The following is a 69,117-nucleotide window of genomic DNA, read 5'->3' on the forward strand; positions in this document are numbered from 1 at the left end:
TTTGTTATCATAAAAAAAATCTAAGATATTAATTTCGAAATTATTTATTGTCGTAAAATAAATTTTAACATCCATTTCTCTATTAAAATAATTTCAAGATAAAATTGAATTTCCCTTTTCATGTAAACCAATGTTTATTCACCTCAAATAGAGCTAGGTCTCAATAAGTCTAAAAAATTATCGTATGAATAAATTTTCTACCTTAATGTTATATGTATAGTTTCAACTTTTTCTCATATATAACATTAAGATGTACCTGTATAAAAATCAGTGTAAATCATTAATCTATGTAAAATATTACCGATCTACATATATATTTATCTATATTTACGCTTCCAACCAACTACACAAATCGACTGTTGTTAACTTTTCTCAAAAAAAAAAAACAAATCAAATCGATTTTTCTTATGCTTTCACAACAAACCAAATCAATCATTTTAGAACACAAACAAAATATCTTTATTACTCTATCAAATCTATAATCAATATCAAATATTAATTAACTTTAATATAGTGACATGATTTTCGCTAACTATCTACATTTAGCTAATAAATAATAAATTATATATGTTTTTTTCCAGTAAAATCTGTTTAACTGAACTTGCAGAGTACTCAATATTAAATATAAGATTAAGTAAATGGTTAAGAATGAGGCAATTGCCTATATTCTTGCTAACTACATTATTTTTAGGAAACAATTGATTTGCTTTATAAATGTTATGGACATTTATTAATTAACTAGGTGTAACTAGACATGCAAACAATAGAGTTATTCTTGGGTTCACCCCCTATGGTGAACCTTTAGGTTCACCAACCAATAGAAAATTGTCATTTTAAATTTATTATCTTTTAATTAAATAAACAAATAATTTGTCAAATTATATTATCTTTTCAAAATAAAATGTTTTTAAAAAAAATATATATATATAAAAACGAATTGAAAAAAATTAATGTTGTCAACAAAATACTAAACCCTAAACTCTAATACTAAACCCTAGACTCTAATCTTAAACCCTAAACCCTTGGATAAACCCTAAACCCTTGGAAAACACTAAACATGTTGTCAACAACACACTAAACCCTAAACTCTAATCCTAAACCCTTGGGTAAACCTTAACCTTTGGAAAAACACTAAACATTTAGATAAATTCTAAACTATAAATCTTAAACACTAAATTCTAAATCTTATAAATAAATATTTTTTTAAATAATCTTTTTTGAGAACTATTGTTATTTTTATTTATTTAATCTTTTTATTTATTTAAAAGCATAATATAATTTGCCAAGTTATTTTGTTTCCTTAATTAAAAGATACTAGATTTAAAATGACAATTTGTTATTGGTAGGGAGTGAACCCAAGAAAAAGTCCAAACAATATACAACTTTGAAACATAATGAAAAATAAACCAATTATTTCAAAAGAGATTTAATTACTCCATACCTTGATTCGTAAAGAAAAAACATCAGATTCACAAAGATAAAACATTAGACCTTCGATTAATGAGTTTTGAAATCGTCATCGCCATGGGAGAACACCGAAGTCGAGATATTTCTTTTTTTTATTCTTCACAATTTTTTTCTAAACACCGAACGGTTACAAAACAAAATTGTCGGTTAGAATAAGAGAGGGGTCATGAGCCACTAGACCAACTTAATTTGATCTAAAACACTATGGCCCTAACAAAAAAATATAATAACAATGAGCCGATTAAATTTATTTATATATGACTCAAAGTCATTTATTTCAACGTATTTTAAATTAACTAAATTGATTTATATATTTCATATATAATTTATCATTGTTTCATTTTAAGCTTTCTTTATATAATAAAAAATATTTTTCACACATTTGATTGTTTTCTAAAAACTCAAAAAAAAATCAATGTATCACAAGTAACTATTAACAAATACATCATTTAGTGTAAATCAAAAATTAAAAAATAAAATAAACACCCGCCCGGTCGGGCGGGTCATGGTCTAGTGGTGTAATTAAAAAGGAATTAGCCTTAAAGCATCACTAGAAGGGCGGGGTTTGTTTCTTTTTTTTCAGTATAAAGATTAATTATTATTCGTTTTAATTATATAAACTGTAACATGATCAAGTTTCAATTATGCGGGTTTGTAATAGTGTGTACAGTATGACGAAATTTAAAATGCGTCATACAACCGTTTTATGTTTGTAATAAGTTAAACAATGTTTAATCCAATTTTTTTACTTGGGCTATTATATAATTTTAAAGATTTATAATTATATAAAATATTGCTTAAAAAGCACGGGTTGTTTTCACTTATTAACCGAAAATTAATTTACAATTTACTATTGTTTTTGTTTCAAATCATAACAATTGAGTTCTTATATTTTTATTATTTGTTTTTTATCTTCAAAATAAAAATAAATAGAAAAAATATTTCGTCAAGAGTGATTTCAATGAATTTATAATTTTTTATTAAAGAACATATAATCTAAAAGTTTTTTGAAAATAATGTTGAGTTTTAAGAAGTGTTTTCATATTCGACCTAGATCTGCTGAACTGGTAGACCCGTACCATGTATATAATCTAGTTCGGATTTAATGAAAAAATCGTTAATTAAAAATCTGATAAAACCCGTAAAACCCAAAAATTCATTATTAACCTGTGATCTAATACCAATGATCAAATAAAACATAAAATATCTTATAGTATTTTGATGTTTTATTAAATTAATCATATACTTTTTAATACTACGTAAACTTGTGGTCTTTAAACTTTGATGATATTTTATTATGTCATCCAAATAAAAAGATAATATAAAAAGTTATTAATATGACAATATTAGTTTATTTTTGTTATTAATAACCTATTATAAGTTTGTGTGTTTCTATTTTTCTATTTTAGAATTTAAAATTAATTTTATGATACATAGATTTAAGAAAATAATATTATAATGTCATTATGTTTTTTTATTAATTTAGTTTCAGAATATATATATCTAATATTTGAACATAAAATATTTATATTAAATAAAAGTAACATAGTTTATAAATATGTGTAAGCCCATTATTTGTTGATCCATTTAAATATATTTCTGCAGGCCCAAAACTAAAAGACTCAAATGCCATTAATGAATTTTATTAATCCTTTGTAAAAATAAGGGTATTTTTGGAAAACTTAAAACATTCATTAAGGATATAATTTAGGAATGATCATGTTTTAATGGTATTGATATCAACTTATTAAAATTATTGCAGACTTTAATTTGTGGTATTGATATTAAAAGTTTATGGAATTTGAATTTGATTATATAAAAATATAACCCATTTAATTAGTTAGCAAGTCCATCTAAATGTTGAAATAGGCCCACAAAATCGAAAGACCATAATGCCATTAATGAATTTTTTAGTTTGTTCATATCATTAAGGACATTTTTGGAAAATTTAAAATATTCATTAAGGGTATAATTCAGGAATGATCATGTTTTAATGGTATTGATTACTGGAAAACATATTTTCTAAAATATGTAAGGATTTTTTATGAAACAGAAAAACCATTAGATACTATCTATATTATTAAAAGAGAAGTACAAATATAGATTCATTCTAAGATTTACTACTTATTTACAATAAAATATCACTGAAGCATTAAATAACTCTAAATTTAAGCTATCAATGTCTTTTCCTAACTTAATTAAATTATTTCTTAAATCAGTTTTATCTAATATTTTGTGTTCAAAATATTTCCTAAAACGATTTAGCTAAATTATAGAAATATTAATGTTTTAAAACGAATTTTAACAACATTGTGTAATATTTTTCAAGCATCATATAATCCCACAAATTTAATTTGTAATGATTAAAATATATGTATTTCAAATTTTTGTAATATATATGTTTAACCATTACGGTTATCATTAATTATTTTTAACAATAAAATCTATCTATGCTAAGATTTAAATATTTTTGGATTATTTTTAGAACAATATGAAATGTTTATAACCAAATATTCTTATTTCAATATATATAAATCTCGCCTAAAATATATATATTTCAATTTTTTTAAAAAAATGTTTAACCATTTCAGTTCCTATTAGTTAATTTCAACAACAAAACTTATCTATACTAAGATTTAAATATTTTTGAATTACTTGTAGATCAATATTTAATGTTTATAACTGAATATTTCTTTTTCGATATATCTAAATCTCACCATATGATATATCTCATCAAAATATTTAAAATATTATTACATTTGGAAATTGATTTCGTTTTAAAAGACATATTATTTGTACATATGGATCGGTCAATATTTGTTGAAAGTTAAGTATGGCGTACGGTTTAATATTTTCTACAACATGTAAAAAGTGTAAGCTCTCAATATATTTTATGGCATAAGGATCAATATTTTTTACAACATGAAACTATTTAATTTTTGTGTTTATGAATATTTTAAAATATGGTAAACAATTAGATAATATTTATATATATATAACAAGAATAAGTACCCGCACAGAGGTGCGAATCAAGCTCTAAACTCTAGTTTTTTTGTTATAGTTGAACACATGATTCCTTAATCAATTAGTAATCTAATACAATAAAGTTGAGAAATCTACCTCCTTATGCTGCCACCTCAGCAATGGGAATGGGGCATTTTGTGACACGTCAGCAAGTTGTTTTTATGTATTTTTCATTCGCGAAAGTGAGTTTCGTTCTTGGACTTTATTGGGCTATGTTTGTTTAGTATACTTAAATCTCTGGAAACAAATCAACAAAAAAGGCCGACTAATACATTCCATCTAACCTAACGCCTTCTTTCTTCTTCTATCTTCGTGTCTGTTGAATGTTTCTGACTTTTCCACTTCTTCTTCCATCTTATTCTCCTATTAACTCAAACCATTATTTCATTCATCAAAACAAAACAGCTTAGCTCACAACACCCTTCCACTTCCCTATCCCACTTTATATAAAACGATGTCGCCATATGAAGCCCTCACACTGCTCAAACCACCACGAAAAAAACACCTTAAGCTACATTGGCGAACCCATAATCTTTAAGTTCCACAGTTACATGTGAAGAATTTATGTCCAGGAGAAGCGACTGGTTCGTTTTCCCCAGAGCTCAGGAACGGTGATGATCGTAAGGAATTACTGGTACTTTTTTACAGTTCCTACAATCAATTTTTTCTCATTAATTGTTGTCGTTGATGGCTCAGTTTGCCTAAAATATATATGCGCTATGACAATTTTACCTTCTTAATGAACTCTAGAAAGAACCACTCTTGATGTCTTCTTGCGATGATTAACTCAGAAGGAACTTCATGCAGGTGTCTGATCCCGAATCTTTGCAAGATTGAACACCTAAAGCCTCCCGACAATTCCTGAGACTCTTGCTTGAACCAAGTACATGGAGTATGTTCTGGAATGAGACTCAAGAACTTTCTCTAGAGTTCACGGCTGGGAGGTAAATTGCCATATTTTCACCTTGTGTTTTTTTTTAAAAAAAAAGTTTAAACAAAGACAATTTAGAATTAATCTGTTTGGTCATATTTGTTATAAACAATACAAGACACTGTTGTGGCGGATCATGTGGTTTTTCGCCAATGATGGAAAGGTGAAGAAGTACCCAGTCATTCATCTCCCAAGGAGAAGCGGTTTTAAGAGGCTATGATCTCAAAACCAGAACCTGGGGAAGAAGATAACTTGGAGATTAAAGCAGTGGGAACAACGGAGGAACGTAATGCGAACCTTAATTATGCATGCGGTACGCCTACTGCTATTAATCTGCTCAACCCAGTTTTTTCAAGACTAAGTATAAACAAACACACTACGACGATCTCCCCTCCAAATGTGTTTCAAGGGTACAAGTTTAACATCTTCTACCCGGATTTGGTAGACAAGATAAAGGCTCCCATTTACAATATAGAAAAAATATGAGACCAGCGCTGAAACTTATATAAAACGGTTCCATACTGGTGCACTTTATGGAGACATTGTGAGTATTCAAAACCACTAATTCTGCTTTTTCATCATAATCCATGTGTTATCTTGGTGATCAATTTTTTCCCCTTTGTGCAACTGAGTTTTGTTTGTAGCTTCATTTGGGTTATTGGGTTAGGTTTTACATACTCAATCTGGGGTGGCCAAACATTAATATAGTTTTGTATTCGCTGATAACTGTTAGAAATTTATAAATATGATGGTCAAAAGCATGTTCATAGCCAATGCTGTGAATCGTGAGAAAGTTTTGTTGCATCAATTGTTTACTCAACTGCAAAAAGTCAGTTTTCAATAAACTATAAATGTTAAAGATACATTTTTAAATACATTTATAGTATCTTTAAAAATAAAACAATGTATCTGTCATTTATAGTATCTTTAAAAATGTATCTGTCATTTTTCTGTCATTTGTTGCATCAATTGTTTACTCCAACTGCAAAAAATCAGTTTTCAATAAACTATAAACTTAAAAAAGACACATACATTTATAGTATCTTTAAAAAAAATTAAACCAGAAACTACTTTAAAAATTGTTTACTTTTTGTTTTTCAATAACTATAAATGTATTTTTTGAGATTAACTATTTTCTATAGTTTTTAACCAATAAAAATTCAATAAACACTATTTTTTTTAAATTTACAATTTACCATTATTATTTAATAAAAATACATAAAGATATAAAATATATACCTTTTAGAAACAAACATTTTCTCTAAAACGTAGACTTTTTGTAACAGAAAGAATACGTACTATGAAAATGATACTTAATAGTATATTTATGTTACCTAAATTAAATATATATATTCACTACTCAATCCATAACAATCTCATCATCAGCGCACAAGCCAAAATGTTGGCTGCTGATTTTCATTAACTAAAACAACAAATATTAACCTCCATAATATATAAAAAATTGTACAGCATAAACAGAACATTTTATAAATACAATAGATTGACCGTTCCGCGCGTAGCGCGGACAAATCACTAATAACTAATAAGGCTACGTTTTCGAATAAAATAACAACAATAATTAGAAAGATGGAAAACGAGGAATAACTAAAGAAATACTATATTAGTTTGTAATTGAAGTTTAGGTTATCTTTTCTGGAAACATTTACTTACCCAAGAGATTACCATATCTGGTCCAGCCTGTGTATTTGGAACGTCGACGTTTTCCAAAGAAATGCACATGGGCTTCTGATCGGACGTCCACAACAAAAATCACGTGGTGTATACGACACTTTTAGTTTACATTCAACCATCTTCTTAATCTTCTATCATCTCGGGCACAACACAAATAACTTGTAAAAAGATGGCGTGTTCTCGTACCAGCTCGGTTTCGTTATTTATCCTCGGTTTATTCACCGTCTTAATCAGTCCGGCCATCTCTTCTCGCGTCTTGTCCTCCACTAAGCGTCCGGTCAAGGGTGAGTCTCGCTCTTTGGTTGCTTCCTACTGCGAGAGCTGGAGGTACGCCGTCGAGACCAACAATGCAGGAACATGGAAGGTGGTTCCATCCAAATGTGTTAGCTCCCTTGAAACCTATTACAAAGGAGGCCAGTTCGACAATGACTATAATGCAGTCGCTCGTTACGCTCTAGCCTTCGCTAAAACGGTTAAAATTGGTGGAGATGGTAAGGACGCATGGGTCTTCGACATTGATGAGACGCTTCTATCGAACCTCGAGTACTATAAGGCTAATGGTTATGGGTAAAGTTCTCTCTATTACTAGCCCTTTAGGTTTTGTTTATCATTTGATGGTTATGGATGTGTTTTATATGAACCGTCCGTTTGACTAACTGTGTTGCCATGACCAAACTGGTAGATTTGTGTAATCAAACCTGGTTCTCGTGTTTAAGATTTTCTTGCTATTTTAATTGCATTATTTTTTCTATCATACCTATTGATATGTTTCTTGTGGAGTTAGGTCTGAGCCGTACAACTCGAAGAAATTCAATGAATGGGTTGTACAAGGTGCAGCTCCAGGTTTTGATGCGAGCTTGAAACTGTACAAAGGTCTCAAGAACCTTGGTTTCACTATCATTCTGCTAACTGGCCGAGACGAAGCCCAGAGGAGTATTACCGAGAAAAATCTCCGGGACGCCGGTTATTCTGGTTGGGAACATCTTCTCCTGAGGTATAAGTTATACCAAAATATTTCTCTTTTTTGATCCAAAAAAAAAAAAAACCAAAATATTTCTCTTTGAAAACTAGGTCCATGACTTTCCTATATATAACGGTAAATTTTCAAATCAATCAACACTGTCATTACCAGACAAAATCTATGTGTTGATCGATCTTGGACTCATGTCGTAATATAACATCTAAAACAAAAAGAGAACTTGGGTCACTATTGATTTTTTTGCTAAAAGGGTCACTATTGATTTGAAAATTATATGTTAGGAAGAGTAAAGCTTACTACTTTTTCAAAAAAAAAGGAGTAAAGCTTACTACTATAAACAATACTTGGCTGTTAAAAAGAGTACAAGGGGTTTTAAAATCTCTACAAGTATAAAAAAAATGTTTACCACCGCGTAGACTTAGGAAACAGGTCTCATGAGGAAAACAACTAATCATTCATTCTGTTCCTATAATGATTCTGTTCCTAAAATGATAAATTTTCTATATTTATTTTTTGTTGTAAAATATTTTTTTCAAAATATTTAAAATACGTTTAGTAATTAATATTAATAAGTTGTAAATTTATAAAAATGAATTTGTTAAAATTATTTAAATTAGTTAAATATTATTTTGATAATTATTAGAAAATGTTTAGTAAAAGTAAAATAACTTTAAGGTAAAATATGGGTAAATTCTATCAGATGAGAATATAATTTGAAAACTAAACCATATTTTTATTTTTTTGAAAACTACACTTATTTATAAGTGAAGTGACTAGATTAACCTAATTAAGAGTAATAATTTCAGTACTTTAATAAAAAGTTAATGAAAATGGAAAAAATAAATATAAATGATTGCTACTATTTTATTTTAATTTATTACCTTTTTAATCGATGTATTTTTTGTTATATCTGAGTAAAAAAGACACAATCTCGTTGATACGTAATTTTGGAGTTTGATGATTTTTTTGTTATAATTTACTCCTAAATACATTGTATGATCATCGCAGTTTTCATATTCCATCAAAAGTAAGAGTTACTCTTCTAAATCTCTCAAAACTCAAATAATATATTATTGTATATTCTAAAACGTTTAATAAAAAATACGATAAAAGTTTCGTGAATAATCTTTATAAAAGATATGTTTTAGAAATAAAGCTATAAATATTTCAATATTCGTAGAATTATCTCAAAATAATTATAATACAAATATTTTGAGTATATATTATTAAAAAAATAAAAATTTAAATACGGACAAAAAAGTCGTATAACATATAAATAAGTGTAGTTTGCAAAATATTGTTATGACAGTGTATTTTTCAAATTTTCAATCTTAAATAGAGTAGTTTACAAATTATTCCTAAATTTAATTGTAAACATTCATTATATTCTCAATATACTGAATATTCAAAAAAATATTCTTTTCTTTTAGGAACAGATATAGTAATGGATTTTTTTAATGTGATTAATGTAGAGGTCACGAAGATCAAGGTAAAGAAGCTGTAAAGTACAAATCAGAGCAGCGATCAATAATGGTTAAGAAAGGCTACAAACTCCATGGTAATACTGGTGATCAATGGAGCGACCTGCAAGGCTTTGCTATAGCTGATCGTTCTTTCAAAGTCCCAAATCCAATATACTATATTGCTTGATCATCGGCTTCTGCATGAAAATTTTATAATTTATGTCAGGATAAAAACTTACGAAAGAACTTCGTGATTGGCAGCAAAATAACCAGCCTTAAATGAGCCACGTTCTGCTTTTAATGGCTTATGTTTTCAATGCTTTATCTTCTTTAGAATATCTTCCAAGTTTCGATATATTTGAGACTTTATCAGATGTGAAAACTTTAATACTTCCTCTGTTTTATTATAATTGTCACTTAAAGTTTTTTACATATGAATTTTTTTAAATGATTAAGTTTCTGTTTTATTTTTATTTAATACATATTTTTTTTTTGCAAAAGAAAGGATATAAAATAACACTTATAATGAAGGGAAATTGCCAAAAATAAAACCATTCTTAATGTGAAATGGATGATGTATGTGGGATAACTAGAATAAAAATATTTATATTTCAATTTGAAAGAATATCTAACTTTGTCTACTCATAAAATGAAATAACTGGACCAATACAAACTCTTATATCCAAATTAAAATTTTAGATAGAATAATAATATAATATTATTTAGAAAAATATTTAATTATTTTACCATATAAATAATGAAACTCAAAAATATTAATACATGAAAATAAAGTTTTAATCAATTGTTACAATTTCTTTACTTATAAAAAATTATATTTCTGCATAAGATTTCAAAATATTATTGCTATAATTTATTTATGTATCTTTGAATTGATCATCACTTTAATTTATTTTCCATTTGATTCTCAGATCAACATATTGTATACTAAATTACTAGTTGTCCAGCCCGCGTACGCGGGCACAATGATTTTGAGAATATTTGACGTGCATTTTTGTTTTGAAGAACATAATGATAAATTTTTTATCATGTACTCGAAAAAGTATACAATGTTAAGAAACCAAGCAATGATTAATTGTACATAGAGTTGTTTATAAATTACAAAGTATTTTGAAGTCATCTGCTGGAGTTAGTTGGTCTATAGAAACAAAAGTATCGCTTCATTTTTCTTGAAAAAAGTATTGTTTTATTCTTATAAAAATAAATATTATTTTCTATGGAAAGATAAATGCAAAGCCATAAAAGTACCACAAAAACATCCAACACGAGATCCATTGATATGAACGATTTAATGTTTGAGCATTAGCAAAAGCTTGGAGTTTTCTACCAATCGTATCAACTGTAGTGTCATAGGATTTCAAAGATAATAAATTTAATAATTAAATGATTAAAAGAGGTAAATGATCTACCAACATTATAAGTAAATCAACGAAAGCGATAGAAACTGCAGAAACCACATATTTTTTTTCTATTTTATCTCCAGTAGTTCTTGGACTTGATGTCTTCCTGAATGATGAAAAGCTGCACATTATACTACATTAGACAAAACTGCAAAGAATAAACTAATAGTAAATTAGTAAAATGTTTCTCAGAAAAAGTAAATTAGTAAAATTTCTTCTAACAGTATGGAAGGTTCTGTTACCACAAAACATTAGTATCAAACCGTCAGAAAAACCAATCTATTTAAAAAGAACTAAAGTATAATTCACAAGTGTAAAATAGCTTATAAAAAAAGCAACACCCTCAGACACCTTTCCTTCGTATATTTGTATCAAATATTCATCAATGGATGCATGTATCCTTGTTCCCTACAATTGAAAAAGTTAGATAATCATACATAAACTAAAAATAGAAATCATCAAAATAGTATTGTAGTTTACTCACAGTTGAATCTTCAAGAACCATCTCAATGGAGACAACTTTTTTGATCTTCACATCTTCCACAATTTCATAACCTGCACCTTCAATTTATAAATATTGTTCCATGGTTTAATATCATCAATAAACATTAAAGCAAATGCCTTCTTACGTATAGGACATGTTTTGCACCAAGTAAGAAGGTGATTATTTAGATATTAAAAAGAAGCTTTGGAGGACGTGAGACTTACTTACGCATATATATACAAGCTTGGTTAAGCGGTTTGTTTTATCCAGGAAGATAAGTCCAATGAAAATTAGGATAATTATAACCAATAAAGATAGAAACAAACGTATGTTGAGATCAACCAAATCATATAATCATATAATCAAATTATATAGAAAATTTTGCCACGCCTTTATAAATTTAATAATTAAATAATAATAACAAAGAGTATATATAAATTATTCATTAAGGGTAGTATAGATATTAACCACTCTAACTTTTAACGTGAGAGCTCCGTTGCGAAAATTTACTTCCCAAATAATAGTATAGATACATAAATTCACTAAAATACATTTACAAATTTAAGACAACAACAAAACTAATCTAAACTAAATAAAAAATTAATCAAAATTTTAATTGGTTAGAACAAAAATACATTATGGTTAAATTGGAGAGGATGTAATCCAATAAATCCAAATAATAATAGTTAAAATGATTTTATATTATTTATCTAATTTCATATATATATAAAAAATTATGTATAATAAGTCATACATATAAATTTCAAAATAAAATATCGATTAATTATTATAATATATTTGAGGATCACTAGTAATTAACACAGATAAGATAAGAGAACCTCGTATGGGCTTTTAGATTTTGGGAAGGCCCATAAAATAAAAAACAGTAAGGTATTTGTATCGCCGATTTTGTCTCCCGATATCAAACACGTATCCCTCGACTCGCCTGAGAGCTTGTTTCCCCTCCCCACCCCCGATCACGCACGCCGCAGCAACGCTCGCCCGGTAAACGTGCTACTCAAAAACCTACGAGATGTCTGATTCCGATATGGACATTGACGACGACGTCGTCCCAGTACAGGTTCAGCATACGATTGCCGGAGACTCTGGATTGCTGCTCGCTAAACCACTCGAAGCTTCCGTTTCACAGAACGGTTAGTAGTGTTTATCCTCTCGTGATTGTTTCACACGTCGTTGTCGTCGATTTCGTGTAGTTCAAAGTTCATGAAAAATTGAAATTGAGGTGACTCTGTTTTTGAGGATGAATTGGTGTTGAAGGAGAGAGAATCTACACGCATATCATTCTTGTGCTTAATTAACGATTTGTAATTGATTTTTTTTTTAATGTTTTGGGAATATGATTTTTTTGGGATTATATTCTTTGGTGAATCCATCAGGTGGTCAGAGAGTTTTCCCTTTCACGAACGAGAAGCCTTCACTGGGGAACATTGGAAGAGGGAGTCTACAAAACGGTGGTGCTGTTTTCAGAGAGAACAGGCCTGTATTTGCTAATAGTATCAGTTCCTCCTTCCCAGTGAGAAGCAGCTTTGTTCAAGAACATGGATCTTCTTCTATCACTTCTTATAGACAAACAGACGTGGGATCTTCTGGACCAGCCTGGACAGGATCATTGTTCAGTTCTGCTCCTATGAATCAGTATGATGCTTCTAACTTGGGGAGTTTTGAAAACAGGAGTGATATAAATGGTTCTGGATCACTACCGATGGTGCAAGCCGTATCTGTTTCATCCGTTCAAGACCACAGGACTAGCAACAAGAAGAAGGTTTCTTCAAATGATTGGGAACCTTCTGAACCTTTTCGACCATCTTTCACGATTCCACCTTATATACTTCCCTCGTCTGATGCCCTCTACGATCATTTCCCGGATTTAGAGATTCCACAAGACAGATCTCTTACTGCTCCATCGTCAAGTAAAGGGAGAGATGCACAGACAAGGGCAAGACAGCAGAAAGATGGTGATTCTAGTAGTGGTCCCCAATCACAGGATTGCAATAACGATGATAAAAACAGCTCATGCAGTCAAACTCAATACCAAGAAACTGTAACGAGGAAGAATATGGAAGCAGTGGAAGGGGTGGCCACTTCGGTTGTTGATCAAAATGATGAAACAACACCAAGCAAAGAAGTTTCTTCTTCAGCGGCAGCAGAGAATAGAGCTGTTGTTTTAAAACGAAGCAGACCTTCAGGGCACGGATCTTGGCGTAGAAGTGACGGCTCTTCACATCAAAAGTTGTTGAAATCAGATGAGAGAGATGGTGAAGTGAGGTCAGACGCAGGGACCAAGGCAATGAGACAATTCCGGACTGCAGTTGTGGAAACCATCAAAGACATGGTGAAACCTTTGTGGCGTGAAGGCCGTCTTACCAAAGAAGTGCATAACATGGTAGTTAAAAGAGCTTCTGAAAAGATAGTCAGCGCTGCTGTCCAGTCCCATCAGGTGCCGACTGACTCAGCATCCGTTGATCAGTATCTTAGTATGTCTGCTACCAAGATTGTGAAGCTTGTGGAGGTGAATCTCTTTCTTATACACTTCAAGCAGGTAAAAAACTTAAAGTAGTAGAGTCTTGCATTAGTCTGACAGTACCTCTGTTCATTTGCAGGGATATGTTGAAAAGTATGGTAAACCTAAGCCCTAAGGTATCATCAAATCAAACGCCATCTTACATGGTGGCATGAGGGCAAGCTAATGATATTCTTGTAAATTATGTCATTCTTCTTTTCCTTAGTTAGGAATTTGGCAGCTAATTTCTTGGATCTCTTTTCTTTCCTTTACCAATAGAGGAAGAGGGTTGGAATTGGAGATGTGTATACATTGTAGAACTCATCAAAGCTTGGTTAATGCTTAGAAACAGCGTATTACCTTAGAAAGATCATGGGTTATTTTCATTGATTATAGCCTTATAGAGATGGGCTCATGTATTATATACTCCATTTCATATTGCAATTAGTTTTAACAAAAATAAACTTTATTTCAAAATCTAACTAATATATTATTTTTATAACTGGTAGAATTTATATATCAAATGACTTTAAATAATAATTTTTTTAATATTAGTGTTTTTATCAAAAACACTTACAAATTGAAAGAAAGAAAGTAGTTATTAGTCTGGTTGGTGGCTGCTTTGGAAGCAGACGAAGGGGAAACAGAAAGAAACAGAATGATGTTGAGGTACGCTGTTGATTATCTTTGTGGGCTTCTATTCATTTTCATTCCATCATCTATGCATCTCTCATCCATTATCATTATCTATATATTACTTTTCATTTGCTCTTCCTATAATTCTTTTCCACGAAGGCCTAGGATACTTTGATTCAAGGGTCCTACTTCATGACTCATTCGTCCTTATCCACATCTCCACCTCTATCCATATGTCTGCATTTTTATATATTTCCACACTCCTATCTCATTGCTCACTCCCGTTATTTACAACATTAGTGTTTTAAGTTAAGGTTGTATACGTTTTATGGACTACACAATTTTAAGTAGGATCCGAGACCCTAATTCCCAAGGATGGTGTGTGTTTAATTCTAGATTTGACGCACTGGAAACTTGCAATTTGCAAACAAACAAATCCTAAGAGAAGTATATGATACTACTGCAAAGGCTACTTTACTAGGAAAACATGGTTAAAAGTGCTGAAGTAGTAAGAAAAAATTTATTTGGGTTAATTAATTGGGAAAATTGCCAATAGAGAACAAAAAAACAAGGGTGTTGTCCCCTTGGTATAAATCTATCTCATAGTTGTCCTATTGGTATAAATCTTTTCATAATCCCAAAATTAACCTTTCCTTAAGTAATTTAAAATCAAATTAAAACGAAATTAAAAGGTTTATATACATTTATAATGAAAAAACTATATAAAAAGATTTCTAAAAAGCAAAAGAAATGAGTAGAAACATTCTTTTTAACATAGCCAACAAAATTCTTTTTAACATAGCCAACATTTTATAAAAATTGCTTACAAAGTTTTATTTTTATAAAATGTTTAAAACGTTAATAAAACTTTAATTAAATAAAATTTTAAAATTTATAAAAATAAAAATAAAACTTTACAAAATATTTTTGATAAAAACTTTAAACTAACTTTATAAAAAACATTTTACAAAGTTTATTTTATATAAATTTTAAAATGTTTGTAACCTTTTAAATTTTATCAAACTTTTTAATAAAAATAAAACTTTTAAAAATGTTTTTAATAAAAATTTTAATAAAAATAAAATTTGTAAACTTTATTAAAAAAAGAAAAAACTTTACAAAAAATTGTACCTAATTTCAAAACACCACATGTTGTATAGATATGTATCATAGAGAACAAGAGTTTGTGAAAAAAAAAAATCAAAAGAAAAACTATGGAAAAACCATAGATTAATGAAAAAGACAAGGGAGAATCATTTTTAAAAAACTTTGACAAGTAAAATCGAAAATAACACGTTTTAGGAAGTTAGAATATTTTTAGGAGATTTTTAGAATATTTCCTTAACTAAAACTTTCATTAATTTTCGCAAAAATCAGGTAATCTTATCCGTAGAAGGCGCCTTCTAAAAGTTTAGAACATTGAAAAAAATCCAGAACACGCTTTCTACTTTTAATAGACGGAAGAGTAAACTTTAGAAAACACATTCCGCGAAATTTAGAATACTTAATAAAAGTAGAAGATGCTTCCAGACGAAAAGTAGATAGCTTTAGGATTGGTAGAATGCGCATTCTACATTTTTAGAAAATTAGTAAATAGTAGAATGTACGTTCTAAAAATAGTAGATGAACATATTTATTTTAGAAATCGCTTTCTACTATACCATTTTCCGTAGAAGGCACTTTCTACCTTTAGTAGAACGTATTTTCAAAATTTTATTTTATGAACTTTTTGAAGAAAAAAAAAATACCAGCATGTGTATATAGGTGTTTTATTAACTTTTATATTTTTGATATTTTTTTTGTTTCACAAAAATATTTATTTCATTAATTTTCAGAAATACAAAGGGTAAAAAGGAGAAAATTTGGACAAAAAATAATTTATACCAAGGAGACAACATCCTTGTTTTTTTGTTCTCTTTTGGCAATTTTCCCTAATTAATTAGATAAGGAAATGAATGAGAATTAGTTGGTAAAACAAAAGAGCTGAAAGAACTTATGCAAAAAATAGGAAAGTGAAAATAAGACAATAAGGTCTAGATAAATAAAATCTACTTTATTTTGTTTATCTAGACCATTTTGTTCAGACAATATGGTCTAGATAAATAAAATCTACTTTATGCAAATATAAAAAGTCCTTTGATATTTTTCCATTGAATTACCAATTATTTCTTTTTTATTTCTGTAGATATTTTGTGGGTGAAAAATAAGATATTTCTCTAAAAATGAGATGAAGAAGCCTCACTATGCACATCACACTTGACATCATTCACTACTAATCAACAAAAGAAAAACAAGATGTGGGATGAAACTGTAGCTGGACCTAAGCCGGAGCATGGCCTTGGCCGCCTCCGCAACAAGATTAACGCCCAACCCATTGACATCAAAGGTATACAAATATATTCATGCATGCATATGTATGCTTTTGGTGATTATATAACGAGTCAAGCTCTGAACCTTTGTATGCAGTTTTTTGCATATAATAATTAAAAGTTAATTATGTGATCATGAAAAGGTGCAGGAGAAGGGAGCAGCAGCAAGGCTATGCCTGCGGTGGCCGGGAGTCCTGGAACTCCAACGACGCCAGGATCGGCACGTAAAGAGAACGTGTGGAGGAGTGTGTTTCATCCAGGAAGTAACATCGCCACCAGAGGAATGGGCACCAACCTTTTCGACAAGCCCTCTCACCCAAACGCTCCCACCGTCTACGACTGGTACAATAACTTTGTTATAAATATCTAGAGTTTTCTTGTCGTTGCCCGGACAGTTCAGATCAGATCTAAGATGTCTTAACCGTTTTGCTTCGCAGGTTGTACAGCGACGATACTAGGAGCCAGCACCGTTGAGCCGAGACCGAGAGGGAGAAGTGCATGCCGGTGATGTAGTATATCCTGTTTCCATTTGCCACGTGTTTAATTTCAGTTTATGGCTGTATTCGCAACCTTTTTTTCTGTTTGTTGTTGTTAGTGACCGTTTGATTTCCACCATCTGGGTTGGTTTTTAACGGTGGTAATGCGTCCTCTTGTCTCTTTTAATGTTTCTACTGTTTCATAATAGATATATTTAACTTTTAGCTTCGAATGATTCAACTAAAAGATGAAATATAACTCAACTATATATGGTTAACTAGTGGGTCTCATGTCATTATTATACCGAAAAAGTTTAATCATAGTTAGTGTGACAATCAATTTCGATAGTGATTAATTATTGTTTATAACTGGTCAATCAATAATTTAGGCAAAAAAAAAAACTTGTCAATCAATGAGGTTAAGAAGATTCAAACCATATACATACACACTCCATCTATATGTGAATGTTAATGAGATATAACAAAATGATGTGGGTATCTACCATGAACTCATTTATAGAAAACCTAATTAAACATATGGTTAGATGAATGAACAAGCAATTATGATAGTGCTTGCATGACTGTGTAGTGGACATTAAATATATATCGTATATGGTATTGGGAAAAATAACACTTATAAGAATCAAATTTAACATTTTATTCAAAAAAAAAAAGTAACACTTATAAAATAGTACTCGGTGAAATGTTGATGCCTTGGCTTTGATGCAAATCATTGGCACTGCAGATTTCGGCTCTTCACGTCCGTAGTAACGATCTCAATCCCAATGAAACTTTGCGATACTCTTGAGCTTCATATTTTGCTCAGAACTCACAAGTCACAACATAACAGTATATCATCACTAAGAGGATAATTAATAAGATTCACCATCTATACATTACGCTGTGAATGTTTCGTAATGAACACGATCATAAGCAAATCCAATCAGGATTCATAACTTCCTCCTGAAGTTTAGTTAGCAAAATGATTTGGCATCACTTCATCTTGTGAAATTATGAAATGATACCATATCTTGCTGAACATATAAACCAAAACTACGATAGCATCTTTTACTCATATATATGAGTTCTAGGCGGTTCAACAAATTGAATTTATATTCATGCTCATATATAAATATAAATATATAATCCTAAAGTTTAAGGTTGTGTACGAATATCGAAAACAATATAAATACATATTGCTTAAAGTGTTTTTGCACCATGTTTGATGTGTTATCATCCCGAGTGGCTAAGTTGTAACATCCAGGATTCAAAGTATAATCTACTTTGTGTTCGAGCGAAGAAATAATATCCTACTTGTAAATAATTATGCACTTTTCTGTACTAAAAAGGTCTATTTCGCAAGGGAAGAAAAACAAGACGCCGTCTGTGGGGATCGAACCCACGGCCACGGGATTAAAAGTCACGCGCTCTACCACTGAGCTAAGACGGCTCTGTGTATCTATGGTTGTCGTTATTAATAAACAACTTGATTCTGTTTCTTTAATGAAATTCAAGAGAAGGCTTCTTTTTGGTCGGTGGCGTGGTGGGAAAGAAAGAGGAGGAAGACGACGATGGGAGAGGGTTTAGGGTTTTACAAGGAATACGTCGCCGGAAAGATGGCTTTGTCTCGCCACAGTCGCCGTCGGCCACCCTTTCGATACCATCAAGGTACTCAATTCTCAATCCCAGTTTCGACTTTGTGACTTTGTTTTTACTTCTTCACAACTGTATATATTACCAAGTGGGGTTATGTGTGTTTCAATTCAAAGTAGTATGCATCGATATATATATATATATATATATATATATATCTATATATATGTCACTTGTGTGTTGATTGTTACTATATATATATATATTGTTTTTTTGATAATAAGAACATCTCGTGTTGGCTGTACTTGGCTCATAACCCAAGCTCAATGAGCATTCTTCTATACTTGGGTTTGTTGCTTATGAGCTTTGAGGGTATAAAAATCATTTCTTTAGCATCACTCATGTTCTTTTATTTCCCTTTTAAGAGGTGAAGCTTGTTCTTTAGGGCTGGCGTGTCTTTTGTTTCTTCTTTCAGGTAAAACTTCAGAAACATAACACAGATGTGCAAGGGCTCAGATACAAAAACGGTCTGCATTGTGCTTCAATAATCCTGAATCTGAAGGAGTATGTTTCTCTCTGCACTATTCTCATCTCTTTCCTTCTTCACTTTAGCACCTAGCAAACATATCGAAAGACTGTATTTTTTCAGTGTCGATGGGAACTTACAAGATCCACTGTAATCACATTTAGGTCAAAGGACTCTATAGAGGAGCAGCAACATTAGTAGTTTTTTGGAATGGCCTTTGAAAGTTCATTGATGTTCGGAATATACTCCCAGGCTAAGCTCTTCCTGCGGGTATAAATCGCAGACCAGCTGATCTTTTCACTGAATTCTTTTATTTTCTTTTTGCATTCCAGATTTTATTTTTTGCATTGTTTTATTAAGGTAACTTGACGAGATGATGGGCCACGGACTAGAAACCATTGTCCCATCTGCTATGTTTGGTGGAGCTGTTATTAGCTTTGTATCATGTCCAACAGAGCTAGTTAATGTGAAACCTCTGTTTTTGTAACATGTTTTAGTTAATATCTTTGATGGTTTCCTTGGGAGTTTTAGGACATTTGTTTTCTACAGTGTAGAATGCAGATCCAAGGCACATATTCATACAACAGTCCTCTTTGATTGTCATTGCTGAGAGGGCTATACATCGAATCAAGCATTTAGGTTTGATGGGGATGTCTTTCAGGTAACAGGTATATTTCGCGGTGGTTCAGCAACATTGTTAACGGAATATAGTGTGCTGAAAATCCACTCGAGATTAGAGTGTTCTAAGCTGATTACATGGTTACTTTGGTTGACATGGGGATAGTAGTTCTCACCGGTGGTCTTGGAGGCATAGCTGTAAGAATCTCTCTTGTAGTGTTTGCATGAACTCCTGTCATAAAAAAATTGTTGCTATTGGAATCATCTTGCTACTGTTTCTATGATACAGTGCTAGTCAGCTGTTTCCCCTCTTGATATAGCAAAAAAGAAAAAAAAACCATTATCATCGACCAAAAAAGAAAAAGAAAAAAAACCATTATCCAGACTAAACTACCTAGAAAAACCCTTTGAAAGTGTTGAGATCAGTCTGTAAGCTCTTTTGATTTTTCCTTGTCTCCTTTGAATCTAAACATTCAATGATACTAAATAAAATACTATTTTGGCGCCTATGCAGATTCACAAGAGGGCTGGACTTAAGGGATGCTATGCAGGTTTGCGTCTAACCATATTGAGAGCATTCCCTCCTGCTAATGCAGCATCAATCGTTGCTTGGGAGTTCTTAATGAAATTGTTGGGAATCAAACCTGACTAAGATTAGTTTTAGAATCTAATATATATTTGTTGAGCTTTCTTGTAACAGAATACAGATGTCAAGAATCAAAAGTTTCTCCCACATTATTAATAAAAAAGTTGATTGAATACATTTTCTTACACATGTTCACCTTCAAGCATTTACTTGGTCTCAATGCATTTATTAATGTCTTAGGTTTAGCAGATAGCTTTTGATTGCATACATTATTGAGAAACAGAGAGAGAGAGGCACATAAGATTACAAGGAGCTTAATTAAAGAGAGTGACAGAAGAGAGCAAGCAAAGCCTGTTTCATTAACATTCAGAATCACGGCCGTTTTATTCATTTGTGCTCTTCCGCCTTCTCTCATTGTGTCCAGCTAAGCGTCTCCTGCAACTCCGCTTGGCTTCATCAAACTCACGCAGCTCGTGAAACCTTGTAAAACCAAAGTTAAATGTTTCTTTTTCTTGTTTTTGGTGGCTGTCGCAACGAGGTGAAGATATTTGATAAGAGAGAGAGAGAGAGAGAGAGAGAGAGAGAGAGAGAGAGAGAGAGAGAGAGAGAGAGAGAGAGAGAGAGAGAGAGAGAGAGATGTTACCTGCTACATTGTTGGCAGAAGCGTTGGTAACCACCAGAGATCCGAACAGCAGGAGCTTTGGCATGAAACTCGCAGACTTTGTGTCGTTTGTGGTACTGTTTGGCTCTGCTCATATCCGCAGTGCATCGCTCGACCTGACAAGAAACTCCACTACTAGTGCTACTACTTGTAGCTCTGCCTTTCTGCTTCTTCTCTATAGCCTCTTCTTGTTCCTGTTCTCCTCCGTTGTCTTCTTCTTCAAATGCATCCTCGTCTTCTTCCTCTTCCTCACTCATTTCTCTTAAACTCCTCTTTCCGTCTGCGTTGCTTCTTCTCACACTCATCTTCAAAGTATTACTCTCTTTCTCTCGCTCTTTCTCTCACATGAATGATATAACAAGAGGAGAAGATGTGAAAGTAAACGTTGGAAGAGAAGGACCCTCAAAACAGAAGTGGGAAGGATCTTAAGGTGCTTAAGTTGTTGGACCACAAAATTCACTCATTATTTTTTTATCTGTTTCTCTTCATGTACTAGCATGTTGTGTAAAATAAAGTACGATCAAGCTTTAGTGCTCTATTATTACTGTATTTATTTTTCGACAAAAAAACCCTAGAAAGAGAACGAAAAAAAAACATGGATTCACATTGCTCGAGTGATAAGAAGTTTTGTTGTTACGTTGTCTGATTTTACATTTTATAAAACTTAACCTTTACTCATTTAAACATTTATGTATAAGCCACACTTTCTAACTAGTACTAATATTTTAAACACCTTTCTGTAGTAATATTATTTTTGGTATGCATTTTTTTTTTAAAGAAACCACTAGACCACAGAGAAGTTTATTTATTTATTTATATTTACACGTTACAACCATCCATAATTCAGATTATGTATCTACTATATAATTAGGTGGCATAGTGTAAATACTGTATGTGTACAGAAAATATATGTGTAGAATATGCGCTAATGTTGATTCGAAAGCAAGGTTTAGCAGTTATTAAACTTAAGTTTTACAATGTGAAATGACTTTTTTCAGTGAAGAAGTTGATATTCGAAGTAGAAACTGACTACACATAGCTCATTGCTTTCTTATGAATCATATTCCATGTCCAATTCCTTTTGATTTAATGTTTCTACAATGAATATTTGATAACTGAAAATAAATGTTTGACCAAAAAAAGAATGTTTGACCAAAAGATAACTGAAAAATATAACCTGTATATATGAGCTACACATAATTTAAAAAGTCACCTGGATTTATTCGTAAATAGTGTGGTAGCCGACGATTAATTTTCTATTATATCATACTGATGATGCTTGGTGTCGTAAAAGAAACTTGGGTACAAAGGGAGAGGTTCTTCTGATTTATGGCATAGGGCCACTGCTACATTAAATTTCCAATTTAATTTCGTCTGGTGTAGATGATAATGTCGATAATCAAGTTAGCCTAGGGGCCACGAAACCAGAACTACATATATAAGAATGGTCCAATCTTGAACGTATTCACTTTTCAACTAGTAATATGTAAAATGAAGACATGCTAGCGAAACTGAACGATCAAAACAGCACAAGGCTTTGTTTTGTTTTGGTTTCATGGTTTGTAATCAACCATTGGAGAGAGTTACCATGCACAGAGAGCAATAAACACAAAACAAGTGATTGGAGTACCTTTTTACTACAAAAAGGAGTACCCTCCTACTAGACAACATTGTACGAAAAAAAAAACCTTTCTACTAGACAATATCATCATAGGTTATACATATATAAAGACGAATTAATCAAGCAACTTGTCTAAATAACCTGGGGGTAAAGTTAAAGTCTGAAATGATTTCACATGACATGATCTTAACTATGTCCACACAATTCATCTCATTATGAGAAGAAATCTAGATATGAAGATAAAATATAACTGAAATGGTTGTGAAAAAGTAATATTCTGCATGTGGGAAGCCTATCAATTTAATGAAAAATGAGAATAATGTTAATGTAGTGAGAGCAGAGAATTAAAGTGCAGAAAGTAAAAGACACAAGTTTATCTTTTCGAATTCACTAGAACAAGAAAGTCTTACACCAATCTTTTCTATTACAAGAATCCTTTAGGATTAGCCCAATCCTAAGCTAAAACTCACCCTAGAGTCTAGACTTTTGTTTATCAGGATCCTCCAACCCCGAGCTAAACTCCCCCTGAGTTCAGACTTCAATCTTCCACTTCTCGGAAGTACTTCACCAACTACGTCAACACCTAACGCAGAGCAGTGACACCAAAGACTTGATCACACAAGCAACACCAGAACGATCTCTCAACTTTTCTTCTTTTTAGCAGAGACACTTTTCTCTATGGAGGCACGTCCTCCTTATGTAGATAACCAGAACTTGCTCCACAAGTTCTTCCAAAAGCAACTTAAGCAACTTTCCATTTTCTCTTAAGGAAATAACTCTCTTGCCTTTTCCTCTTCAAGTAATACCGTTTACACTTAATGTAAATATTCCAGTAAATATATTATTTCTTCTCCAAGCTTATCAAGCCCACCGATATCACAAAACACGAACTCCAACTCAGCCCATCTTCATGACACACACATGTACTACCTCCTGTAGTACTTCACGAACTGATACAGAATATACATCTTCAATCTCCCCCTTTTTGACTATGCATGTGAACTCATCACCTCTGGACAAAAGACCACGTCTTCAATCTCCCCCTATGAGTCACATCATTGTCAAAAACTAATATGAAGATCTATATCCTCCAAAGTAAGGAGAAAATCTCATTCCACCATCTAAATAGTGATCAAATCTCCTAGACCACGTATTCCTGAGCCCAAATCCTCCATGATTAGCTCCTTGAACTGGCTTGAAACACTCACGTCGAATATGCCCTTGAACTCCACAAGAATAACATATAGGACCATGACTCCTCATACCATAAACACCATAAGCTTGCACCATCTGATTCTTCTCCCTCAGCAACTTGAAACACCTTGGCCTAATGTGCCAACCACACCACAGTGATGACAAACAGGCTGCCACTTTCGTGGAGATGTACTCTTCAATCCAGAAACTCTCTCTGGAACAGTCACCGTATCAGTTGCCGTAGCAGTACGCGTAGCAGTCGCGTTTTTCACATCAGTTGCAGTCTTTACTGCAGTCTTTCCATTGGATGTCTTCTCTGCAGACACCTTAACCTCTGGCTCTGTAGCAGACGTAGCTAAATCCCCAGTTTTCCCTGCTGATATAAAAACACCTTCAGCTGTAGAACATTCTCCTTGGTATCCAAGGCCACATCGATCACTCTTTCCAATACTGAGGAGATGATCTAGCTGCTTCGTCCCACCATTCAGCATCTTCAAACCCTTTTGAGTCTCTGCAAGTTGAGCACCAGCCTGTCGTGCTTCTTCTTCTTTCTCTGAGGCATACTTAAGTGCTTCAGCAACTTGAGCTTCTAGCTTGACCTTCTCCTTAGCCAGCTCTGAATTCGTCTCAACCTGCTTGAGCCAATTCTCATACAGCCTTTCATAATTCCCAGCAAGATCAAACTCTCCATCATCATCATCAGTTACAGCATCATCATCACCTCCACATGAAGACCCTGATGCAGACGCTGACGCAGATCCCGTTGCAGATTTTGTCTTAGAACCAGGAACAAAAGTTGTGAACGCCACCAAGTTCTTCAACTCCTTACCATCATTAGAATCACTCTTGGTGACTATCTTCTTCTTACGCTTCTGCAGATTTGTACATTCAGCTTGTACATGCCCAAAACCTTTGCATTCAAGGCACTGTGGAACCTTTGGGAAATTACCAAATCTTCCTCTTGTTCTTTTTTCCTTCATGTAATCATCAACCATGAACTCCATAGAAGATCTGTTTTGCCCATTCCTTGAAAAACGCTTCTTGAAAGGCAACTTAGCTCTCTCCATTGATCTTCAAGATCTACTTGCAACTATGTCCTTCTTTCTGAACCAGTTTCTGTCCTCACTCTCCCAGATCACACCAGTAACTTAGGTGACCCGCTCTGATACCACTTGTTAATGTAGTGAGAGCAGAGAATTAAAGTGCAGAAAGTAAAAGACACAAGTTTATCTTTTCGAATTCACTAGAACAAGAAAGTCTTACACCAATCTTTTCTATTACAAGAATCCTTTAGGATTAGCCCAATCCTAAGCTAAAACTCACCCTAGAGTCTAAACTTTTGTTTATCAGGATCCTCCAAACCCCGATCTAAACTCCCCCTGAGTTCAGACTTCAATCTTCCACTTCTTGGAAGTACTTCACCAACTACGTCAACACCTAACGCAGAGCAGTGACACCAAAGACTTGATCACACAAGCAACACCAGAACGATCTCTCAACTTTTCTTCTTTTTAGCAGAGACACCTTTCTCTATGGAGGCACGTCCTTCTTATGTAGATAACCAGAACTTTCTCCACAAGTTCTTCCAAAAGCAACTTAAGCAACTTTCCATTTTCTCTTTAGGAAATAACTCTCTTGCCTTTTCCTCTTCAAGTAATACCGTTTACACTTAATGTAAATATTCCAGTAAATATATTATTTCTTCTCCAAGCTTATCAAGCCCACCGATATCACAAAACACGAACTCCAACTCAGCCCATCTTCATGACACACACATGTACTACCTCATGTAGTACTTCACGAACTGATACAGAATATCTTCAAATAACACTCATAATAATAAGGAAGAAAATAGGTTTCTTACTAAGTTTATTTTCTGCTTTCTGGTGTCTTGATTAAATTATTAGGTTGAGACATTTTCGAATATAAGAGATAAAAGGGTCAAAACATTAACGTCGAAAATGGGTAGTAGACAACTCAGCTGTCACACTACTACACATTATTGTACTGCCTGTCAATTTTGATTGCATCTTTTTGTTTAGCATCTCATTCTTCTTCTCTTCTTTTTCCATATATTCTTCCTTATTTAAACTAGTATTAGATGGGTATATTTTTGTTTTAATTTTATATTTTTGTTTTTATAATCATAAATGTTTAATATTAATTTAATATATATTTTGTTAATTATATTAAATATGTCAAGTTACATAACTATACCCTTGTGCTATATACATTTTAGAAATCATTTTTAAACTTTATTCTTAACCTCTATAACATATTATATTTTCTTATTAGTTACCTAACATAATTAGTTAAAAATATTTATATCCAAAATCTCTAATTTAGAGAGGACCCGAAAATCAAAGTATCATATTCTATTAAATCTGGTCTACATACTCGAACGGTTCTTAAAAGTGTTATATCCAAAACCAATATCAAACCCAACCCGCAACGAAAATCAAACATAATTTTTGAAAAATGTTTGAAATTTTTTTTTCTAAGATATTCAGTTAAATATATATATATGTAAATGAGTTAATATGGTCTTCGCTAACTTTAAGTAAAATCATATTTAATAAATATTTTAAACGAATAATCTATTTAAAACCTATTAAATTAAATAAATTGATATGAATATTTATTTCTATTAAAAGTCTAGTTAAACCCGTTAAATTTCGTTAAGCATATAAAATAAATGTCACTAATAACCCGTTCCACCATCAATTAATATTAGTTAACTCTATTAAAAGTTCACTTAAAACCCATTAAAATCCATTTTAACATTATGTACTTTGTTAAACTATAAATTTAATTTATGTATATAACATTCACAATTTGAACAATTAATGTCTAGCTGATGCTATAAAGAGTAATTAACATATAACTTAACTATATACATAAATCATTCATATAAACTAACATGTTATATTAATCAAATAAAATGTGATGACAAAAGAAACAAATGTAACCGCATTTGTTATTAACAAATATGGAAATATTAGTTAAATTATTGACATATGTTTCTATAGTTATATGTTATGTTTGATGACATATGTCATCACATTTTTGGATTTGATAAACCCCAAAAAAGAAGGAATATTTGTTATTATATATATATATATATATATTATATATATATGTCGACATTATTTGTATTAGAAGAAAAAGGTGGTACCCAAAAATTTTGGGGTTGGAAGTTACAAAGGATATGTTGATTAGTAAAAAGTAATTATAGTTATGGAATTAGATGTAAAATATACTATTTAATTCAGGAAAAATAGATGCAGTTATATTTTATTTAGACCCAACTAATATTAATTGGACATGATCCAAAATTAATAGTATTGATGATGGATTAGTATGCAGTATTTATGCTACTACTATATAACTCTATTTTTGTAATATCTGTAGAGATAGAACTAACTCTTCAAGTCTGGAGTCTAGTTGGATGATCAGAGTTATCTTATACAGTTTAGGCTAATCAAGTTGACCACAGATTTCTTTTTTGTTTCTTACGTTTACAAGTTTGTAAAACTGTAAACTTCTGCTTTTTTATTGACAAGAAATATGCATGCATGAAGTCTATATTTTATTAAACTAAGCATTCATGTGTCAACAACATTGAACAATGTGATAGAATAAACCACGTGTTGAATAGATTTATAAAATTATGTGCTTCAGTTTTCTTAAAAACTAACTTTTGAAATAGAGTTAAGTTCAAAAAAAAAAAAGAAATAGACAATACATAAGAGAAGTGGCAGGGGAACCTTAACCTCTCCACGTGACAGCAACGATCAACGTTAATTCTGTGTTCTGCGTGGGGCCTTTTGTAGTACAGTACTCATTTATTTCTGCCACCTTTTCAGTTTGCTATGAGCTTCAAAGCTTCCTTTCTTCATTGATTCCCGATAAATTTTTGTTCCTCAGGAAATTAATTTACGACGATCTCTTATCCGTAATTTCTCACGAATCTTGTCTAAGAGAAATTTTTGATGAATTTCGACACTTTTTCCTTACGAAATGTTTCGTCGGGAAATATGCAATATATATATTCTTTTTTAAAAAAGAAAAATTCTTATTAAAATATAATCCAATTAACTAAATAAAAAGTTAAATAAAAATTATAATCGAAAATGATAATTAAATTATTTTTAGAAGCTAGAAATGGCAGGAGTCGAGAACGCGTTGGAGAAACAGCTAGGAAGCAACAATGCTCTCAGCAACGCGAGAGCCATTGCATCAGTTCAACAGATGAAACATGGAAGTGAACGTGGGAGATTCCCCGTGGAAGAACTCTGGAAGTGAAAGTTTCATCTTCCCTTTATAACATTTTCACCTCTAAAAAGATTCTTGTAGAATCAAGAGGTTGCAATTTTAGTCATCTCATCTGCTTTTGTGGCATTAAACATTGCTGCACCATTCATCGTAACACCAAAGAAGAAACAAACTGTCTCGTAGTTCAATGTGGCTGTAACCCCGTTTTCACCACCAAAGGTAAGCAAATTTTCATTCTGAATAATCAAATCATTTATATCGATCCAACCTTCACATTTTACCAAAACAAAAATCATTTATATCCATGTCTTCAATGGTACAAACCTGCTAGCTAGAGAATTGTATTGCGCGATCTGTTAATGTCAGAGCAAACGAAAAACTAACAGCACTAATTCAAGGAACTAGTATAATGTCACATTAATGAAGATTACGTGAAATAGAAGAACAAGAAGAAACACACTTGATAGAGTTAACAGAAACAAAGAGTATCTACCAATTAAGTCTGCTAATAAAAGAGAAAAGTATGTTCAAAGACTAACATTAATAGAAGACAAAATATAGAGGTCAGGGTCCATAGTGAAGACATGATCAATGCACTGGATGTTCCCCCAAATCTGGCCATCATCCTGGCGCAGCCGCCTCTCAAGTGAAATCTCAGCACACCAAACCTGCAACTTGTCCCCGAGGAGCACGCTCCAGAAGATGACAATGTTGCCAGCGGATTTGCTGATTTTGAAGCCCGGAACTAAGCCTAGGAGGCCGTCTGTGTAACCACGCTTGAGCATATGGCAGTTCCACACATCCGCACTCTCCCCAACGAAAAAGATTGTATCTTTGCTAAGGTCAAACTTGAGGAACCCTAGAAGATCTTCCAAACCGTTCACCTTGTACCACTCCATGCTCCCTTTCCTCACCCCACTCAAAGGGTCACACCACTTGATTCTCCCGTCAAAATCACAAGTGAATAACAATCTGTCTATTGCACAACAACAATCCTCTTTTGCGTTTAGAAAGAAATCATTCCACAAACCTTCTTCAGTCCAAAATTTGATAGAAATATTATTATCCGGCGGCCCAACCAGCTTGCCAACTTTACTGTTCATCACCGGATCAGGTATACACACTCTGCTCCAAGTTTGCGTCTTTGGATCGAAAACCTCTGGATTGTTGCCGGAGAATACAGTATCGCAGCCTCCCATGACGTATATCTTACCGTCTAAGACCCCAGCATTGGCTTCACAGCGAGCAAATCTCATGGAAGGGAGCTGGCTCCACGTGTGAGTCCGACAATCCAGAAACGAGACACACGATGTCTTCACAGCTTCTATCTCTCCTCCAATTACATAGATCCCACATCCCATGGAGACATAGGTAGCTCTGCGAGGAGATGGGAACGAAGGGATCGGGATCGGGATCAGCCTATTCCATTGTCCTCCTTTTCTGAGGATGAACCATCCCAGAGGGTTTGTGCCAAAATTAGTTCCCAAGCATACATAGATGTAATCTTCCCTCAAACCCATTCGAGATCGGGTCTCGTACATCTCAGCGGAAGACACCAGCGAGCGGATGCTCTTTGAGACCAGACATAAAGCCGCTAGGTCGGTTCTCGACACGCGGGCCAAGCAGTTTAGAACCATGTCATATGGCAAAGACATTAACCTACTACATGATGATGGAGGAGACTCAACCCTTCTCCTCTTCTTCTTTATGCGTAATTGCTCTACCGCGGAGGACATCATCGGCAGTTCAGTTTAGGGTTTAGTAATTTTGTGTTGTGAAAGGTCTTCTTTTATAAGATTGTCTACTAATTTTTATTTACCTTGGAAAAGAAGTATACGAAAAAGGAAAAGTTAATTATTTCCAAAAATAGTAAAGGTAAAATCAACCTGAGAAAATAGTGACTACTTTACAAAGTCCAAGAAAACTATTGGGCCTAACCGCCTAAAATCCCCGGTATAAATCAAACGAATTAAGAGAAGGGGAGAAGAGGGTTCGTTTGGTTGGTTGTATAAACATCTTCTTCAGCAGAGAGAGTAGCTCTGATTCTTATTCTTCACCAGGGAACCGATGAAGCGATCAATAATCGAAGTCATCGGATCGAATTCACTCGATTCCTTCAATGCTAAGAAACCTGTCTTCCTCACCAAATCTCAGCGCGAAGAGTTTGCCCTAAAACGCAGCCATGATCAAACCTTCGTTCACCGTCTCGGCCGCCGCGAACAGCTCACTCCCGACACTGAAGACTCAAACGTCCATCCCAGTACAGATCGGGACCTAGATCGCGACCTAGATAGATATAGTGGGAGGAGGGATAGAGATAGGGATCGTGAGCGTAACCGCCGTGAGCGAGAAGAAGAAGAAGAAGAAGAAGCCAAATCTCGCGAAGAGAAGGCGGCGCGTGTTGAGAAGACAATAGCTCGAGAGCGTGAGAAGGCTCTCGAGGCCATCAAAGAGCAGTACCTCGGAGTCGGAGGCAAGAAGAGAGTCATCGCAAGACCAAACGCCAAGTCCCGTTTCTCCTTCGACTGGGAAAACACAGAGGACACTTCAAGAGACACCAACGCTCTCTACCAAAACCCTCACGAAGCTCAGCTCCTCTTCGGCCGAGGCTTCCTCGCCGGCATGGACCGCCTCGCGCAGAAAAAACAAGCCACCAAGCACCAGAGAGAGACGAGACCAGAAGATGCGTTTGATTGGAGGGAGAAGAGACTAGAGGAGATGACCGAAAGAGACTGGCGCATCTTTAAAGAAGACTTCGACATCTCTTACAAAGGCTCCAAGATTCCTCCTCCAATTAGGAGCTGGGGAGAGAGCAAGCTAAGCTCCGAGATTCTAAGAGCTGTGGAGAGAGCCGGCTACAAGGAACCCAGGCCGATTCAAATGGCAGCTATACCGCTAGGTCTACAACAGCGTGACGTCATCGGCGTTGCAAAGACTGGTTCTGGAAAGACGCACGCTTTTGTCTTGCCAATGTTAGATTACATTACTAGACTGCCGCCTATGAGTGAAGAGAGTAAAACCGAGGGTCCTTATGCTGTGGTTATGGCGCCTGCTCGTGAGCTTGCTCAGCAGATTGAGAAGGAAACTGTTAGGTTTGCGGATTCTCTAGGGTTTAGGGTGACTTGTTTAGTGGGTGGTCAGTCTATTGAGGAGCAGGGGTTGAAGTTAGCACGAGGGTGCGAGATTGTGATTGCTACTCCCGGTCGTTTGATTGATTGCCTCGAGAGACGGCTTGTTGTGCTGAACCAGTGCAACTACGTGGTTCTTGATGAGGCGGATAGGATGATAGACATGGGTTTCGAGCCTCAGGTTGCAGCTGTGTTGGATGCGATGCCTTCGAGTAACTTGAAGCCGGAGAAGGAAGAAGAAGCGCTTGAGGAGAAGAAGATTTACAGAACCACGTATATGTTCAGTGCTACAATGCCTCCTGGTGTAGAGCGGCTAGCTAGGAAGTACTTGAGGAACCCTGTTGTCGTCACCATTGGTACTGCAGGAGGAGAGGCCACGGAGGGTTTGATATCGCAGCGCGTGGTTATGATGAAAGAATCTGACAAGTTCTCCAGACTGCAGAGACTTCTCGAAGAGCTCGGCGATGATAAAACCGCCTTTGTGTTTGTCAACACAAGGATAAAATGCCATTCTATTGCTAAGAATTTGGACAGGGCAGGGTACCGTGTCACGACCTTGCACGGTGGGAAGTCGCAAGAGCAGAGAGAAATCAGCTTGGAAGGGTTCAGAGCAAAGAGGTACAACGTTCTTGTTGCAACCGATGTTGTAGGCCGTGGAATCGATATTCAAGATTTGGCTCATGTCATAAACTATGACATGCCTAAACCTATACAGATGTATACACATCGTATCGGGCGTACAGGACGCGCTGGGAAAAGCGGTGTTGCTACTACGTTCTTGACTCTTTGTGATACTGACGTGTTTTATGATCTTAAGCAGATTCTTGTTCAGAGCAACAGTGCGGTGCCTCCAGAGCTGGCTAGACATGAAGCGTCAAGATCCAAACCAGGTACGGTTCCTGATAGACCCCCTAGACATAGTGACACTGTCTATATAAAATGAGTTGCTAGGCTCTGGATTTGTTCTTGAAGTGATCTCTTGGGTTTTTAGTCGCATGTTGTAGCTTTTACGATTTGTGGTTTGATAGTGAAGGAAGCAGTAATAAGTGGGATAGTTTAATTATTTATTTGATTAATACTGTCTTTTTTCATATACTTCTTTTTTAACTTAACTTCTTTTTTTCCATTGCTTTTTTCACATTAAAAAAAAATCAATGCTTTTGTTTATAACTTGCATAAGAAACCAAATGATGCAACAAAGGAGAATATGTTTACGACTCTGACACCAAGGCAACCACCAAAAGCAAACATGAACAACAACAACAACGAAAACAAAAACAACAACATATGAAAGAAGAATCTAGCAGACCCAGTTTAGGTTTCTATGGATCTGCAAGAAGGGGAGAGTAGGATGCTATGGTGACAGATCCTGAGCTAACTCCTGTTGGTGCCTGAGATGGCACTGCAAGAACAGAACCTGAGCTGACTCCAGTTGGTGCACGAGACAGCACGCTGAAATGAAGCTTCGAATCAGAACGATCCCAATACATTCCAATCTCATCTTTCTTCTTCAACACCCTCCTGATGACAAAATCAAAAAACCATCCACCGCTGAGAACATAGGATCCACGCTTGGTCAGTTTCGTTAGAAGAATCTGGTGCGTAGAGTCAGTATCGTGATCATACACGTCGACTGTTAACCCCGGGCCTTCTTGGACCATCTTTCGGTTACCCTCAGGGAGATATCTCACTAAGTGGCTATCGACGGTTCTGGCATTTAGAAGAAGACGGTTTTGGTGGCTACGATCCCTTGCAGTCAGTTTCTTCTTGATGGTCCATGGATCGGTGAAGAGAGTTAACTCTGTTGAGACGCCGTACTGCTCCTCCTCTTCTCTTCCTTCTTTCGAGAGAAGCTTAAGCTTCATCAGCGAGGTCTGTTTTTCCTCAGTACATGATATCTTGGCATCATCACTACTCTTAGGCCATGTTGGGTCGTACAAAACAGAGTCACGGAGCAATCAGTCTCTGACTCTGAAACAGGAGGTATCTCGGTGACAACACTGGGGATCAAGGAAAGTACGTCCTGAGTTAAATTTTGCGGATCTTGGTTCATTTTGGTTCAATTCCTCTGCACCGTGCAAGACTGCAATATAGAGAGCGAGTGACCAAAAAGTCATTTGAAATTATGTAGCTGGATCAAAGCTCTTTTATTTAATAATTGAGTTCAATAAATAAATTAAATTAAATGAACGCATAATTTGCATTTTTTTTTCATTCTTCTGATAAAACAATATAAACCGAAATAGAGAGATCGAAAATAAAAACTCATAGTTTGCATTTATATATAAACTTTTACCGAATAAATATTTAAAAACGCTAACAAAAAGACTTTGATTTGCTTTAAGAAAAAAAGTTTCCATTTCAGAATCATTATATAATAGATAACTATATTAATTATCTATTAATCTCTATAAATTTTAGCACATGATTTCAATTAATATTTATTTAATAGTTTATATAGGTTCATTAAAATTACACAATATTCATTTAAATGGGAAATAGATAATTTTGTATACTAATATACTTAAAATGAACTTATATATACAAAATAATATGCAAGATAAAATCCAAAATATAGCTCAAAATTACAAATATATATGTGACTAAAAAACTTTATCTAGATTTTCACATTTGTAAAACATATCAGAATTCATTATAAACAATTGATCGAATCACTATATTGATATTTTGTTTCATGATATCAATTTTAGTAATCATAATGAAACACTGCATACTTTTGAAACCCAAAATCATCCGGATATTGTGTGACAAATAATATTTTTCGAAAATGTGTCAAATGACTCTTATTTAGCAATTCTACATATATTATCATGTTATTTGCGTATAAATATATTTAATATCTAAAATAAAAAATTACAACAATGAAAAATAAGCACAATGTTAATAATATAACGCCGATAATAATAAGAAATTGAAGAACTAACCTGCACCACTCGATATACAATATGAAATTTAGAGAAACGATCTGAAAAAGTATTTAAGAAAACAAATTATTTGTAGGATTGTTTTTTCATGGTATGCTTATTTATACTGTGATTTTTTATGACATACTTCATTTGTTATAGTACTCATGTTACAGAATTTCCATATTCATATTCCGAAAAATGTTTACTATATTTCCTTAGTTTGAGATTTGTTGACTATTTTTGTTATACCGATTTAATATGCTGTTGAATTCAAATTGAATTACCATATTATCCAATAATCGATTATTAATTTAACTCGGAGTGAGACAGACTGTTCCGATTTGATGAATACAATCAATAATTTGGTTGACTGGTTAATATTAGTTTTAGAGCTAGTTTATTTTTGTCTAATGGCATAAATTTTCAAGTTTTCAATTCTATTCATACCTCTATGAAGCAAAAATGTTTGTGCAGGTTCCTTGCAAAGGAAACATAATACAAAAGCGTCATTTTCACATGTTGATCATACCAATTATAATAGAAACTAGATTTTGATCCGCTTTTAAAAGGGCAGATTTATTTTTTTATTTTAAATTAAAATTTTGATATTTGTTTTTTCTTTTTGATTATATTTGTATTTTTTGTAATCATATTTATGTATAAATTTTAAAGGCGGGTATATTTTTATTTTAAATTTAATTTTGATATTTCTTTTTTCTTTCTGTTTATATTTGTATTTTTTTGTAATAATATTTGTGTATAAATTTAAATCAAAATATATTTTATTAAATAATAGAAAATTTAAAAATTGATCTTGTATATGCACGGTTAAGGCTGAGTTGCGGGTCGAACTCGCCCGCTGACCCGCTAACCCACAGATTTTCAGTTTTGTTTTGGTTAAAAATATGTTCCGCACAATCCGCAAACAAATAATTTTGTGTCCGCATCTGCTTCGCTTAATTTTGTGGTCATCCGCGGGTTGTATACATATTTTAAAATCATTATTTAATTTATTTACTATAAAAGTATATTTGTAATAAAAAATTATACATGATTTAAATTTTAAATTATTATTTTTTAAATTCCTGTATTTTTAAAAATATTTAATTTTTTAATACTTTGGGGGTCGATGGGTAGCCGCGATCCAAAATTTACCAACCCATACTCACCCTGCATTAAAAAACTCATAACCCCATCCGCAAATTGATTTTTCAAATAGTTGGACCAAAAATAATTAGTTTGTGAAAGGATCCAACAATTTTTTTATGTATATTTTTGGGTAATGATTCATTTTTAATATTGTAGATATAGTTTGTTTAGATACATATTTGAAAGAAAATGAATCAATTTTCAAAAAAAAAAAAATTAGATTGTTTGTGTAGATATTTGAAGAATTAATTTTTAAAAATTAATATTCAAAATTTTATTTATGTAGTTTTATAATATACTTTCAGTATCAGCGGCGGGTATACTATCTTAAACTAAATAAAATGTTTTAAAATTAATCTAGTTTTGTTTTTGTATAATAATTTCGGTAACATATGTTTTCAAATAAAAAACACGTACATAAACTATCTGCAATATTATTGGATGTTGAGATATAATCTAAATTATAAAAAGTTAAGAATTTCCATAGTATATAGTATTAAGCTTGATATAAAATGTATTATATAGTTTTGTAACAATTACAGTATCAATACATCGATAATATTGTAAAAGCTATTAGTGTTTCTTTTTGTCGTTCATATTAATATTAATATTAATATTTAAATCCTAAACAGGTCAGCATAAACATATATACAAACTAAAATACAATCTAAAGTCAAGTAAAAAGAAAATATAAGCATCATCAACTAAAACTACACACATGTATTCCATTTCTTCTCTTTTTGCGTGAGAATGACGACACTTTATCATTTTTGATGAACCTTGATTTCTCAGAAAAGGATGTCAAACAAATGCTGACACCCTGAAATCACTACGATGAAATGTGTGTATGCATGTATGGTAATAATGTAGTTTGGTGGCATTTAGTTTTGACCTTTAGGTAAAAAAAATGTATGGGTAATAGATTTTGAAATCTTGTGAGGATAAAATAAATGTAAAGATAATAAATGATGAAATGCATAAATATAGGAACTAATCGTTAGATGGCTTAGCATATTTATAATATAGAGTGTAAGACTAAAAAAAAAAAAAAAATAAAAGGGTCCAAAACAACTTTTATAAGTAAAATTTTCAAAACTTATTCCGTTTTAATAAAGTAGATAGTTCTTGGAACAACTTTGTTATCAGACAAAACTTGATTTCTTTGTATAAGTAGTTGACAAAAAAACAAGTTTATCGGATTTGATGTCATATAGGCTGCAACCATTTTGTACTAGGTGATAATCTGCGTCTTACGCGGAGTGAAATTATTAATTTTGTTATTTATAAAATAAAAAGAAATTAGGTCTATTTAATGTGGACATCAATTTGGTTCTACGTTGGACAAATCCAAATTCAAAAGAATGGAGATCGATAATTTGCTTTAGTTGTGCCTAGATCTTGTTTACCAATATACTCTGTTTTAAATCATTTTTCTTGGTCACACAACTCATGTGTAGAGTTTTAGGATATTTAGGAAAATAGGTAAAACAATTTATAGAAATTATATTCAATTGATTTTTAATTTGATTGTGAGAGCGACACGTGACAATGTTGTTATTGTGAGTGCATTAAAGTTAATGCTCTTCTTTTAATATATAAGAAATATTTGGATTATGGGCTTAAAAAGATATGTGAACTTTGATTCAAAACCTTTTAATCATTAAAGTGAAAAATTGTTACTAAAATGTTCTATATATTATTTGGAAATTATCTAATTTTTATTTCTAAAAAAAAGTGAAATATTTATTTCTAAATACATGAAGAACAGATAAAAATATACAGATAAAAATATTATTTGGAAAAACATGCTAAACATATATAGATAAAAATGTTAAAAATATATAGATAAAAATATTAGGTTACAAAAAAAAATACTAACATTAAAAATCAAAATAATTTATTCATTGTATATGTTTCTTTGAAAACTAACATTTAGGTTCTAAAATATTTACACTTATGCTGTCAGAAAATTACAACTATTAAATATTAACGTTAACTAATACAATTTCAATGCAATTCAATTTAATATATATTCAAAATAAACATGTGATCCAAATGAAAACAGGAGGGTGGCCTTCATTGTTCTAAGTGTTTTTAAACTCAGTATTTTTTTCAGTCCTATGTACCAGCTGGTTGTTAATTTTTTTTTTGCTAAATTGTAAATATCATTAACTAAAATGAGCGTTTTTTTTACAAGGGAAATGACCTTTACATACATCTTTATTGGCAAAATTAAATAAAAACAAGAAAAGAAATAGTTTGATCAGAAATTTTTTTGTACCAAAGTAAAACAAGAAAGGAAGTAGTTGCTAGACTATTGGCAAGACTTAGTCATCTTATCCAAAGGGTCATGAGGTTGGTGAATGAGCGTTTGTTGCGCCTTGCAGTGATGGTGTTCCTCACATCTCTGTCCAGTAATCTGAAAGTGTCGGCTTGCGAGAGGTGAGTGTTGTTACGGAGAGCATTGTTCCTCTGCCTCCATACGTGATAAATGAGCGTATGAGTGGCCAGCTTCCTAAGGGTGGGAGGAGCTGATTGCGTTTGTATTCTGCACCAAGAAAAAAGCTCAGCCCATGAAATGATAGGTGGTTTGGGCGTGGGGTTATCTCATGTCCAAGGAAACGATTCAAGAATAAAACATAACTGCACATAGCACAAGTTTTTAGTCTTTAACATAAACGATGTTAGCAAACTTACAACCACACGAGATGTCATTTAGGATAATTAAAAATATGAAGGGATCTACAAACAGAGATGATTAATTATTATTATGCTGGCATCATCAAACCGTGACAGCCACACAATTGACAATGTCAAACAGCCCATCCTCAACGACAACATCACACCACTTGACCTTACCCCAAATCTCTCCACCTTGGTGCCTTTCCAAAGCAATCTCCGCACAGCAAATGACCTCCTTGCCGTCATGTTTCTTAGGAAAGAAGAGAGCCATCTTCTTCTCACCGCTCTTCACCACATTAGGCAACTCTGACATGACACACTCACACGCCAAAAACTCTTCCAAACCGTCGACAACACTCAAACGGCTCTGCTTTGGATCATACGCCCTCAACGCCTTCTCTGAGCAATCAAGATAGTACAAGACATCATCAACCACACATGCACCCTCCCCCCACTCCTTAGAGTTCATCACCTCCCCCATCGATTCCCACTTGTTTCCCTCTGGTCCATAAACAAAAGAACGTTGTTTATTCCTATAACCTTTCATGCAAATCTTATCCTCCATCACCACAGCACCAGACCAAAGCGCACCAACCCGCATGTCTTGTTTCACCATCACCACTGGCTCCCACGTCTGCGTCTCTGTATCAAGCACCATCACTGTTTTCCTCCACGACATCCCACCACTCGTAACGACTGCGGAATCACCGATCAGGTAAACCTTCCCGCCGATGACGTTAGCAACTATACTAGACATGGGAGACGACGAGAAGCGCTGAGGCATGTCGGAGATGGGCTGCACCGTGTGCGAGTTACAGTCGATGCTGAGGGCATCAACCTCGTTGAACACATATATCTTCGAACCCACCGAGGCAAAGCTTGCACGGTAAGACATGGGAGGGAGTGATCGTACGATGACCAAGCGGTGGTGGTTACTACTACAGCAGTCGAGTTTCCGGTGGAGGATGTAGAAACGGCAGTCACCGGAGTAGCTGCGGTTGCGGAGGATAGCATAGACGCGGTGTTGGGTGATGCCTAAGAAGGATCGCCTCTTGTAGAGATTTGGGGAGGCGATGAGTTTTCTGAACTTCTTGGAGACGAGGGAGAGTGTCGGGTAATGGCTTATGGGTACACGTGCCACGATATCAACCGTGACGTCGTCTGGAAGCGACGGAATCAGAGGGGATGATGATGGCAGCTCCGGAGAGAACTGTTCCATGTTTTCAGACATCTGAAAACAGCTGTGGTTGAATGAGTCAGAAAATACCTAAACAAAAAAAAAGGAAACATGTTATTGGTTAGCCTACAAGACAAAAGAGTGCTCGCTAATTTCAAGTTCAGAGACATCATTCAAGTTCAGAAACAGTCCAAGTTCAGACATTTCATATTAAGACAGGAAGTGCAGACATTTCATATTAAGACAGGAAGTTCAGACATTTCATATTAAGAAATTCCAAGTTCACACATTCTAATCTCAAACATTTTCAAGTCTCAGACATTTCAAGTTCAGACATATCATCTCAAGCAAGAAGAAGAAGAAAGAGTAAATCGCTAGGAAGCTGATTCCAAGTCAAGACAGAAGAAGTAAGCAGGACGAAACAGTGAATTGCTAAGAAGCTGATTCCAAGACCACAAACCACAAAAGTAATGGGTAACAAGATTAAGGTTTACTCATAAAACAATTACTAAGTAGACAGACCAAAGTTTCGATTTTTATCTGATTATTGGTCACTAGATTGTATCCAGGACTTACTTCGGACAATTTATCATGGCAAATTTCAACAATAAAAATGTTGAAAAAAAAAAAAAAAAAATTTCAACAATAATCCACCAAAACGTTACACTCAGATTTCAACAACAAAATAAAGAAAAAGAGAATGGAAAAAAAAAGTGAAATTTTGAAACAAACCTGCAAGTAGCTAGAAGGAACTTAGGGAAGGTTTTGTACAGACACTCTCGAGAGCGAAAAGGAAGAAGAGTTGTTAGAGAAGATGCATGGAAGAGAGATGACTCTCTTTAAGGGGTTTGTGGGAGAAAAAAAGAAGCTAAACGTCGACGTTTACTTGTGGCCCGTAATTAGTGATGTATTAATACAAGCTCCATAGCCCAATAGCATCATAGTTAGCCCGTTATATATATGGGTTTCACGAAGACCAAGTCACAATTTTTGTTGAATGTTTGAAAGGAACCACCGAGTAAAGAAACCAGCATAAGCTAAATCTTCTTCATTTGTCGGGGGAAAACATATTAGTTTGCAGTTACAGTTAATGATGCCTAATGAAAGCAAATATTGTTACAAGTTTGGTAGGTGAGGTTAAATACACGAAGAGCGTAACCCAATCGACCTGTGTGACTAAGGAATCACTTGGACTCGTTAGGTAGTTGGCTGGCCTCCACAACTACACGAGCATGGAAATTTTTTATAACAATTTTTTCAGTATATGATTAATTGGATAAAATTAAAATCATGAGTTAGATGCCTTCTTGCTCTCTTTTTTTTTTAAACCAAATCGTAGTTGTTTCATTGGCTGTGACTAATATTTCGGCTAGGCTTTTTTTTTGAGAAAATATATTTCGGCTAGTTTCAAAAGAAAAAAAAACTACGTATTTGGCTGTGATCAACTATCGGGAAATTTGTTTCCGGTTTAGGACGGAACTTATCCAAAACCGATAAAAGCCCAAATTGGTATCTATCTAATTATAGGGACGACAATGGTAGTATTAGTTAGCTAATGTTATATCCAAAAACTTAACTAAAATGTTGCTTATACATCTATTTTCCCAAAATTCGTCAAGCAGGAAGAGGAAGTTAGGAAGATACGTTATGCTATAACTCAAGTGTGTACACTATCTATCGTGTAGGGAGTTTAGGATGAATAAGCATTTAAAATATTATGACGAACTAACACTTTTTGTTGTACAAAACAATTTCTTTTAAATGGTAATTTTCAAATTAAAGATAGTGATAATTTGCCAAATTATTTTTATCAAGAGATAGGAAAAAAAATTACGTTTATATTTTAAGACATTTACTGATGAAACATGGATCATAACAATGGATTAAGACTGACAAAAATTGGATTATGAGAAAGAAACAAAAAAAGAACAAGTTAATTTTCACAAGGCATAATCACATTGGATAGTAAATAAAATCGAAGCAAGAGAAACAGGTTTTTGTTTTGTAATAACTGAGTGGTTAAAAAAAACTGTGGGGTTCACTTCTTAGCTTGTTGGTTAGCTGAATCAATAGCGGATGGAGGAGCACTGCCGGAGAGGGTAGGTGCGTCGGTTGTGCCACCACCTTGGCCAGGCTTAACCTGTTGGTGACCAGATGTTCCATAAGCGTTCTTCTTGTAATCTTCAATATCCTCATACTTTGTGTACGGACTTGTTTCTAGTGGCAGTTCTTGTTTCTCTGGTATCTTCGACATATTTCTTGAACCAAACGTTAGCTTTCTTTATTTCTTGGGTAAGAAACAATATTATTCGAAAATAAAAGTGATTTACTTATGGGAGACTTAAATAAATGTTGTCCAAATAAATTGCACAATAGTAGGCATTGAACTAGGATGTGTTTTTGACTACGTAATTTCTTCATCATCTATTTGTCTCATATAAAAGGAAACTCATTTTAATGATATTTTATATATATATATACATAAATATTAACTATATATATATATTAAATAACTAAATATTTATAGATATAACTTAAAAACTACTAAAGTGTCCAAAAGTATATGAAAAACCTAATTATCCAAAAATATCTGGTAAATGTCTAAATATTATTATTATGTGAAACATCTAAAATAATCCACAAATATCTAATATTTTATTCAAATTTTCATATTTTTATTTGAATTACCCCAAAACGAACCAAAACTGAAATGAACCTGCTGAACTTTTGTGGATATTTTATGGTTCCTAGTTTATTACCTGAACCAAATCAAAGACTAACCGAACTGATGCGATTTACTTTGATTCTTATATGTATCTTTAAATCTCATATTCAAAACATACTTGAAATAACCAACCAAAACCAATAAAAGAAAATATGTTTAAAATGAACTGATAGTGGATATGTTGTTATTGTAGGTTAAAAAAACATATTTATATAGCTATAGTTTTTATAGAAGAGTGAAAAAAATTTCCTAACATTATGGCATCGGAAGAACTGACCAAGTTTATACATATCTATTCTAAAATACAATTTTAAATAAACAAAATTTTGTAGCTTAGTGTATACCTACCCCTTTGTCCTGCTTAAGCTTATTCCCGTGAACTCTACAAGAACGGGCTTTCGATGGGTGCAAATAGCACCAACAGTCATACAAAATTGAGAGACAAGTCGTGTAAACAAAAGCTAGAGGAAGAAAGACCGATGTCTAACAAACTTTTGTATTGATGTTAATGGTGAAATGAAATACAATCTGTTACTTACATAGTGAGTGTCTCCGGTTAAGCTAAACATTAAAACAGATTTTAAACCAAACACTAATTACACGGTTAATAACTACACTAATACATATATTCAATAGGGTATCTAAGGCATTTGATCGGAACATATTTGTGTGCAGAAAACGCTGATGACACCCATATCCAGTGTATAAGACACTGAAAAACAAAGCTCTAGCGAAACACTCATTCAAGCTAATACGCATGTTAGACGCTGGAAGAAAGATGGAGGGAGACAACAAACTACAGGAGCAAAAGTTAAAAAGAACGCCGTTGCCGGGGATCGAACCCGGGTCACCCGCGTGACAGGCGGGAATACTTACCACTATACTACAACGACTTTGTTGTTCAACTCTCTGAATATGAAACAGTTAATCTAAATAAAGAGTTCAATCTAGGTGCAAAAGATATCATATTGGAGAAGTCGAGACTTAAGAAACTTCGATTTTTACAACTTATCAAGCTTTTCGGAATTTTTACAGCTAGTTTTGTTGGGCCTTTGTATTGGGTATTATAAAAGTGTTACAAAGAAAACTATAATCATCTCTATGGGCCTGATTGGGTTTGGCTTGTGATCTCACTCACACACCTGAAGCTTGAATCAGAAACTGCGTCTGTCTGTCTGATTGGCGGAGATGGAAGGAGGCAGACCGGGAGTTGTCGTCGTCGGTTCCCCTGGTGTCGGCAAGCGCACCCTTCTCTCTCGTACGCACGTGCTTCCTTTCTTTTGGATCTTTAGTCTTATAGCGTTTCCGTTACTCCGTCTCATTTTTTGGGGTTTTTTTTTTTTAAATTCACAGGATTGCTCTCTGTCGATTTTGAGGATTCATCATCAACATCTCAAACACAAGTTCATGAGTAAGGAAGGACCTTTACTGTGTGTAATAATACCATTTCCTGAAGAGTTTCTTAACACTCTTTAATGTGACGTGGGGCAGCTGGACGATTAACACCAAGTATTACTCTGCGGATGTATCTGTATGGATTTCAAATATTTGCGACGATGACTACTCTCTCCCTCACTCAGATCATCCACTTGTGGCGTTAGTTATGGTCTTCGACTTGACTCAGGTTTGAGTTGAGATTCATAACTCCCCCTCCCCCCTCTCACTCTCTCTCTCCTCGTTCTCTCTCACCCCTTACATATATTTTTGCAGATGTCAACTCTTGTTGCTCTTCAAGAATGGGTTTCTCATGCGGACATCATCATCAACAGATTTGATATATTGTTGTGCATTGGGAACAAAGCTGATCTTCTCCCACCTCATGATAGTGCATCACTGGATGTCAGGGGAACATGTCTTGACTGGTGCCGCGACAACAACATTGAGTTCATTGAGGCTTGTGCATCTAATCCTGATTTTGACAAGTGTAAGTAGTTTCACACAATCCCTTCCTTCGTATTGATGAAGTGATGTAGTTAACCAAGTTGCAATGTGCAGGTTTATCAGTGGATGGGGATACTCAAGGGGTTGAACGTCTGTTTGGTGCACTTTCGGCACATATGTGGCCTGGAATGATTCTCAAATCTGGTGATAAGATTAATGAACCTACTCATGGCCAAGGTTATTATTATTTGCGTTTTTTTTTCTTCTATATGTGAGGGAGGAGACTCATTTTGATTGGATCTTTGTATTCCCCTCCTCCTTGTCAGAGTTTTCAGAAGAAGAAGAATCTGAATATGAATTGGAGTACCAAGTGCTATCATCAGGCTCAGCCACCGATCTATGTGAAGCGCATTCATACTACGCAGATGCTGGCGGATCCAACACCTCACCAGATGTAGAGATTAATAATATGGTGAATCCAAAGGAAGTTGAGCTGCGGTCTTCAGGGTCACAGAGTGAGACTGACATAGCAACAGATGAGAAACCTTTGGGTTATGACTTGGAAGAAGTGGAACAGTTGATGTCAGAAATAGGGAACATCCGTGACAACTTGCGGTTGATGCCTGATTTTCAGAGGAGGGAAATAGCTGCAAATCTAGCCATGAAAATGGCTTCCATGTTTGGAGGAGGAGGAGGCGACGACAGTGATAGCGAGGAAGACTCTGAGTGGAGCCCGTTTGTATCTTCAAGTATTTCAGCATGAAACCACATGAGTTTTAATCCGAGCGAACTTTGTGTCTCTGATACGTTTAGACTTGAAAGATGAAATAAGAAACTTCGGTTAAATAAAAGTTAATTTTTTTACCTTACATAGTTACATACTACAAATGTTTCTACTGGAAATCCAGATAATAGATAACATGGTCCTGGCAAAAAGAGAAATTAAAAAGCTAAACGAAGTGAAAAAGATGACTAGATTGACGTTCTGTTATACCTGTTGATACATGAATATGTATTGGAGGTGTGCATAAGGAGGCACCACGGTATTGAATGTTTCACTGGTGGCTGTCACAGCTGAGCTTGCATGTGAAGGCTGCTGGCTATATTGGTCCTGACCAATATAAGATGTTCTTCCACTGGTGGCTGTCACAACAGCTGAGCTCCTCGGTTAAAGATAATCTTTAAGGGTGACAATCAAAATGTAGTGAATTTGGTAAACAGGACGTCGTCCAAATTTGCTATAGCTAATTGGCTTCGGGACATGGGGCGATGGGAAAACAAATTTGAAGAAGTGCAATACCAATGGACTAACCGTAGTTCCAACATAGTTGCAGACAAACATCCTTGAAAAACAAACCATTTCTAGACAATCATATTTGCATTACCATACTTTTATTCCGAGTGTCACGATCACAAAACATGTTCTGTCAAACTATTACTTTGCACGAGGACCGATCCAAAGCTAAGACCTAGCATTAGCCAAGTGGTGTGTACATTGGATGGAAGTGAGAGGTTTTTTAAAGAGGAAGGAGGAAAGGAAGGTGACGTGAGCCGCAAGGAGATGTATGATTCGTCTATGTTGATGGTTAGACAAATGCAGGCACTAGGGATTCATTGAGTTATATTTAGTGAAGTAAATGGTAGTAATGGTTATGTAATCTATCTATTGACTTTTTCTTGCTCTATATATAGTTGTGTTTATTATGTAAAGAAGATTTTATGGTCTATTAAATGGTATTTTGGACGAATTTCATCTTTGATTATAATTCGGATCCTTCACCTCGTTTGGAATATTGATAAGCTTATCCGCAACAAGATAACCTCCCTCAACTACACCGCCAATACTCGTCTAAATGGAACTTCTTGAATGTCTGCAGCATCTCATAAACAAGACTGTTTTTGAGGTATGCACAACTCTGTTTTTGAGCTATGTTTTAACATTGGTTATCATTTTGTTTGAACAATATATTTGAGTCAGACGATATGTTACTATGTTAGTGATATGTTTTAGTCGTCCATTGGTTTGACCAAATGATTAATTAGTGATTTCACATTCAAAAGGTTCAGAGTGGTTTTCCAGAAATGCTATATCTTTTTTAAAAAAATTAATTGAGGCAAAATTACAAAAAAAAAGAAGCTCAACCACGATGCAAATAATTTATTTTAAGGGTGATGTAGATATATTTAAATTATATTGAACTATTATAAAATGAAAATTGTCATTATAGTCTATCTCAAAAATTTGTAACATAAATGAAATATATCATTGGCATATGTTATATGGTGACCAAAGGATGTTCACTAAATTTTCAATATCAATAGCTTAAGCACCGCATATGGAATATGAGTATGTATATCTTGAATAATTGAATCTTAACAAGAAAATCGATGGCTAGGCAATATGAGTTTATAACTCTATTAACAAAGACCATGTTACAAAAAAAAAACTCTATTAACAAAGACCTTTTCAAAGAGAAGCTTATCATGCTTTTCTTTGTGTTCTATGGTTTTGTATCATTTTATCTATGTTATTTGTTGTGGTTTCATTATTATGTATGTATTTGTATAATATGTTCACAGTATAATTAATAAAGTTCTGTTGTTAAAAAAAGAAACAGAAAAATTAACCGGACAGATGTAACTCAACAACAAAGATAACAAGATCGTTAGTCAAAAAAAAAAAGAAAAAATGATAACAAGATCGAGCGTTGTCGTTTGATCGTAATTTTGTTACCGTTGAAATGTCCTACCTGACGCATTTACCCCTTTGAAGCAAAGTAAAAAAATGGAAATACCGTAACCGTCTCAATATAACGGCGTCGTTTTCACGCTACTTCGGACTCTTTGTTAGATGAAACACGAGTGTAATTGCTTGGGACCAACGGGAAGCTTCTGAAATTTCCTTTTTTTGGGGGGTCTCTACACTCGACGGTTCTATATAAACTATCTGGAGCTCACTATTGTTGATTTTCCATATTCTGATCTCTATTGTTGATTTCCAAAATCAAAACCCTAGCTCTACTTCTCTTCTCTTACATTCTCTAGGAAAGAAAAGCACCTGACCAATAAGATGACGAAGGTTGCAATTGCAACGGAGGAGATGTCCGATCTTCGTCGTTTGTGCTCCATAGCAATCAGAGCCGCGAATTCACAGACCATCGATGGTGCTGATCGATGTTTTGATATCCTTTGTTACTTGAAGAAATTGAGTTTCTGCGCAAAGGATCTTGTCCGCGTGTCTAAAGAGATATCTCTTTTGGTTATTCTCAAAGATCATAGAAACCCTAAAATCAGTACGGAAGCTAAAGCCTTGTTCCTCTCCTGGATGAGAACTCTTTATTCCAGAGACCCTTCTACTTGCAACAACAACACGATGCTCGTTAAGAAGACACCTGCAGCAGATCTTGTTGCGAAAGCGTGTCCCGATTTGAAGAAGAAAAAGTTTAAGAGATCTGTGACCGCTCGTGGTATTGGAGCAGAGGAAGATCAGAGATCTAGGGTTCTTGAAGTTTGTCACAAGAAACAATATAATCCGAACAAGGCTGGTGTTTTGGCAGCGAAGAAGCCTATACAGAAGAAGAAGAAGCAACCTGCTGCTCTACCTGAAAACCCTAGATCGGTGGCTCATGAAGCGGTAGCGATTAAGAAGCATGAGTCTGGTCCAGCGGCCGTGAAGAAGAACTCAAGAGAGATGTTGGAGCTGTTTGAAATAGCTGAGAAATCTGCAGATAAGGCTAGTGCGAAGGGAATTCTCCTGTCTACAAAAGAGACATCGATCTGCGTAGACACACTCTCTTTGCTCAAAGACGAATTCACCATCAGCTCAACGGCTCCGGAAACGAAGAGGATCATGAAGAAGCTTTCCTATCTTACAAAGCACAAAGACCGAAAAATCTGCAATTCAGCAACAGCACTTCTTCAACATTGGAGGCAGAGCATATAAGAAGAAACTAGTTGACTTCAAGTCGTTGATTGTTTACTATTCTTCCATAGATTACACTAATGTTGTCACACCAGTTTAAATTTTCCATTACTCAAAAAAGTAAGGAATGTTGTGAGTTGTAAATATATAAGGCTTTTTTTTGTAATTTCTCTGTGTTGTTCAAGGGAAGTGTATTCTTTTATGGGAATACATGACGAAATTGAAGATTGAAATGTAAACTTGTTTTTAGTTATAACTGAGAGACTACAAGTCAATGCTTGAGAAAGTTTTCATTGTTTCTTGAATTTTTCCAATTTTACACATTCCTGTGGTCCAAATTTTTTTTTTTTATTTGCTAAAGTTTGGTGCACTAAAGCATACATAATAGGTTATCTATTACAAAGCTCTAGTTAAAATTTTCTAAACCTCCTACTGGCCCCAACTAGTATCGCCGGTCAAACTAGTAATCGAGAAAGATAGAAAATGCATTTGAGCGAGAACTAAGGTGTCGAAGGCAACACCTTCGTCGTCACTAGAGGCCTCCGGCTTCTGCTTGGAGCTAGTTCGCCGCGTGTGCTTGCCAGGTCCGCTCCTTTGACCTCCGCGATTCATCTCCTTGGTCGGATAACCTCAGAAACAGCGGCGCTCGCTGTAATCTACAAAATCCCAAGGGCTCTCTGGGTAATCACTGATCATCATAGAGAGATCAACACTATAATACTCGTCAGATTTGATAAGATGTAGTCGAGGCACTATATGGTGCAGACTGTGTGTTTGCATCTTACTTCCTACTGGCATGTCTGATATTAATCAAGGACAATGGCCACTAGGCGAATGGCAATATTTGTAATAAGTTCAAACAAATAGAATAAAACTTTGAGTTGCAAATATGTTGTCTTAAGGAACAACATAAGGATTCATCAAAACGCAATCGACCCAACATTAAAGATGTCAACAAACAAAAGCACATAGCTAAACATCAAAGAGCTAAATCACCCAAGGCACCCGATAACTCCATGGCTCTAGCTTCGGCTTTCTTTCTCATAGCCTTTCTCATAGCCCTGGCTTGTTGAAATTTGTGCATTCTCTTCTCATGAGCCTCTTCATACATCTTTGTCATAAGCTCAGGTTTACCTTTCACAAAATATTTCGGATGTCCAAAGTGATAACGATGCTTAGATCCCTTAACCCTTACAAATCCCTAATACCAACACCAAAAAAAAAACAAAAACACACATTATAAGGTCGCCGTTGATGATTAATTAAGAGTTAAATCTTGCAAATCCAGAAACTTACATAGTACTTAAGGTCGTCGATAAACATGGGGAAATTTAAGCATAGTATTCTTTTTTGTCTGCCCGTCGGCATAACCCTTCTCTGAAACTCTATCGGATCCCAAATGATGAAACTTTTCTTGTGTTTGCTCCACGAGACTACTGCATCCAGTGAAGAATCCTCCACCACAGCGTATACACTCTTGTAGAATGCAGAATATGCGTAATTGGTCATACTCGCTACACCACTTTAGATCTCTCAGAAACCAACACCACAAAACCCTAAAATCAATCTTCCCAATTCTCTTCTTCTTCTCTCACTATTTGTATAGAGAGATATCCTCGTATCTCTGATTATGTCAACTATATATTCTCGTATATACTGTAATCAATTCCTCCTTAGGACTTACTCTTCTCTGTATATATAGCCTATGTACATAAGGTTCTAAAGAAGAACAATACGAATGGACTAACACCGTAGTTCCAACATAGTTGCAGACATCCTTGGAAAACAAAACATTCCTAGACAAATCAGATTTATTCATTACTGTTGTAAGTAAGAAGAGAATTAGAGAAGAGAAGAGATGAATTAGTGTGTCTTATTCCATGAATAATGATCTCCTTATATATGATACAATAGCTTGGAGACAAAGCTTAACTTGGAGTGGGGAATAAGTATATCTAGGACTATCCATATGGACATCACTACAATATTTATAACACTTCCCCTTGATGTCCAATATGTCGAAGTGCTTTCAAAACGCCGTAGATGCTGCCTCGTTAAAAACCTCACCAGAAAAACCCAATGGGAAAAACCATGGTTAAGGGAAAAAGAGTGCAGCGCGTAATGACTTCCCCTCATGTGTACATTCGTCGAGATCTTTGAGATGATGTAATCTGATCAGGTGAACTAACTTCTCGAAAGTAGCTGAGAGTACCGCCTTGATGACTAAATCAGCCAATTTGTAGGACACGAATAACACTGTTCTTCTGCAGTGCTTGAGTCCTCCTATGACTTGATCATTTTCTTCGATTCTCTTGCTTTCAAAGACTTTAAATCAGCATTAGAGTTTCAAATACTCCTTTCTGGTGTGTATCATTTGTGTGTTCTTTGTTGCCTCATTAAAACTTTTTCATGGGAAAACCTAATAGGATAAAAACCATGATAAGGAAAAAGAGTACAACCATACACATTTTCATATTTCTTCCCCTGAAAGCACTATCTTCAGGATATGCATTCCAATCAAATAAATTTCCTTTGAAATTAGAATATCATAATAAACTCTTTCTATTAGAGTATTCAAGATCTATGGACTTCTGGTCCACAATTCTCATTTGATATAGCTAATAATTTCTTGGTCTATTTAGACTTTAAGCCAAACATCTTACATACAGTCTTCTGGACATTCGCCTCGTACATACGAGTTATTCATTCATAACTATAAAAATTATAATTATGACTTTCTTTCTTGTCATATGAAATTACATCTTTCAGTTATGAAAGAGAATAATAACTTGCTTAAATAACTTATGGTAAGGGACGTGTATGGCTTTAGTTCCAATACTTTATGATCTAAACATATCCATAAGACTATCCGACTTAGTATAGCTTGCCATATCAAGGCGCCAATCATATCAATACAGTGTACTTTTGGTCGGATGTGCATAAGCCTTAATGGTACTTATGTAAAGCCTTTAGCAATGCCATATCCATTTGGATTCGACCAGACATTCTTCTGATCACTTTCTTGGACCATTATGGTTCCTTTTTATCCACTGATATAATCATAAGGGCTCGTGCTTACATTGCAGCCCCACAGTGTAATCTTATTACTTAAACATCGCAGTCCAACTTTTCTTTGATGGCGTCTCATGACCATTTTTACCATTTGCTATATCTTTAAACTATGCATAATGATATTTGATACCTCAAAACCATATCATGTTTTGGGTTGGCATATTATTCATCTCTCATGGATGATTGGACTGGAATGGAACCGGATATGACCTTTGATTGTATGGTCTTTGGCATTAGCCTTAATGGTTCTCTTTGTCTTTCTCTGTGATCATCTTATATGTCACTTAGGGCGTGCTGATCTCAGTCATACACATGTCCACGGCTATGGTCTCTGCTGCAAGTCATTGCAGTCTTATCATATGTAAAATATAGTCTGTTTAAATATGGTACTTCAGGACCAGTCATATATATGATCATCTTAAAATATTTAAGAATTTTTTAAGATAACATCTCTTATTCTAGATGTCTAGTTTGGAACACATAACAATGTAGTCTTTTCAAGATTTTTCTTCCAAACAAACAATTTGTTATAACTCTTCAAGAGTTTGGATTTTATTCAAATCAATGATTCTATTGATTCATAATCTCTTGATAAATACAAATGGATGTACTGATTAACTTCTAATATTTCACATATCCCGTAAAACATATTTCGATCGAATAGCTAGAGTTCCTGGGAACATGATTTTGATATCATCAATCCTTCAAGGATTATATCTCTTAGAGATTATTAGTTTCCAATGGGTTGTATAGTTCAAGTTCTTCTTTTATTGCCAGACTAGTAAGAAACTTGAAAGTAGTTGCATCTACCATATGTGACTATGTCTCTTCACAATCAATTTCATATTGATCTTACTTTGGTGCAACCACATTTCTATCCCATTTATTTTACACCTTCTAGTGTATGGACTACTGGTCCAAATACATCTCTCTTTCACAAGAGTTTGTATCTTTGTCTATTACTTCTTTATGATTTGCCCAATCATTTCTGTGTGTACACTTTTCAATAGACTTTATTTCATGATCCTCTTTCTCATTTATCATATCAGCTGCTACTTTGCATGCATAAATATCTACGACGTCGATTTGCTTATGGGTTCCATTTTATTTCATACATGACATAACTTATTGAGATCTCCTTTCATTGTCTCAGGTACCTGGATTTTCTTTCAGTCATGTTAATGTATCTTCTAGAGATCATTCAAAACTTATTCCTCTTGACCATTATTAATTTATGCTCCTTTTCGTATAAGAGAATTTTTGTCTTTGGAACCAATATGTCTACTATGCTTCAGGCGTAACTCGCAGTTTGATATTGTTCTTCTGGAACATCAATTCTTATTTAGAGCATTTATAGCTGGTATATGTGACTTTGTCACACTATATTAGGGTCATTAGTTACTTCTGGCAACTGATTTACTAAGCTATAGAATTATCTTTTGGAATTCTGATTCACTTTCTCTTTAGTCTGAGGATCAATGATAATTCATTTCAACTTGTTTTCTTTTCCAGCTTTTTATTTTCTCCCACTTATGTTGGAAATACTAATTTAGTTTTTAACATCCATATCGAGCCTTATTTATATCCTTCGGGGATGGTTCTAGATGCTTAAGTATCAATGGAGATTCATATCCAACATATATTACCAACCGGATTTGAAAACTCATATTAATTAAAGCTCTATGGTGGAGCAACTAGAATGTATATCGCACATCCAACATTCTTAGATGAAAATGGTTGGTTTCTGACTCAATACCAATGATGGGGAGAATTAATGATTACTTTTTGGCTTGATGCGAATTAGTATTGCTCAAAATATTTAACACTTATCAAAGTGAATTTGTTGTAGTCGTCAAAGACTTAAGACATGAATTCACCAATACTATAAAGATGCATAGTGGGTGATCAGTCCACCAACATCTCCTTTATTCATGCCAATAACTTCATTTGGCTGGTGAAAACCGTATTTTCATTCTATCTTATATGAAATCCTTCACAAGAATCTTCTGGTTCTTCAATGAATATTCACATAAATCTTTATGTATCTTTTCGCATCATCACTGAACCAAAATGGTCTAACTGGTTCATGCCAAGTATTTTGTAAACTTCTGGTTTACTCTATATGTATCTCCATTACACTAATATTTGTGGAGTACAATCTATAAGAAGTTGTATATACTTTCTTTAAGATACTTATACTGCCTTGAGAAATATTTCTGATTTGAAATATATATAGCATTTCTTTTGCTTATTGTCTCAACATATGTGTCTCAAAATCCCAAAGGTTTACTTTGAGAATTATTCATCAATCTTAGTTTAGTGCAAACATAATCTTCTGGATGTTTCACTTATCATAAAATGTGAGATTCTTTAACTCTTCCCCTCGAGATGATAATATTACAAGTTTATCAATCTCGATTGAATCTCATATTAGAATCAACAACATATTCTACATGGGTCACATATTTTTTTGTTAGATTCTTCAAACTTTTTGAGACAAAAAAAAATATAACCATTAAAGGCTTTAAATCACATTATTATGTGCATCAATATTTATGTACTCTTCTGGAGCATTCATATATATCCTCTTCCTGAACTTTTCATTGTCTTTTATTGTATTCACAATAATTTTATTTCATCTTTAGATGATTGAATCATATCTCTTTTTTATTACCATCTTTATGAGTTCTAAAAAGAAACTCTATGGATCTTGACCTTATATCATAGCTCATTGTTTTTCAGAGTTTCAAAGAGACAAGATACAAGTATGAACTCCTTTAGTCTCTTTTCTCAATCATGTGTGGACAACATTACTTGTTTGAAAATATGTATTCTTTAGTATATTTGCATCATTGATATTTTCTTCAGGAAAATAACCTTTTAACTCTCAATAGAGTACTCATTAACAGACATTCAGATCTGATAATTTTAGATGCAAAATACATAATGAACTTTAGATAATCACATTCTAGTGATTATACTTTTCTTTGGATTGTTCTCCAAAACTTAAGAGATTTTTTAAGGTCAAACTTTAAATTTGAAACTCTCATATATAACTGGTAATAAAAAAGTATAACTATATATGCATAGATTTATGTATAAAACTTATAAGGAAAAAAATAAATGTATATAACTTTTAAGGTAATATCAACATTCCATTATTAATGCATTAACGTTTTTCCAAGTAATAATATTCAACCGTGAAACAAAATCTATGAATTATTAACTTATATGAAAGATGAATGCTAGAGTTAAACAATACATAGATGTTAATTACCCAGCAACATCAATAAACCCTTCATAAAATATTTATTTAATAGTTCACTATATCCTAGAACTTGAGACTATATGCATACACATATGTAATTTATTAAGAAAAATTTACACCTCAAGTCACTTTTGTAGTTGTTAATATCACAAAAAGTCACTTCTTTATACTGGAGCACTTTTTTCTAAAAGCTCGTTACAAAGAAGAGGAAAGAATCAGTTTCATTTGACTCCCAACCATGAGCCTTTCTAACTAAATAATAAAACTGGCGGGCTTTAATATAAGCCATTGATATGTTAAAAACATAGATGGCTCAGATTGATTTACTCATATCTAGATAGGACAGTTTTCTTTCTTCAACACGCACCGTTAGATTAGATGATGTCATTTTGTCACCGACGGCCTAGATTGTCCACATGTTTAAACCTTTTTCCTCTAGTCTTCACCGTAGAAGAAAAATCCCTTTTCACGTCTTCGTCATCTCGTTTCACCGTCGCCGTTCACCATCCTAACACAAAAATTTTGTGCTAATCATTCAGTGTTAAGGTTTGTGACTTTCTTAAACTTGATTATTAAGGCTTATTCACTGTTTATCATCTATAATCTTCGACCCACCTTACTCTGTTTTCAGGCGTCGCCATGGCGGAGTACTGTCTGGTAATCGCCGGCGAATGGGAATCTTCGGCTCGGCTCATATGAATTTTCCATTCACTGGAAGAAGGAATCTGTCATCCCACCAAACTTCAAGAATCATGAATCCTCTCACAGAACTACTAAAGGAGCCATCTTTATTGAAGGGGTGAAGAATTCCATTGAAAGAAATAAACTTTCTAGAAGGAGGAAGCTGTTTACAATAATGTACATGTGTACAATAAAATTTGTACACAACAACTCTTGTATAAATATACACATAACAGAGACAATGTAAGAATAATATTTTAGAAATTAGAGAAGGATTGTGGTTACAGACACACCTATGCATATTCTGTACACAACAACAAAGTAAACATTTCATAGTCCATTCAACTAGCTTTGATAATAATGCGATAGCTTTAGAAATTCACTGTAAAATTATTTGTTGGAATGAGTACATGTTGATAACAAGACCTATATGTACACGTTGCTATGACTTTGATCATCAGAATAATGTACACATCCATGTACACTATTTATTTATACCAATGCACATTAGGATGATGTACACATGGATAAAAAGACCTATGTACATTACTCATGTATACAAATTTACAATGCACATGAGGTTAGTGTGCAAGTGGTGTGGCTTGATCATCATAAATAATGTACATGTGTACAACGAGCCCTATGTACACTATTCATTTATACAAAGCTACATTGTACATAGAGGATACAATTTTGATTTATAATTCCTAATCTTGTTTCTTGTTTCAGCATTTGTCTTGGAACATAGCTCCAATGTAAAGCATGTGTCTTGGGTCAGTGACACCGTCCATGCTTCCTCCGTTATCAAAGCCTCGATATACTCCATTACCTTTGGTTAGAATGATACAGATTTTCATTTCCAATAAATGTAAACAATCCATAGTCCGTTTAACTAACTTGGATAGATAATAATGCAATAGCCTTAAAAACTCACTCTAAAATTCTTTATTGCAATGAGTTTCAGATTATATATTTTTGTTTATCTGGTAAGGTTTGAATATCATGAGATGGAAAAAGCTTTTGAGGGCTTAGAGAAATAGAGATTAATGTACATGTGGACAACAAGACCTATGTACACGTTGTTGTGGCTTTGATCATCAAAAAGATGTACATGTGTATAACAAGATATATGTACACTCTTTACTAATACCAATGTACATTACGATAACGTGTACACATGGATAACAAGACATTTGTACACCACTCATGTAACAAATTTAACGTACATGAGGATACTGTACATATGGCTATGGCTTGATCATCAAAAATAATGTACATGTGTACAACAAGACCTATGTACACTACTCATTTATACAAATTTACAATGTACATGAGGATGACCCGTAAGCTTTATCATCAGAATATGCACATACAATTCAGCTTTATCATGTGGTTAATCACTTGTCTTGGAACATATCTGCGACGTAAAGCTTGTCTCTTGGGTCAGCAACACACATCATGGTGCAGATATCAAATGTTAAAGTCACCAACTGCATAAAGAAAGAAAACACATGCATGAATGACCTCCTAGTCGTTTACACATACATAACAAACATGCATAACAAGAGCACAACAAAACAGCTTTAAGAAATCACATATTAAAGAGCTGGGTGCACACTTGACGAGAAAGTATAAGATGCATAAGCATACACAAGAACACACCAATGAAGAGCGGAAAGTACACTTAACCAGAGAGTAACATGTTCTTTTCTACTTTTACACACAAAAAAAAAGAAACTATCAAGCAAAGGTATGACATTGTGTTATCTTCAAAGTTCAGTTAGGCATTTTAGCGAACATATGGTCTGCAACTCTAAAAAATTTTTTTTTGCAAAGATAATCTCGTGAAGTTACAAGAAGTTGCAAGGAGAAGATTCTAAACTAAAAAATCTGCCTCGTTGTGATCTTAAACAAAAAAGAAAAAAAAAACAAAGCATAAATCAAGTAAATCTGCCTCTGCAATTCAATTAAACGGCCTCAGAACACAATGGATGCAAGATCTTTAAACAAGTGAAACCCTATTAATCGCTACAACCGCAAATCTCACCGGAACAGTGCTCTTTACCGGCTCGCCTCCCGCTCCTATGCATGTCTGCAACTCGATGATACCCTAATCTCCCTAAGATGGGAATCAGAAGAGATGAAGAAACTTTTGCCTTTTTCTCCCCTCTGGATTTCTCTACGATAAAGATTAGGACCAAACCCCGAAATCTCTACAAAAAAGTATAAAAAAAAGTTTTCACAGTCGATGGGATTTTGAATTTCAAATCGAAACTGAACCCTAAAGACCAAAAGAAACTGAAATCATTTAGTTAGTGTTTTTTAGGGTATTTTTGACATTAGCCACTAAGAAAGTGTCTTAGTATACATAAGTGACCTATGATGATAGTGAAAGTCATAAAGTGACTCAAATGGTAAATCTCTCATTTATTAACTGCAAAGCTATACGTATGTAAGTAATCAATAACAATAAATGCACAGCCATATAAGATCATATGCAGCCGTATGAAAAAAAAAATATTAACCATAATAAGGTTGGGTATTCTAACGTGATGACATCAAAAAAATATAAGCATTACATATAAGAACATATACGAGTATTAACCATAACAAGGTTGAGCATTAGCTTATGATCATCGACAAGATCTCTTTTAAATCAAACGATTTTCTTTCCTTGAAAAAAGGGTAGATAAATATTGTCGACTAAAGCTCCTAAGCTCATATTGTGTATGAATCTATCTTATTAAAACAGAAACATTCTATTAGACCTAACATTTATTTTGTAAGTTTTTAAATTAAATATACCTTTATACTTTATAATTAAACTTACATTAAATCATTAATGTTTCTTTCTTTATACTACTATCTATGTTTCCAAACAATATATTTATTTCTTTATACTACTATCAATGTTTCCAAACAATATATTTTTTATACTACTATCAATGTTTCCAAACAATACAATAATTAATCTTAGTTATGTTATATCTATCATTTTCTTTTTAAAATTTTGTAGAATCGTCATAATTTCATAAATTGTAAAATAATGAACTTTAAAATTTGGAGTATAAGATTACAAATTATGAAATTATTAATTTAAATCAAATTAGATTACATATCGGTCATCCAACAGTTCAATCGGTTAATCTCGGGGTTTAGTAATTTTTTTAATATGAATATTTTAAAAACCTAAATTGAATTGTCAGATCTCCGAATTAACCGGTATAATCACAATCTGGTTGAATTTAAAAAACGCTGATTTAAATGCAAAAATATTTTAAATACACACTTTTAAAAATTACCAAAATATTTGTTAAATTATTAGTGAAAATTTTCATCGTAAAATATTCCGCGCTTCCAAAGCGCGGGTCAAGATCTAGTTCATTCTTACAAATCATGAATTGATAATAAACATGATTTGAAGAAGAATTGAAAGAAAAAATAACAGAATTAGAATCTATACCTATTAGCTTAAGATCGTTAGAACTTCGTGCTGATAACGTGTTGTAAGTAAGAAGAGAATTAGAGAAGAGAAGAGATGAATTAGTGTGTCTTATTCCATGAATAATGATCTCCTTATATAGGATACAATAGCTTGGAGACAAAGCTTAACTTGGAGTGGGGAATAAGTATATCTAGGACTTTCCATATGGACATCACTACAATATTTATAACAATTACTAGTATAGTTTTATTCCGAATGTCATAAAGACTCATAATCATAAACACATGTTTTGTCAAACGATTAATTTGATCTATTGATAATAAAGTACTTTGGAAAAGAAAAAGTTAATGTAGCGATAATCAATACTATTAATTTTGGAACATGACCAATTGATAATGTTTAGTCCAACTATTTATTCCTTTTATTTAAGTGACTACATAACCATATCTAATTATACAAAATCCTATTTTCCTAAATAATCTAACTAAAATCCTAATGTGACAAATGAGAGAAAAAAGTGGATCTATTTCCCAATTTTCTCAAAATAATTTTGGTGTTCGAATATATTTGAATCAACTTTTATATACCTAACTATATTAGTTATTTTAAGATTTAGTATCAAAAAGTATCTAAAATATAAAGATATTTTGAAATTATATAAAATACTTGAAAATATATATAAAAAAAATCAAAAGTATTTATTTAAAATACCTAAATAATACTCAAAAAAAAATAGTTCAAAAGTATTTGAAAGATCAATTGATATTCAATCAAAACATTCAAACTAAAAAAAAAATTATGTTAGTTTTAGATATTTTGGTATATATTTTTCAGGTTTACATGTTATAAAATTAGTTTTGTTTTTAGAAATTTGAAGTATAAGTGTATATATGAATATTAAAAGCTAAAAAAAAAAAAAAAGAAGGAAGGGGCTTAATGGGCCAGCGGGTTGATATATAAGGTCCTGAGTCGAAACAAATTAGAATAATAAGAAGAAATATTTAGAAATTCAAAAAATTTGAAAACAAAATTCGAAGTTCACCCGAGAGCATCAAATTGAAATTGATTTCTTCTCAGCGTATCGTCTCTTTGATCAAATGTCGTCTAAGCAATCGCTCGGTGAAGATCTCGGCGGACTCTCAGGTCTCGAGCTAATAGCGTACAGCTACGGGAAGAAGATGGAAGTAAGCAGGTGAGTCACCTCTATTTTGTTACTATATAAGATGATTAGGCTTGTTTGATTGATATAACTTTTTGTTGGATTTTCTTAGTATCTCGTCTCTTTCATCAAAGATGTCTTCTCAGAAATCGCTCAGTGAAGAAGATCTCGGCAGACTCTCGGCGCTCCAGCTGATAGCGTACTTCTATGGGAAGAACAAGGAGAGGTGATTTTCTCTATTTTGCTACCAATTTCTGTCGATATAAGATGATTTAGGTTAAGATTTGGTTAGATGCTCTATAGCTGACTTTCTCTCGGTGATTTTAGCGACATAGATATGATATGATGATGATGATGATGATGATGATGATGATGATGATGATGATGATGATGATTTTGTTATTGTTGTCAGCTGGGATGATACGAACGCATGTTGAAACTCGAGGACTCCTACAACAAGAAGGAGTGGACAGATGTTATCAAGCATTCTAAAGCGGCAATTAAACTCGGAGTTGACATGTGCACTAGGCTTTACATCTACAGAACCCAAGCCTTTCTTGCTTCCAATCTCACAGAGGAAGCTGTGGCTGAGCTCTCCAGTGCAGTTCTCCCTCTTCAAGAATCAGGGTGGTTACTTCAAGGCACCAGAGAAGAATGAAGAAGAGGCTGCACTTAACCAAGCCAACTTTGATCAGGCGATCATGAGCATAACTAAAGACCAGGTCGGTGGAACAAACAAACAAAAAGCTCTGTTTTTGAGAGTTAATTATGGCAACTGACTTCTTTTTTTTGCATTTGGCAGTGTGAAAAGTTGCTTCAGGTTGAAGAAGAAGAGCTCCTTGAGCTTGAAGAGGAGCTTGCTGATAGGGTAATGGGTCTCAAAGGTATTTCTCTATTAACCTTCGCTTGGTGCTCTTACACAGTTATTCTTCACAAAGCTGACTTGTGTTGTCTTTTTGTTTCAATCTAGCCGCTGTTTCACTCTTGGAGAATGTCTATGATCCGGCTATTAAGAACAGAGCTGCTCGTGTTCATCTACTTAAAGGTAACAGCTTCTTTATTATTTCTTTATATATTACATACAACAAAAATTTACTCACTTCGGCAACATATCTATATATAGAGAAAAAGGAGAGTTTCTGCACACTGAACCTTGCTAAGAAGAAACAGGTAAACAAACAAACTGTACATACACTCTTTTTTATATCCTTAGCAGTTAGCACATTGATCATAATTCTTTGGGGCTTGTAGGAGGAAGGCAACAAGGAAGGTTCTGATGTTGATGAGTGTGAGTAAAAAGCAAGGCTTTCTTCACGTCACTTGGCTATTCAAAGGGTTAAAAACCTCATTAACCTTTGAAATAGCTTACCATTTACAACATTCTGCTACTTCAATTTGGTTTATAGTATCTCTCAACTGTTTGTTAAACAACCTGCTTGCTTGTTTTTCCATTGATTAGTTACTCTTCTAGACATATTTCTCACGATTTTACAAGAATCTCGTTTCAACATTGGAAAAATAAAAATAAAGTGAACACAAATTCATATTTGTTTTCGTATTTAATCCCTCAATTGAATTTTGTTTATTATTTTATCTTTGATTTAGGCTGTGACCGTTTGTTGAATATGAAGTGGCACGATCGAGTTTTTGTTATGCCACTATTCATATTTGTAATGATTTGATTAGGGAATGCATCTACCAAAAAAAAAAGTTGCTCTTGTAACGTCTTTAAAGATATATAAACAAAAGTAATCATTTCGGGAGCTTAAAGAAGTCGAAATATTATAAGTTTATAGGATCCAGTTCCTCACTTGAATAATTACAATTAATTCTTTCGAACATTGCCATTGGCTCTGTTTTTTCTTTCTTTGTTTCGACATGGTGCTAGAATTCTGATATGGACAGTTTATGTGATTTGTCTCAAGCTATCATGATTTTGATATGGTCTCGCCAGTCTTTGATTTGGCATAGAAATTTATGTAACATTCGGTGTTGACATATATCGTAACTAACGCAACCGACACCGAATGTTACGTAAATTTTTTTACCATATGTGTAGTTTTGATTTGTCTTAAGCTCTCGTGATTTTGATATCGTCTCGCCAGTCTTCAATTTGGTGTAATGTATATGCCTTGAGATAGATGAGAATTTTTAATACTATCTTGTAATGTTTGTTTAGGATTTTGAGCAATGCTTTGTTTTTCAGTTCATATTTACACAGCGTTTTAAAATCGAAATAAAGTTCTTAACTGAATTATCATTCCCCTGAGATCATACTCCCTTCAGTCATGCAATAGAAAAGCTGAATACTTTAGGAAAGCACGATGCACGAATCCAGTTTCCACACATTTGTACCTACCAAACCTCGGTAGAATATCCTTTGGTAAAGTTTATGAAAGTAAAGCCAGTTCTCAGAAAAAAAAAAAACCTTTATGAAAGTAACTGTAGCTACTAAACGTACCTTGAAGGACAAGTTAATGACATTCTCGTCTTACCATCATTGCAAATTTCACTAAAACGCCAGACTATCTTGATTGCCTAAAACAAATCCACCCTCAATTATCCTCTCGCTTCGAGAATTTTTTTTTTGGAGTCTCATGGTTATGTTCAAACTTATACATACATTTTCCCAAGAGACATTATAGTATTAGGGGGGTTATAAGTTTTACAAATTGGCCACAAAATATTACCAGTTTAAATTTTGAATTGATACATTTATAGTTCGGAAAGTACATATTGCTAGTTGTACTTTACGAAACGTCTGTTCAATGAATCTTCTTAATTTTCCTTATCTCAACATATCTAGTTCTGTAACGTTGTGAGTTCTAGCCAAAATACAAAGTTGTATTGGGGTTGAAGTAGTATCTACCAAAGTTAAGAACCAACGTATACGTGCCTGGGATCTGCCTCTAACAGAGCCGTCTTTTAGCACGTGCAACTGGAGCGGTCGAACAGGGTCCAAAATTTTAGAGGGTCCATAATTTCTTTTTGTTTTACTAATAGTTATAGATTTAAAATCATATTTTTATAAAAAATCAGAATGACTATATTTTAGTTTAGTTTTCGTATTTATAACAAATAAGTGTAAATTACCATTTTTTATTTTGTTTATATAACCAACTAAAAAGACAATAAATTAGGAAATAATTAGTATTTATATCAATTATATATTTTGGAAAGTAATAAATAGTTGTTGATGTTTGTTAGAATTTTCAATGGTAGTATAAAAAGTTAATATTCTAATTGATTATGTTTAGGAAACAATTATCAATTAGTGATTATAAATACGGAAAACAAAATACATTTTCTTCATCATTTTTAATTAAAAATAGCAAACACGAATAAAATAAAATTAGCATACAACTTCTGTTTAAAAGAAAAAAGAATGTCTTATCTAGTCAAGGGTATATAGCTTACTATCCAGATTTTGTTACTTTATTATATTTATAGATTATGATTTCTGATTGTGGATATAATAAACGTAAAAATAATTGAAAAAGATAGAAAATGATAAATTTGATGATTTGATCGATGATTTTGCATTGAAATATGCTAAATAATCAAGTTCAATGATTTGATCAATGATTTTGCATTAGTAACAAAAAAAGTTGGTGTTATTTAGATTATAAATAATTAAATTAATGAATTTATTTTATGTTATAATGGTATTTTGTAAAAAAAAATCAAAATTATTTCAGATTATTAAAAGAGGTCTTATTTTCTTTTTCGAACAGGGTCCGTGAAAAGTTTGAGACGGCCCTGGCCTCTAAATATTTTTTCTTACAAAATAAGTTAATGGTATGTAACGTGACCCACACTAATCCACCATTTTTTGTTATATAGCTTATTTTAACACTCACATATTGATGTAGCGTTTGAATCTCCTTTTCCTAATTGATTGACAAGTATGACCGAGTAACAAGTCCCATAACACGTCCAACGCTTAACTGAGTTATCATTCCCCTAGGCCGTACTCCCCATACAGTCATGCAATAGAAAAACTGAATACTTTAGGAAAGCGCGATGAATCCAGTTTCACACATCTCTCTGTACGTACCACACCTCTGTAGATCCTTTGGTTATATTTCTTCAAGGGTAAATGATTAGCGAGTATAAAGTTTATGAAAGTAATTGTAGCTACTAAACGAATACCTTGAAGGATAATCAAGTTAATGACATTCTCAACCCACCATCATTTCCAGGGATACGACCCATGTCAATCAGTCCTACGTGCTCGTCATCGAACTGAATAGACACTTTTTCATCTGGTTGAAGCTTTTGTCCATTTTTCAGATTTTTATACAAATTTCAGGTAGCAAACAAGCTGATCAGAAGAAAATCAAAGTTGGTAGAATCAAGATATTAAAAAGGTATTTCTCTAGGCAACAGAAAAACTGTCATTTCATACTCAATATGTAACACAATGTTCAATTCATATACAATTTACTTTTTGGCTGATTTATTGTGACTGTGGTGTGGACCTAGGTTTGATTCTCCACTACCGACGCCGAAATAATTTACTGTCACGGACGTTTTGAATTTAACGGTGATGCTAAGTTTTCACTTTTCACACAAAACGAAAATTTATGTTTGAAACTTGAGTTTTACAAAGATGGGATATGTTTTTGCACTGCAATTTAAATCGGTTATAATTTGAACATATATTGCGATAAGTTAGATATGAATTGGTCGTTTTTCCGCAGCAAACAGGATAAAAGTAATCTCTTTGTAGATAAAAAAATAGTCTAGCTCACATATGATATACGTGTACAGAAATCAGATAGTTCGGAAGTTGGAACTGCGTTACAACTTACAAGTAACAGTGGCAGTAAACTTTTCTACAAACTCACTGACAAAACTATATTATATTCCGCATGAGAAAAACACATTAACCCTCTCGCATTATAAAATAACCTCCAAAACTGTATCCTTTTTTTGTCAAACCCTTAAAACTCTATCCAATTCTTGACTATATACCTAATAGTGTAAAACAAATGAAAAAAAAATACTCATCACAAGATTTGAGGTGGTGAGACTGATTCAATCAAAATATCTGTTAGGCACGATAGTGATGAAAGTAAACTGGCAAATAAAAAATCTTTGGAATTTTTCTTATTATTACATCATTTTAAATCACTATAACGATATTTCCTTCTCTTTTTGTCTGGTTTTCCAGTAACCCGGTTGATCGGTTGGACATGTTTCCATTTGAGCATTTAGCTTCCCTAGTGCTAGAAAATACATCTCTAAATCACAATTACCCGGTTCATCAATAAAAAAACCATCCAAAGCGTGGATTAAATGAAAAATAAAAAAAAATCATTTTTTATTACCTGTATATCCCATGTTTCGGCTTTACAAACATGAAATTTCAGGATAAGGAAAGCTGGTAAGGGTAAACCAGCTACTCTTCGATTTAAATAATGAACCACTAGCTCTTCATCGGTAGTAACCTCAGTTCTCTGGGTTTTTTTTAAGGTTCACACCGTAAGAAACATAGAGATAAAGCGAAGCTGAGAGGCTATTGAAATGGAGAGGGAACGTTAGGCTTTATTTTATAGCAGTAGATGTAGTTGAATGTGTTTTACTGTATTTTAATTCGACCTGGTAAGCGAAGTGGAATATTTTCCAAGTCACCAGGTCAATGGATCGTTCTGGTCGAATACAATATACATATGAGTTATGTTAAAAAAGATAACAGAATAGATGTGGCGTAAACTGCTCAAATATAGAGATAAAGCAAAGGCTTTTTACCAAATAGATGTTCACAATGGATTATCAACCTCGTTTTGGTATTATACTTGGACAGATATGGGACCTCTAATTGAGCTGGTAGGAGCAAGAGGATGTATTGAGTGCATTAGAGCTACAGCTTCGGTAGCGTCTGCAGTAGTACGACGTAAACGAATCCATCGTGTGGATGTCTACAATTTGTTTGAGTCGGCTTTGGAGAACCAAAGGAATAAAATAACAGACGGAGCAGATGTCTCTCCATGGAAACAGAGTGATGACGTCCAGTGCCGTCTTAATTTTTTTTTTTGCCTTAGGCTAGATAGAAAATAAAGACCCTTTTATATTAAAAAAAATTCAACTTCTGTTTACTGTATTTCTTTAAATTAAAGCAAAAATATGTGGTACTCAGAAAAAAAAAAGAGAAATGAGCTTTTATGTGTAAATTAGGTTTTGTTAATGAAAAATTGAGAATGATGAAAGATAGTTTTTTTGTTTTTATTGTATTTAAATAAGGTTTAGTTAATCATAAATCTTTTTATTATAATTTTACCAACTAATTGATAATTTAACAAATAAAAATAGACCTATTTAATTTGTAAAATAACACTAAAAATTTTTTTGGACCCATGGACTCATGGCAATTGCCCATGTTGCCATGGATTAGAGCCGGCCCTGATGACGTCTATGGCCAAGAACGTGGAATCTCATTCGAAAAGTACATCCTCAGGTCCAATTAATGGCACTCGGGATTTGGTTCCAATATGCAACCCCGAAATATGTGTTTTGCACCTGGTTAGCTGCTCACAACAGATTAACCACGGGTGATCGTAAGGCTGCTTGGAATAGTAGTATCAACCCTTCATGTATCTTCTGCAATCAGGCGACTGAAACCGGTGGTCACATCTTCTTCGAATGCGTGTTCTCTACGAATGTATGGTCCCTCTTAACCAAAGGGCTTCTCCGTAATCACTTTTCTGCAACTTGGGGTGTTCTTTTCCAACTGATAATGGGCATGACACTGGATTTAAAAGCAAGATTTTTGCTGCATTACGCGCTGCAGGTTACAGTCCACTCCATATGGAGGGAGAGAAACGATCGACCATGGAGCAACGCCATTGATCAATTTGATTCTTGGAATGTTCTTGTTTGTTGGATATATAATCAGAAAAAATATATATGCTCCATATTATTAGGAAACAATCGACAAAACTAAGGTTACATATTATTAACTGTCGTAAATATCGTGGTAAAGTCCAGAAATGGATGTTCCCTACATATTCGCTGTGATTACGATGTGGTGGTGGTTACCTTAGTTTTGTTACTTTAAAAAAAGATATGCTCAAACTATTAAGGAGTGGTGGTTACTTTCGAAAATGATGGATACATGTATTGCTGAAATAATTGTTGGAGCCTACTTTTATCAATGGGTCATACTGCAGAATTAATAGTATTGATGACTAGATTCCGACCCGTCTTTCATAGCGCGGATATATTTTTGTTTTTAATTTAGTTTTTTAGCAATTTAATTTTTATATTTGTATTTTTTAATCATATTTGTGTTTTTTTTTTGTAATCATATTTGTGTATACTATTTTTTTTTAAAGTATTAGTAAGAAGTTTTGACAATTATATTGAGTTTGTGATGTTGCATTATTATAGACTTATACCCAATTTTTTTTTAAATCAGATTCAGATCTGCAGTTAAACTGATAAACCCAATAATCTAGTTTGTAATTTGGTTGTGTTTTAGGAAAAAAATATTATTTAATAGTCATGTATAGGGGTGGACAAAAAATCCGAACCCGAAAAATCGAACCGAACCCGAACCGAAAAAGTAGCACCGAACCCGAACCGAAATTGATTAAATATCCGAATGGGTTCAAAATTTTGGTATTTAAAAACCCGAAACCGAACCCGATCCGAACCGAAGTATTTTGGGTATCCGAATGTATCCGAAATAAATTTATATACTTAAATATATACATCATTTTATATATAATGTATATTAAAAATATTAAAAATATATAAAATACCTTTAAGTTTTTCAAAATACTCGAAAAATATATGCAAATAGTCAAAAGTAAATGTTTAAAATAACTAAAGTATATTGAAAACACCAAAAATAGTTAAATATCTATTGATTCTTTATCCAAATATTCAAAGAAAACCAATTTATATGTTAAATTAAGGTATTTTGACATATATGTTATGATAATTTATATGTAATATATTATCTTTCTTATAGATTTTGAAAATTTAAAGTATATAATAAATTTTGAAAATTTAAAAACATTTTAAATGGGTTATCCGAACCCGAACCGAACCCGCAAAGATCCGAACCGAACCCGAACCGAAATTTAGAAATATCCGAATGGAGTTGAAATCTTTGACCCCGAAAACCCGAAACCCGAATGGACTGAACCGAAACCCGAATGGGTACCCGAACGCCCAGCCCTAGTCATGTATAACTCAAAACCGGTTACTAGTTGAACTACTGGTTGATAGTAATTTTTAATTATTAACGCATGTGATTTTTAGTTGTATTATTAGAATCTGTTTCTATTCTAATTACGAACAGACCCGGTCCTGGGCTAAAGTCCGTAAAGCGTAGGCTTTGGGCGCCAGAGACAGTACTAATATTAGAGGCGCCGAAATTTACAGAAAATCTGTTTTAGCTCGGTGGTTTGTGTTCTCAACTTACTGTCATTTAGTTAATGGGTTCGACTCACATCCCTTCTTCTTTCTTTTTGGCAAGACTTTTTATTTTTCTAATAATAAGTATGACTCTCTTTCACGTAGGATTTTGGTAACACCATTTATTAGACCATTTCATTTTTATTTCTTTCTAATTCTCTTTTTACAAATGTTGGCAAAAAAAAATCTTTTCTATTTTTCTATGCCCCATATTTATTTAAAAAACATGTCACCAAACTTAACTCTAGTCCTTCATCATAACAATCTTTCTTTTAAAAACAATAAATCTAATTATTAGTTTCTCATATTACACATTTTATCGTCATTAATTTTCTTTGTCAAATAATTGTATTTATTAAGTATTTTATCTCTTTTTTTGGGGTAATAACTTTTGGACTTAAAAAAAAAACTACTGAAAATAGGATTATAATTAGAATGTTGTCAAATGCAATTTACAAAAATGGCTGACATGCTGAAATTTCTAAACAAAGAAGTGATTGTTGTCTAAATGCAAAATAAATTTCTTATCGTCTGATTTTAGTTTTTATGTAGAAATAAAATTGTCATAGAATTTATAAAAGATTATCTAGATGATATATGATAATATATTCTTTTCAAAAATAATATTTTGATCCTTTGTATATTCTTTATTTGAAAATAATATAATTTTAATAATAATTTGACTATATAAAGTTTTTTAGTTATAGTTAGGGGCATTATTTTTAGTACGCTTTAGACGCCAAAGTTAATTGTTGTGATTAGGCATTAGTTTATTTTGTTATCAATTATTTATTATAATATTATGTTTTATATTTAGATTATTTTAGATTTAAAATTTAATTTTCTTATTCACATTAGACATTAATAATATTTAAAGATTTTCAGTTTAAACTGAAATTTTATACTGCTAGTTTAGGATATAATTCGTAAACACATAAGA

General features: G+C 33.4%; 13 protein-coding genes, 1 long non-coding RNA gene, 2 other non-coding genes and 1 pseudogene across 18 annotated transcripts; 9 read left to right on the forward strand and 8 right to left on the reverse strand.

Moving 5' to 3' along the window:
* Positions 1–4,783: 4,783 nt before the first annotated feature.
* Positions 4,784–6,213, forward strand: LOC130509607 (uncharacterized). The gene is made up of 3 exons (XR_008943626.1): positions 4,784–5,125; positions 5,299–5,435; positions 5,541–6,213. It is a non-coding gene; the product is annotated as an uncharacterized LOC130509607 (long non-coding RNA).
* Positions 6,214–7,180: 967 nt separating this feature from the next.
* Positions 7,181–9,990, forward strand: LOC108846396 (acid phosphatase 1-like). Its single transcript, XM_018619623.2, has 3 exons — positions 7,181–7,681; positions 7,899–8,108; positions 9,566–9,990. Exons 1-3 carry the CDS (start codon positions 7,284–7,286, stop codon positions 9,741–9,743), a joined length of 786 nt encoding a protein of 261 aa, XP_018475125.1. The 5' UTR covers positions 7,181–7,283; the 3' UTR covers positions 9,744–9,990.
* Positions 9,991–12,319: 2,329 nt separating this feature from the next.
* On the forward strand, positions 12,320–14,347 carry LOC108846045 (protein FRIGIDA-ESSENTIAL 1). Its single transcript, XM_018619251.2, has 3 exons — positions 12,320–12,612; positions 12,856–13,988; positions 14,080–14,347. Exons 1-3 carry the CDS (start codon positions 12,492–12,494, stop codon positions 14,113–14,115), a joined length of 1,290 nt encoding a protein of 429 aa, XP_018474753.1. The 5' UTR covers positions 12,320–12,491; the 3' UTR covers positions 14,116–14,347.
* Positions 14,348–16,843: 2,496 nt separating this feature from the next.
* Positions 16,844–17,693, forward strand: LOC130494799 (dormancy-associated protein homolog 1-like). 2 transcript variants are annotated; one of them, XM_057004780.1, is made up of 3 exons: positions 16,844–17,001; positions 17,128–17,326; positions 17,422–17,693. In XM_057004780.1, exons 1-3 carry the CDS (start codon positions 16,911–16,913, stop codon positions 17,456–17,458), a joined length of 327 nt encoding a protein of 108 aa, XP_056860760.1. In that variant the 5' UTR covers positions 16,844–16,910; the 3' UTR covers positions 17,459–17,693. The 2 variants fall into 2 exon arrangements, with proteins under 2 accessions (XP_056860760.1, XP_056860761.1); XM_057004781.1 differs by having other exon boundaries at positions 16,846–17,001; positions 17,134–17,326.
* Positions 17,694–17,836: 143 nt separating this feature from the next.
* LOC108836993 (mitochondrial arginine transporter BAC1-like) lies at positions 17,837–20,878 on the forward strand (annotated as a pseudogene).
* Positions 18,839–18,910, reverse strand: TRNAK-UUU (transfer RNA lysine (anticodon UUU)). The gene has a single exon. It is a non-coding gene; the product is annotated as a tRNA-Lys (tRNA).
* A 96-nt stretch (positions 20,879–20,974) lies between the features above and the next one.
* On the reverse strand, positions 20,975–21,847 carry LOC108836994 (squamosa promoter-binding-like protein 3). The gene is made up of 2 exons (XM_057004779.1): positions 21,427–21,847; positions 20,975–21,263 (listed from the first exon to the last, which is right to left on the reverse strand). Exons 1-2 carry the CDS (start codon positions 21,747–21,749, stop codon positions 21,167–21,169), a joined length of 420 nt encoding a protein of 139 aa, XP_056860759.1. The 5' UTR covers positions 21,750–21,847; the 3' UTR covers positions 20,975–21,166.
* A 2,339-nt stretch (positions 21,848–24,186) lies between these two features.
* LOC108845375 (uncharacterized) lies at positions 24,187–25,326 on the reverse strand. The gene is made up of 2 exons (XM_057006394.1): positions 24,387–25,326; positions 24,187–24,320 (listed from the first exon to the last, which is right to left on the reverse strand). The coding sequence occupies exons 1-2, from the start codon at positions 25,324–25,326 to the stop codon at positions 24,187–24,189; spliced, it is 1,074 nt and encodes a 357-aa protein (XP_056862374.1).
* Positions 25,327–29,003: 3,677 nt separating this feature from the next.
* Positions 29,004–30,329, reverse strand: LOC130509125 (F-box/kelch-repeat protein At4g39560-like). Its single transcript, XM_057004778.1, has one exon. It carries the CDS (start codon positions 30,271–30,273, stop codon positions 29,062–29,064), a length of 1,212 nt encoding a protein of 403 aa, XP_056860758.1. The 5' UTR covers positions 30,274–30,329; the 3' UTR covers positions 29,004–29,061.
* A 205-nt stretch (positions 30,330–30,534) lies between these two features.
* LOC108846273 (DEAD-box ATP-dependent RNA helicase 21-like) lies at positions 30,535–33,872 on the forward strand. The gene is made up of 2 exons (XM_018619496.2): positions 30,535–32,552; positions 32,843–33,872. Exons 1-2 carry the CDS (start codon positions 30,602–30,604, stop codon positions 32,851–32,853), a joined length of 1,962 nt encoding a protein of 653 aa, XP_018474998.1. The 5' UTR covers positions 30,535–30,601; the 3' UTR covers positions 32,854–33,872.
* Positions 32,985–33,527, reverse strand: LOC108845376 (B3 domain-containing protein At2g33720-like). Its single transcript, XM_018618596.2, has one exon. The coding sequence runs from the start codon at positions 33,525–33,527 to the stop codon at positions 32,985–32,987; it is 543 nt and encodes a 180-aa protein (XP_018474098.2).
* A 4,516-nt stretch (positions 33,873–38,388) lies between the features above and the next one.
* On the reverse strand, positions 38,389–40,396 carry LOC108846006 (F-box/kelch-repeat protein At4g38940-like). Its single transcript, XM_018619212.1, has 2 exons — positions 40,330–40,396; positions 38,389–39,687 (listed from the first exon to the last, which is right to left on the reverse strand). The coding sequence occupies exon 2, from the start codon at positions 39,649–39,651 to the stop codon at positions 38,521–38,523; it is 1,131 nt and encodes a 376-aa protein (XP_018474714.1). The 5' UTR covers positions 39,652–39,687; positions 40,330–40,396; the 3' UTR covers positions 38,389–38,520.
* A 2,747-nt stretch (positions 40,397–43,143) lies between these two features.
* Positions 43,144–43,215, reverse strand: TRNAD-GUC (transfer RNA aspartic acid (anticodon GUC)). Its single transcript has one exon. It is a non-coding gene; the product is annotated as a tRNA-Asp (tRNA).
* A 218-nt stretch (positions 43,216–43,433) lies between these two features.
* On the forward strand, positions 43,434–45,072 carry LOC108847698 (uncharacterized). 2 transcript variants are annotated; one of them, XM_018621018.2, is made up of 6 exons: positions 43,434–43,580; positions 43,676–43,733; positions 43,814–43,946; positions 44,033–44,246; positions 44,318–44,440; positions 44,530–45,072. In XM_018621018.2, exons 1-6 carry the CDS (start codon positions 43,511–43,513, stop codon positions 44,964–44,966), a joined length of 1,035 nt encoding a protein of 344 aa, XP_018476520.1. In that variant the 5' UTR covers positions 43,434–43,510; the 3' UTR covers positions 44,967–45,072. The 2 variants fall into 2 exon arrangements, with proteins under 2 accessions (XP_018476520.1, XP_018476521.1); XM_018621019.2 differs by having other exon boundaries at positions 44,539–45,072.
* A 2,050-nt stretch (positions 45,073–47,122) lies between these two features.
* On the forward strand, positions 47,123–48,273 carry LOC108845377 (uncharacterized). The gene has a single exon (XM_018618597.2). The coding sequence runs from the start codon at positions 47,274–47,276 to the stop codon at positions 48,144–48,146; it is 873 nt and encodes a 290-aa protein (XP_018474099.1). The 5' UTR covers positions 47,123–47,273; the 3' UTR covers positions 48,147–48,273.
* A 773-nt stretch (positions 48,274–49,046) lies between these two features.
* LOC108845378 (heat stress transcription factor A-4a-like) lies at positions 49,047–49,958 on the reverse strand. Its single transcript, XM_018618598.2, has 2 exons — positions 49,422–49,958; positions 49,047–49,326 (listed from the first exon to the last, which is right to left on the reverse strand). Exons 1-2 carry the CDS (start codon positions 49,632–49,634, stop codon positions 49,105–49,107), a joined length of 435 nt encoding a protein of 144 aa, XP_018474100.1. The 5' UTR covers positions 49,635–49,958; the 3' UTR covers positions 49,047–49,104.
* A 10,210-nt stretch (positions 49,959–60,168) lies between these two features.
* LOC108845380 (uncharacterized) lies at positions 60,169–61,316 on the forward strand. The gene is made up of 5 exons (XM_018618599.2): positions 60,169–60,472; positions 60,553–60,634; positions 60,721–60,795; positions 60,874–60,920; positions 61,002–61,316. The coding sequence occupies exons 1-5, from the start codon at positions 60,224–60,226 to the stop codon at positions 61,044–61,046; spliced, it is 498 nt and encodes a 165-aa protein (XP_018474101.1). The 5' UTR covers positions 60,169–60,223; the 3' UTR covers positions 61,047–61,316.
* The last annotated feature ends 7,801 nt before the right edge of the window (positions 61,317–69,117 follow it).

Source organism: Raphanus sativus, chromosome 3 (assembly GCF_000801105.2).
Source record: "Raphanus sativus cultivar WK10039 chromosome 3, ASM80110v3, whole genome shotgun sequence".
NCBI classification, from domain to species: Eukaryota; Viridiplantae; Streptophyta; class Magnoliopsida; order Brassicales; family Brassicaceae; genus Raphanus; species Raphanus sativus.

Coding starts and splice junctions, on each gene's coding strand:
- LOC108846396 (XM_018619623.2), top strand. CDS start 7,284: ATGGCGTGTTCTCGTACCAGCTCGGTTTCGTTATTTATCCTCGGTTTA. Junction 7,682..7,898: donor TATAAGGCTAATGGTTATGG/GTAAAGTTCTCT, acceptor TTGTGGAGTTAG/GTCTGAGCCGTACAACTCGA. Junction 8,109..9,565: donor TGGGAACATCTTCTCCTGAG/GTATAAGTTATA, acceptor TGATTAATGTAG/AGGTCACGAAGATCAAGGTA.
- LOC108846045 (XM_018619251.2), top strand. CDS start 12,492: ATGTCTGATTCCGATATGGACATTGACGACGACGTCGTCCCAGTACAG. Junction 12,613..12,855: donor AGCTTCCGTTTCACAGAACG/GTTAGTAGTGTT, acceptor TGAATCCATCAG/GTGGTCAGAGAGTTTTCCCT. Junction 13,989..14,079: donor AGATTGTGAAGCTTGTGGAG/GTGAATCTCTTT, acceptor GTTCATTTGCAG/GGATATGTTGAAAAGTATGG.
- LOC130494799 (XM_057004780.1), top strand. CDS start 16,911: ATGTGGGATGAAACTGTAGCTGGACCTAAGCCGGAGCATGGCCTTGGC. Junction 17,002..17,127: donor CCAACCCATTGACATCAAAG/GTATACAAATAT, acceptor GATCATGAAAAG/GTGCAGGAGAAGGGAGCAGC. Junction 17,327..17,421: donor GCTCCCACCGTCTACGACTG/GTACAATAACTT, acceptor TTTGCTTCGCAG/GTTGTACAGCGACGATACTA.
- LOC108836994 (XM_057004779.1), bottom strand. CDS start 21,749: ATGAGTGTGAGAAGAAGCAACGCAGACGGAAAGAGGAGTTTAAGAGAA. Junction 21,264..21,426: donor TTCTGCCAACAATGTAGCAG/GTAACATCTCTC, acceptor TGGTTTTACAAG/GTTTCACGAGCTGCGTGAGT.
- LOC108845375 (XM_057006394.1), bottom strand. CDS start 25,326: ATGGAGAGAGCTAAGTTGCCTTTCAAGAAGCGTTTTTCAAGGAATGGG. Junction 24,321..24,386: donor GGTTGGCACATTAGGCCAAG/GTGTTTCAAGTT, acceptor TGGTATGAGGAG/TCATGGTCCTATATGTTATT.
- LOC130509125 (XM_057004778.1), bottom strand. CDS start 30,273: ATGATGTCCTCCGCGGTAGAGCAATTACGCATAAAGAAGAAGAGGAGA.
- LOC108846273 (XM_018619496.2), top strand. CDS start 30,602: ATGAAGCGATCAATAATCGAAGTCATCGGATCGAATTCACTCGATTCC.
- LOC108845376 (XM_018618596.2), bottom strand. CDS start 33,527: ATGAAGCTTAAGCTTCTCTCGAAAGAAGGAAGAGAAGAGGAGGAGCAG.
- LOC108846006 (XM_018619212.1), bottom strand. CDS start 39,651: ATGTCTGAAAACATGGAACAGTTCTCTCCGGAGCTGCCATCATCATCC.
- LOC108847698 (XM_018621018.2), top strand. CDS start 43,511: ATGGAAGGAGGCAGACCGGGAGTTGTCGTCGTCGGTTCCCCTGGTGTC. Junction 43,734..43,813: donor TCTCAAACACAAGTTCATGA/GTAAGGAAGGAC, acceptor GACGTGGGGCAG/CTGGACGATTAACACCAAGT. Junction 43,947..44,032: donor TGGTCTTCGACTTGACTCAG/GTTTGAGTTGAG, acceptor ATATTTTTGCAG/ATGTCAACTCTTGTTGCTCT.
- LOC108845377 (XM_018618597.2), top strand. CDS start 47,274: ATGACGAAGGTTGCAATTGCAACGGAGGAGATGTCCGATCTTCGTCGT.
- LOC108845378 (XM_018618598.2), bottom strand. CDS start 49,634: ATGACCAATTACGCATATTCTGCATTCTACAAGAGTGTATACGCTGTG. Junction 49,327..49,421: donor TCGACGACCTTAAGTACTAT/GTAAGTTTCTGG, acceptor TGTTGGTATTAG/GGATTTGTAAGGGTTAAGGG.
- LOC108845380 (XM_018618599.2), top strand. CDS start 60,224: ATGTTATCAAGCATTCTAAAGCGGCAATTAAACTCGGAGTTGACATGT. Junction 60,473..60,552: donor TGAGCATAACTAAAGACCAG/GTCGGTGGAACA, acceptor TGCATTTGGCAG/TGTGAAAAGTTGCTTCAGGT. Junction 60,796..60,873: donor TCGTGTTCATCTACTTAAAG/GTAACAGCTTCT, acceptor ATCTATATATAG/AGAAAAAGGAGAGTTTCTGC.